Consider the following 72,089-nt stretch of genomic DNA (forward strand, 5'->3'; position numbering starts at 1 on the left):
GATCTTAATACCTTAAGTCCACTAAAAAATCAATAAAACATTAATTAAACCCAATAGGATTGTTTTGCATCCAATAAGGATTATTTATATCTAAGTTGGGATCAATTACAAGGTACTGTTTTTTTATTACAGAGAAAAAGGAAATCCGTTTTAAAATTCTGAATTATTTGATTAAAATGGAGTCTATGGGAGACAGCCTTTCCGTAATTCGGAGCTTTCTGGATAACGGGTTTCCGGATAAGGGGTCCGATACCTGTACATGGTGTACAACCAGAATGCAGAGGTTCCCCAGATAACTCAGTCATTGCTCTGTTTGAGAAAAGAAATATCTGAATGAGTCCAGATGATAGGGTTGGGTCAGGCTGGAAAGCATAGAAGACCAAAAGGAGACAAGAACGACTTACACTTTATAGGACATTTTAGTTCTAGAGAGAGGGCCAATGTGGGAGGTTTTGGGTGAATAAGTTCTCATATCAACAGAGGATGACATATTTTATCCCAAGAATTAAATTTCCAGAATCTAACTGTATATGACTATATTTTATTTTTGGTGGAAATACATTTAAGACTTACTCAATCCTGGAAAGGCATGTACCGAGTCTGGGCAACTTGAATAAAATGAGACATCCAAGAGCTCTCCAGTATTACCAGTTACTAAACCAGGGCACTCATGGTGTAATGAGCAGTTTTAAACCATTTCATTTTGTATCTTTGTTGTAAACAGAATTGTGATTGGTTTGAATATGAGCTGGAACCTACTGTTGACCTCCTTGGCCAATAAGCAGTAGGTCCTTGGTTCAAATCCAGCCAATATGGGTGTGAGTGCAAATACACAGAAACTGCAGCATAACAATACAACCAATTAAAAGATAATTTAAAGAGATGGATAATGGAAAGGTCAAACAAGCTGGTTTATCCAACAGCATAGGGGGTGCTTCTAATAACTATAATAACTAATGGGTTATGTGCATTACCCAATGCATTGTGGGGTACCTGACACAGGATACATGTGTGATAGATATTTCAGATGTGGGTAAATATACTTTGTGTGTATCACCTAGAGAGGCCCTACGGTTACGTATCTGCAACTTGCTATCTTCAAACATCCCCAGATCCTTCTCCATTAAGGATCCCCCAACCCACTCCCAATTAGTGTATAACTCGCGTTTATATTATTTCTACCAAAGGGCAGAACTTTGCACTTGTCCACATTGAACCTCATTTTCCCTGTGCCCAGTTTTCCAATTGTATCAGCAAAAATAGAAACAATACTGTCTATGCCCCCCTCCAGGTCATTAATAAACAAGATAAAAAGCAAAGGACCAAGGACTGACCCCTGCGGTACCCACTAACCACACTGGCCCAATTAGAAAATGTTCTACTTACCACCCCTCTGTGTAATCTATCCTTCAGCCAGTTCTCTATCCAATTACAAATATTATGTTCTAGGCCAATATTCCTCAATTTGATCATTAACCTTCTATCAGGTACTGTATCAAACGCTTTAGCAAAAGTAGATGACATCCACTGCCATTCCAGCATGGAGGTTCCTGCTCACCTCCTCATAAAAGGCAATTATTATATTAGTCTAACAAAATTTTGTCAATGTACTCGTTTGCACTTTCACATGGGTGCCTCTGGGTCTTCTGAGGAATGGTGCACAACTGCACATACTGATGGTGGGAAACCATGGGGCTACCAAGATACACAACCTGGCAGTAGCTCAAGGATTCCCATTGTGTTAACTGGCACAACAGACTTAAGAAGCACAATCTCTTTATCCTGTTTCTCCTTTTACCATTTGATCACAGAGTACAAAAGAGCAGTAACTCACCCCTGTGCCTCTCACACGGAGACCCTGTGCATGGGATGGGGACAAGGAGCTCTGAGAACTCTGCTAGGCACAAGCGCCCAGTTATAGGAGAACAGGTCCTTGTGGGGCTCGCAGGGAGCTGAGTGTTCCTGAAGGTTCTACTGTCTCTGGGGTAATTAACTTAAACGTATAAGCAAACAAATATAATTAATAATAGAGAATTTTTCTACAGAGATTCTTCTACAGTTGTAGTCTATGGCCTAGTGCCTAAAAACCACTCTACCTTCATGTTTTATTATACCTTTGTGTTTGTCTATATCCCTCCCAAAACAACCATCAGGGCGAATGTTCTAGAAGCAAAGAGTTGTGACTACTGAGTGTGTAGCAAGTTTAAATTGAAATAATTTACAAATGATTTAATGGTTAAATGATTCTCTTTTCTCTGTAATAATAAAACAGTACCTGTACTTGATCCCAACTAAGATATAATTACCCCTTATTGGGGCAGAACAGCCCTATTGGGTTTATTTCATGGTTAAATGATTCCCTTTTCTCTGTAATAATAAAACAGTACCTGTACTTGATCCCAACTAAGATATAATTACCCCTTATTGGGGCAGAACAGCCCTATTGGGTTTATTTAATGGTTAAATGATTCCCTTTTCTCTGTAATAATAAAACAGTACCTGTACTTGATCCCAACTAAGATATAATTACCCCTTATTGGGGCAGAACAGCCCTATTGGGTTTATTTCATGGTTAAATGATTCCCTTTTCTCTGTAATAATAAAACAGTACCTGTACTTGATCCCAACTAAGATATAATTACCCCTTATTGGGGCAGAACGGCCCTATTGGGTTTATTTAATGGTTAAATGATTCCCTTTTCTCTGTAATAATAAAACAGTACCTGTACTTGATCCCAACTAAGATATAATTACCCCTTATTGGGGCAGAACAGCCCTATTGGGTTTATTTCATGGTTAAATGATTCCCTTTTCTCTGTAATAATAAAACAGTACCTGTACTTGATCCCAACTAAGATATAATTACCCCTTATTGGGGGCAGAACAGCCCTATTGGGTTTATTTCATGGTTAAATGATTCCCTTTTCTCTGTAATAATAAAACAGTACCTGTACTTGATCCCAACTAAGATATAATTACCCCTTATTGGGGCAGAACAGCCCTATTGGGTTTATTTAATGGTTAAATGATTCCCTTTTCTCTGTAATAATAAAACAGTACCTGTACTTGATCCCAACTAAGATATAATTACCCCTTATTGGGGCAGAACAGCCCTATTGGGTTTATTTAATGGTTAAATGATTCCCTTTTCTCTGTAATAATAAAACAGTACCTGTACTTGATCCCAACTAAGATATAATTACCCCTTATTGGGGGCAGAACAGCCCTATTGGGTTTATTTAATGGTTAAATGATTCCCTTTTCTCTGTAATAATAAAACAGTACCTGTACTTGATCCCAACTAAGATATAATTACCCCTTATTGGGGCAGAACAGCCCTATTGGGTTTATTTAATGGTTAAATGATTCCCTTTTCTCTGTAATAATAAAACAGTACCTGTACTTGATCCCAACTAAGATATAATTACCCCTTATTGGGGGCAGAACAGAATAAAAGAAGATGAGGAAGATGGATGGTTTCAACCAAAAACTGCCAATGGGAAGTCTGAGGGACATAATAAAAGAAGATAAAAAATAACTAATACAAAAACTCATCTTTATGAACACTTTAACGTGAACCATTTCTGGAACTGGAATCTGATTTGCTCTCTAATATTTGTGTTGCTCTTTGTACATTTTTTGGCCAGTTGTCTGTATGTACAGGCTATAAGCAAGCTTGCTGCAAAAATTCAGTAGTCGCAACTCATGACTGCTACACACCCTGCTGGTTGTTTTGTAGGAACTATAAGATTAACTGAGGGCTTCATAGGCTTATAAGAACTTAACCTAGAAGAAGGGCTGAGACAGGCGTTCAGGGGTCGCCTAAGACCATTGGTAGAACACATATTTCCGATGGAAATATGGAGGAAGGAATAATTTTATGGTTGGGGGTAACCACAACATGAGGAACTGTATTAAATGGCCCCTGCATTAGGAAGGTTGGGAACTACTGCTCTGCAGGATACTAGTGTGTGAGGAAAATGGCTTCCCTGAGCCCTTGTACCCTCTGCAGGATACTAGTGTGTGTGGAAAATGGCTTCCCTGAGCCCTTGTACCCTCTGCAGGATACTAGTGTGTGAGGGAAATGGCTTCCCTGAGCCCTTGTACCCTCTGCAGGATACTAGTGTGTGTGGAAAATGGCTTCCCTGAGCCCTTGTACCCTCTGCAGGATACTAGTGTGTGAGGGAAATGGCTTCCCTGAGCCCTTGTACCCTCTGCAGGATACTAGTGTGAGGAAAATGGCTTCCCTGAGCCCTTGTACCCTCTGCAGGATAGTAGTGTGTGAGGGAAATGGCTTCCCTGAGGCCTTGTACCCTCTGCAGGATACTAGTGTGTGAGGAAAATGGCTTCCCTGAGCCTTTGTACCCTCTGCAGGATACTAGTGTGTGAGGGAAATGGCTTCCCTGAGCCCTTGTACCCTCTGCAGGATACTAGTGTGTGAGGGAAATGGCTTCCCTGAGCCCTTGTACCCTCTGCAGGATACTAGTGTGTGAGGGAAATGGCTTCCCTGAGCCCTTGTACCCTCTGCAGGATACTAGTGTGTGAGGGAAATGGCTTCCCTGAGCCCTTGTACCCTCTGCAGGATACTAGTGTGTGGAAAATGGCTTCCCTGAGCCCTTGTACCCTCTGCAGGATACTAGTGTGTGTGGAAAATGGCTTCCCTGAGCCCTTGTACCCTCTGCAGGATACTAGTGTGTGAGGGAAATGGCTTCCCTGAGCCCTTGTACCCTCTGCAGGATACTAGTGTGTGAGAGAAATGGCTTCCCTGAGCCCTTGTACCCTCTGCAGGATACTAGTGTGTGAGGGAAATGGCTTCCCTGAGCCCTTGTACCCTCTGCAGGATACTAGCGTGTGAGGGAAATGGCTTCCCTGAGCCCTTGTACCCTCTGCAGGATACTAGTGTGTGAGGAAAATGGCTTCCCTGAGCCCTTGTACCCTCTGCAGGATACTAATGTGTGAGGAAAATGGCTTCCCTGAGCCCTTGTACCCTCTGCAGGATACTAGTGTGTGAGGGAAATGGCTTCCCTGAGCCCTTGTACCCTCTGCAGGATACTAGTGTGTGAGGAAAATGGCTTCCCTGAGCCCTTGTACCCTCTGCAGGATACTAGCGTGTGAGGGAAATGGCTTCCCTGAGCCCTTGTACCCTCTGCAGGATACTAGCGTGTGAGGAAAATGGCTTCCCTGAGCCCTTGTACCCTCTGCAGGATACTAATGTGTGAGGAAAATGGCTTCCCTGAGCCCTTGTACCCTCTGCAGGATACTAGTGTGTGAGGGAAATGGCTTCCCTGAGCCCTTGTACCCTCTGCAGGATACTAGTGTGTGAGGGAAATGGCTTCCCTGAGCCCTTGTACCCTCTGCAGGATACTAGTGTGTGAGGGAAATGGCTTCCCTGAGCCCTTGTACCCTCTGCAGGATACTAGTGTGTGAGGGAAATGGCTTCCCTGAGCCCTTGTACCCTCTGCAGGATACTAGTGTGTGAGAGAAATGGCTTCCCTGAGCCCTTGTACCCTCTGCCGGATACTAGTATGTGAGGAAAATGGCTTCCCTGAGCCCTTGTACCCTCTGCAGGATACTAGTGTGTGAGGAAAATGGCTTCCCTGAGCCCTTGTACCCTCTGCAGGATACTAGTATGTGAGGAAAATGGCTTCCCTGAGCCCTTGTACCCTCTGCAGGATACTAATGTGTGAGGAAAATGGCTTCCCTGAGCCCTTGTACCCTCTGCAGGATACTAGTATGTGAGGAAAATGGCTTCCCTGAGCCCTTGTACCCTCTGCAGGATACTAGTGTGTGAGGGAAATGGCTTCCCTGAGCCCTTGTACCCTCTGCAGGATACTGTGTGAGGAAAATGGCTTCCCTGAGCCGTTGTACCCTCTGCAGGATACTAGTGTGTGAGGGAAATGGCTTCCCTGAGGCCTTGTACCCTCTGCAGGATAGTAGTGTGTGAGGAAAATGGCTTCCCTGAGCCCTTGTACCCTCTGCAGGATACTAGTGTGTGAGGGAAATGGCTTCCCTGAGCCCTTGTACCCTCTGCAGGATAGTAGTGTGTGAGGAAAATGGATTCCCTGAGCCCTTGTACCCTCTGCAGGATAGTAGTGTGTGAGGGAAATGGCTTCCCTGAGGCCTTGTACCCTCTGCAGGATAGTAGTGTGTGAGGGAAATGGCTTCCCTGAGCCCTTGTACCCTCTGCAGGATACTAGTGTGTGAGGAAAATGGCTTCCCTGAGTCCTTGTACCCTCTGCAAGATACTAGTGTGTGAGGGAAATGGCTTCCCTGAGCCCTTGTACCCTCTGCAGGATACTAGTGTGTGAGGGAAATGGCTTCCCTGAGCCCTTGTACCCTCTGCAGGATACTAGTGTGTGAGGGAAATGGCTTCCCTGAGCCCTTGTACCCTCTGCAAGATACTAGTGTGTGAGGGAAATGGCTTCCCTGAGCCCTTGTACCCTCTGCAGGATACTAGTGTGTGAGGGAAATGGCTTCCCTGAGCCCTTGTACCCTCTGCAGGATACTAGTGTGTGAGGGAAATGGCTTCCCTGAGTCCTTGTACCCTCTGCAAGATACTAGTGTGTGAGGGAAATGGCTTCCCTGAGCCCTTGTACCCTCTGCAGGATACTAGTGTGTGAGGGAAATGGCTTCCCTGAGCCCTTGTACCCTCTGCAGGATAGTAGTGTGTGAGGAAAATGGCTTCCCTGAGCCCTTGTACCCTCTGCAGGATACTAGTGTGTGAGGAAAATGGCTTCCCTGAGTCCTTGTACCCTCTGCAAGATACTAGTGTGTGAGGGAAATGGCTTCCCTGAGCCCTTGTACCCTCTGCAGGATACTAGTGTGTGAGGAAAATGGCTTCCCTGAGCCCTTGTACCCTCTGCAGGATACTAGTGTGTGAGGAAAATGGCTTCCCTGAGCCCTTGTACCCTCTGCAGGATAGTAGTGTGTGAGGAAAATGGCTTCCCTGTGCCCTTGTACTCTCTGCAGGATACTAGTGTGTGAGGGAAATGGCTTCCCTGAGCCCTTGTACCCTCTGCAGGATACTAGTGTGTGAGGGAAATGGCTTCCCTGAGCCCTTGTACTCTCTGTAGGATAGTAGTGTGTGAGGGAAATGGCTTCCCTGAGCCCTTGTACCCTCTGCAGGATACTAGTGTGTGAGGGAAATGGCTTCCCTGAGCCCTTGTACCCTCTGCAGGATACTAGTATGTGAGGAAAATGGCTTCCCTGAGCCCTTGTACCCTCTGCAGGATACTAGTGTGTGAGGAAAATAGCTTCCCTGAGCCCTTGTACCCTCTGCAGGATACTAGTGTGTGAGGAAAATGGCTTCCCTGAGCCCTTGTACCCTCTGCAGGATACTAGTATGTGAGGAAAATGGCTTCCCTGAGCCCTTGTACCCTCTGCAGGATACTAATGTGTGAGGAAAATGGCTTCCCTGAGCCCTTGTACCCTCTGCAGGATACTAGTATGTGAGGAAAATGGCTTCCCTGAGCCCTTGTACCCTCTGCAGGATAGTAGTGTGTGAGGGAAATGGCTTCCCTGAGCCCTTGTACCCTCTGCAGGATACTAGTGTGTGAGGGAAATGGCTTCCCTGAGCCCTTGTACCCTCTGCAGGATACTGTGTGAGGAAAATGGCTTCCCTGAGCCGTTGTACCCTCTGCAGGATACTAGTGTGTGAGGGAAATGGCTTCCCTGAGGCCTTGTACCCTCTGCAGGATAGTAGTGTGTGAGGAAAATGGCTTCCCTGAGCCCTTGTACCCTCTGCAGGATAGTAGTGTGTGAGGAAAATGGATTCCCTGAGCCCTTGTACCCTCTGCAGGATACTAGTGTGTGAGGGAAATGGCTTCCCTGAGCCCTTGTACCCTCTGCAGGATACTAGTGTGTGTGGAAAATGGCTTCCCTGAGGCCTTGTACCCTCTGCAGGATAGTAGTGTGTGAGGGAAATGGCTTCCCTGAGCCCTTGTACCCTCTGCAGGATACTAGTGTGTGAGGAAAATGGCTTCCCTGAGCCCTTGTACCCTCTGCAGGATACTAGTGTGTGAGGGAAATGGCTTCCCTGTGCCCTTGTACTCTCTGCAGGATACTAGTGTGTGAGGGAAATGGCTTCCCTGAGCCCTTGTACTCTCTGTAGGATAGTAGTGTGTGAGGGAAATGGCTTCCCTGAGCCCTTGTACCCTCTGCAGGATACTAGTGTGTGAGGAAAATGGCTTCCCTGAGCCCTTGTACCCTCTGCAGGATACTAGTGTGTGAGGAAAATGGCTTCCCTGAGCCCTTGTACCCTCTGCAGGATACTAGTGTGTGAGGGAAATGGCTTCCCTGAGCCCTTGTACCCTCTGCAGGATACTAGTGTGTGAGGGAAATGGCTTCCCTGAGCCCTTGTACCCTCTGCAGGATACTAGTGTGTGAGGGAAATGGCTTCCCTGAGCCCTTGTACCCTCTGCAGGATACTAGTGTGTGAGGAAAATGGCTTCCCTGAGCCCTTGTACCCTCTGCAGGATACTAGTGTGTGAGGGAAATGGCTTCCCTGAGCCCTTGTACCCTCTGCAGGATACTAGTGTGTGAGGGAAATGGCTTCCCTGTGCCCTTGTACTCTCTGCAGGATACTAGTGTGTGAGGAAAATGGCTTCCCTGTGCCCTTGTACCCTCTGCAGGATACTAGTGTGTGAGGGAAATGGCTTCCCTGAGCCCTTGTACTCTCTGTAGGATAGTAGTGTGTGAGGGAAATGGCTTCCCTGAGCCCTTGTACCCTCTGCAGGATACTAGTGTGTGAGGGAAATGGCTTCCCTGAGCCCTTGTACTCTCTGTAGGATAGTAGTGTGTGAGGGAAATGGCTTCCCTGAGCCCTTGTACCCTCTGCAGGATACTAGTGTGTGAGGAAAATGGCTTCCCTGTGCCCTTGTACCCTCTGCAGGATACTAGTGTGTGAGGAAAATGGCTTCCCTGTGCCCTTGTACTCTCTGCAGGATACTAGTGTGTGAGGGAAATGGCTTCCCTGAGCCCTTGTACTCTCTGTAGGATAGTAGTGTGTGAGGGAAATGGCTTCCCTGAGCCCCTGTACCCTCTGCAGGATACTAGTGTGTGAGGGAAATGGCTTCCCTGAGCCCTTGTACCCTCTGCAGGATACTAGCGTGTGAGGAAAATGGCTTCCCTGTGCCCTTGTACCCTCTGCAGGATACTAGTGTGTGAGGAAAATGGCTTCCCTGTGCCCTTGTACCCTCTGCATCGGCGACCCTTTCACAGGGGTCGCCTAAGTCCATGGGAAAACACATATATAGGAATAATTTTATGGTTGGGGGTCACCACAACATGAGGAACTGTATGAAAGGCTCGCGGCATTAGGAAGGTTGGGAACCACTACATTAGATAAATACAAAAGCATAATAAAACATGAAGGTACCGTTGTTCTTTAGTCTTTAATCAGTAGCCTCTAATTAGCCTCTAATTAGAATCCACTGAAAAATTTATTTAGTTGCTTATAAAATACACATAGAATTTCAAGTTAATTTCTCCAGAGACCGTACAGCCTTCAGAAATACTCAGCTCTCTGCAAGTCCCACAAGGACCTGTTCCTCAGAAGGACCTGTTCTCCAACCTATAACTAGCCTAGCAGAGTTCTCAGAGGTCCTTGCCCCCGTCCCATGCACATGGTCTCCGTGTGAGAGGCACCAGGGTGAGTCCAAAGGGTAAAAGTAGTCACTGGATAAGAATATTGTGATATTCCTTCTGCTGAACCCCAGGATGAGAGAAGAAGTTTGCATCGGATTCATTGAGTGTGTCTATTAACACAATGGGAAACGTGGAGCTACTGGCAGGTTCAGGGTCATGGTAGCCCCAGGGTTCCCCTGCATCAATATGCCCAGTTATGTACTGTACCACTCATCAGAAGAGTCAGTAGGAGAAGCACCTCCATTAATTGCTTCAACATGTCCGTTCCATTGTGTCCATTTAGAGCCCCCACACTTGTGGCAAAAAAAGTTGATGAGCATCAAGCTTATTTGTCATTGATAAAAACTGATTATTCGACTAATATGTGTAGGTTTCCTGCATTTGAGAGGTCCGTGCCCCATACTCGAACTGCATTGGGTAATGCACGAACCCCATTAGTTATTGGAAGCACCCCAGGATTTCAAACTAGAGCAATACAAAGCCATCATTGTGTTTCTTATGCTGGTGGATAAACCGGCTTACTGGGTTCTTGTTCTTGGAATAGTTTGCCCTTCTATTTAATATACAGGTATGGGACCTGTTATCCATAATTCTCGGGACCTGGGGTTTTCCGGATAAGGGGTCTTTCCGTAATTTGGATCTCCATAGCTTAAGTCTGCTAAAAATCATTTAAATATTAAATACACCTAATAGGCTTGTTTTGCCTCCAATAAGGATTAATTATACCTTAGTCTATGGGAGATGGCCTTTTCGTAATTCAAAACTTTCCAGATAACGGGTTTCCGGATAAGGGATCCCATACCTGTATCTTTTAAATGTGAGTATGGTTACGGTATTGCTGATGTTGCATCTTCAATGTATTTGCGCTCACACCCATATTGGTTGGATTTGAACCAGCGACCTGCTGCTTATTGGCCAAGAAGGTTACCTGTAGGTTCCAGCTGATACTCAACTATGTTTGCATCCACATATAGAACTGTATATTTATGTCGTTTTTAAAGAATATTCATATGTTCAGTGCACTTGTTTGTCAGAAAGGTATGGAATTTCCTACGAGTTCAAATGAGTGATATTTGGAAAACATTTGGAATTCGGAAAGTAGAGCTCACCACCGAAAAACTCACCCACTTTCTATTCATTCCTATGGGATTTTTAGAAGCAAATGTATCAATGGGTGAAAGCTAGAGTTCACCATTTGGTCAACATGCTCTTAAGAATCCCATAGGAACGAATAGAAAGTGGGTGAATTTTTCGGTGGGGAGCTCTAATTACACACCTAGATAAATCTGCCCCAGTGTATCCTACATCATGAGAAAAGAACAGACTCTTAGTATGAAATATGTCTTGGACCAGGCAGTATTATGATCTGATAAATGGACAATTTCCTTGATAATCATATGGAATAGCTACGAGAAGTTATTCACCCACAATATTCCAAATATCGCACATTGGCCCACTCTCTACTAACACTACAACTTCTTATAAAATGAAAGTCTTGCTTTATGGTCTTCCATGCTTTGCAGCCTGACTCAGTCCTGCCGTTGGGCATTACAGCATTAGAGGATATTCCTTTTCTAAATGGTTCTTATCTGGGTGACCTCTCCATTTTGAGTCTGGCTTTCCAGAATGTATCTCAGATTCCCGGCCATGACTGAGAAGAATTATCTAGTATAAATAGCCTCTAATAATTTGCCTCTGTGGCAAATTAGAGAGGCTTCAGATGGGGTTTTTTGCCTTCCTCTGGATCATCTAGTAGTTAGGCAGGTTATATATAGGCATTATGGTTGAACGTGATGGACGTACGTCTTTTTTCAACCCAACTTACTATGTTAAAGCAACTGGACTTGCTGAGTAATCATTAAAGACGTTTCACTACTCATCCGAGCAGCTTCTTCAGCTCAACTGAAGTCCTCAGCATATAAACTCTTCCACTAATCCAATCACAATGGCACTTTGTAACTCTTCAGAAAGGTGACATCTGAAACTCACAGAGGTGTGAATGCTGTGGAGTTACTTTGAAAGGATTACCAAAGTATCATGCAACTCACCGAAACAGGTTTTACGTGTTAGAGTTGCATGAATGGATGTGTGAAGAGTTCTGAAACTGCCGGGGTACAGACGTTAGAACAGCATTGTATGTAGCAGACAGATGGTGTTGAAGTCCCCCGCCTCTGTTTAGGGATCGTTTCTCCACTTTATCATCTTCAATGATTACTTAACAAATCCAGTTGCTTTATATATATTTATACTAGATATACCATGACCTGGATAAATGAAAATCTTCATAGTCATACTGAGAAGAATTGTAATGTGTAGCAAAATATGAAACACTGCATGGAGAACAGACCTGCCCAGCCTACTTGGGTCATCAGATTATTGGACTACAAGAAGGCCTTGCTATTAAGGTTCCTTTGGTGTGTTTTCATTCCATATTTCAGTTGATGATTTAAGAGGTCAAGTACATAACAATAGGGCAACTAAATGGGGGTGAAACCACAAGTGTAACAGTCCCAGTAGGCTACCAGCTGATGAGAAGTTGGAATATATATCTACCAAATATTTTGTACTGTCCATAGGATAATTTTGCTGTGTGACCCTGTAACTCAGTGGTTCTCAACCTGCGGGATCCCTTTGGGGGTCGAACGACCCTTTCACAGGGGTCGCCTAAGACCATGGGAAAACACATATTTCTGATGGTCTTAGGAACCGAGACACCACTCCTCTATGGTTGGGGGTCACCACAACATGAGGAACTGTATTAAAGGGTCGCGGCATTAGGAAGGTTGAAAACCACTGCTGTAACTAGTGACATTGTGGCAAGAAGCCCATCATTAATATACATCATAACTTATAAAGCTGAAAGTGTTGTCCACATTTGGGGAAGCATGGTAGACCTCTGCATCTCCCATAAGTCCAAAGGAGATCCATTAAAACTATAATACTTCACAAATATACCAGCAATTAGAAGGGTTCATGGATATATCTCTTAGTAACATGAAGCCTTTTGCAGCTACATAAGCTCTTCTGCCACCTCCAGGTGGTATCTGAGGACTTCTGAGGGCAACATGTAGATAATGCTTTAGGATGTTTAAAGCTGTAAAGAGGACATAGCTGTATTTACAAACGAAAGTGTCGGACTGGGACCCCATAGGCCCACTCTCCAAACTCTTATTCCTCCTTTCCTCGCCCAGCCTCTTGATTCTCCTAGTCTCTTTTATTTACATGCTAGCATCTATTATTCCATCTATTTCTCCTCTTTGTTGCCATTTAGAAATAAGGAAAGACCATGAAGAAGGCCAAATGGTCAGGGGCAGGAGAGCCCACTGACACCTGGGCCCACCGGGAGATTTCCTGGTATGCTGGTGGGCCAGTCCGATAGTGCTAACGTGGCTCCCGTAAAATATAAGTTCCCAAAATTGTCTTCCAGAAAGGGATCACACCTTCCACAGCTTCTGTCTTTCCAGCATTCCCAATGAATGGGCCTTCCCAGGTTCTGCAAGCCAACCTCTACATTCATAGCCTGCTAGCCTAGAACATAACCCTACCCTCAAGCAATTTCCCCATCTTCCTATCACATTTCTGTTGCCTTTCTTTGCTCCATGATAGAAAATCCAGATTGTGCTTTATCCTGAGACTTCTGCTTTGTCCTTATTCACAACTAGAAGGATAAGTTGGTCAGAGTGCAACATTTTTTGTATAATAATAAGTGTTTTTGTTTCAGAAGAAAGAAGGGAACGAATTTCTATGTGGAGTGAAACAGAAAGAATCGTCTCTGGTACAGGAACTGACTGTCACTGCCAGTGGTCATGGAAATGCCTAATGAATCAATACAAAGGACGGAGAACAGAGCTTAAACTAAAAACTTTAAAAAACACCTCCCCAAAAAAGAGAAATTAAGCCCCTGGAAAAAGATCAAGGAATAGTCCTAAAAGGTCATCTAAAAATTCATTTCCCGCATAAAAATGCTTGGGGTGAAGAAATGAAGGACATGAATCAGACGTCTGTCTTGGATATTGTTATTATTGGATTTGAAGGCCCACAGGACTTTAGAATCGCATTGTCCGCTATACTTTTCCTTATTTTCTTAATGATTTTAGGAGGAAATTCCCTCATCGTAGTGTTGGTTACAATTAGTCGTCGCCTCCATTCTCCCATGTACTTTTTCCTTTGCCACTTGGCTATAACAGATATAATTGTTCCTTCCAACATTGTGCCCAACTTGCTGTATGTCACTTTATTAGACAGAGGTACAATATCTTTATCCAACTGCCTCGCTCAGTTTTTCTTCTTCGGTATGGCAGCCAATGCCGAGTGCCTTATCCTTACTGTCATGTCCTATGACAGGTTCCTGGCCATATGTAGGCCGTTACATTACAGGTCAATTATGACTCTTAAATTTCAGATCCTGTTGACCAGCAACTGCTGGTTATTAGCCTTCACTTTGGCACTCTTAGTAGTTGCTCATATGTTGACTTTTCAGTTTTGTGGTTCTAACGTCATTAACCATTTGTTCTGTGACTTTCATCCTCTCTTGAAGCTCTCCTGCTCAGATACATTTGTCGTTGACATGGAGGTTCTTGTGACTGGAATTCTTATTGTTGTCCTGGCCTGTGTGTTCATTGTTGTAACTTATATTTGGATCTTTCGCACAATCTTTGGAAGTTCTATGACCACAGGGAGGCAGAAAGCCTTCTCCACTTGCACCTCCCACTTGACAGTTGTCTGCACTTACTATGCAACACTGGTTACTAATTATCTGGTCCCACTGACCGGAAGGACCACATATGCTGCCAAATATATATCTCTGTTGTACACAGTGATAACACCATTGATGAATCCCATCATTTACTCACTAAGAAATCAGGAAATTAAGTCTGTTCTAAATTCTTACATCTGCTAGACCAGGGATCCCCACCAAAAGCCACAAAAGCATAAAGAACAGTTCTTTGGGGATTCCAGATAAAGACTATGATTGGCTATTTTGTAGCCCCATGTTGACTGCTAGTCTATAGGAGATTGCTTGGTGCCTCTGTGTTTCCAAGCCAGAAATGTAAAATTGGGCACCTACTTAGAGACCACTGGGAGTAACATCAAAGGGGATGGTGAGCAACATGTTGCTCCTGAGCTACTGGGTTAGACCTATTCAGGTTATATGTATAAAAAACAAGGACAACGCAATAGGAGCAGTTTTACAGACCTCTGGAAAGGCAACTGTGTGTGTACAGGTACAAAGACCTCTGTAGGTTGAGCTTACAGACCTCTGGAAAGGCAACTGTGTGCATACAGCTACACAGACCTCTGTAGGTTGAGCTTACAGACCTCTGGAAAGGCAACTGTGTGGGTACAGGTACATAGACCTCTGTAGGTTGAGCTTACAGACCTCTGGAAAAGCAACTGCATGTGTACAGGTACAAAGACCTCTGTAGGTTGAGCTTACAGACCTCTGGAAAGGCAACTGTGTGCATACAGCTACACAGACCTCTGTAGGTTGAGCTTACAGACCTCTGGAAAGGCAACTGTGTGGGTACAGGTACATAGACCTCTGTAGGTTGAGCTTACAGACCTCTGGAAAGGCAACTGTGTGGGTACAGGTACATAGACCTCTGTAGGTTGAGCTTACAGACCTCTGGAAAGGCAACTGTGTGCGTACAGGTACATAGACCTCTGTAGGTTGAGCTTACAGACCTCTGGAAAGGCAACTGTGTGCGTACAGGTACATAGACCTCTGTAGGTTGAGCTTACAGACCTCTGGAAAGGCAACTGTGTGCGTACAGGTACATAGACCTCTGTAGGTTGAGCTTACAGACCTCTGGAAAGGCAACTGTGTGCATACAGGTACATAGACCTCTGTAGGTTGAGCTTACAGACCTCTGGAAAGGCAACTGTGTGCATACAGGTACATAGACCTCTGTAGGTTGAGCTTACAGACCTCTGGAAAGGCAACTGTGTGTGTACAGGTACATAGACCTCTGTAGGTTGAGCTTACAGACCTCTGGAAAGGCAATTGTGTGCGTACAGGTACATAGACCTCTGTAGGTTGAGCTTACAGACCTCTGGAAAGGCAACTGTGTGCGTACAGGTACATAGACCTCTGTAGGTTGAGCTTACAGACCTCTGGAAAGGCAACTGTGTGCGTACAGGTACATAGACCTCTGTAGGTTGAGCTTACAGACCTCTGGAAAGGCAACTGTGTGTGTACGGGTACATAGACCTCTGTAGGTTGAGCTTACAGACCTCTGGAAAGGCAATTGTGTGCGTACAGGTACATAGACCTCTGTAGGTTGAGCTTACAGACCTCTGGAAAGGCAACTGTGTGCGTACAGGTACATAGACCTCTGTAGGTTGAGCTTACAGACCTCTGGAAAGGCAACTGTGTGCGTACAGGTACATAGACCTTTGTAGGTTGAGCTTACAGACCCCTCTTTCTGTCTCTCCCTCTCTGAGTCTCTCTGCAGACTGGCCAGTAAGGTTTTTAAAGCTTCTAGATAAGTCATCTGAGTCAGGCCCAGCTGGTCAGTATTGGCTCTGGTTTGCCCCTGTACTGCCAGTGAGAAGCCTTAAATAAAGTCTGCTGTGGTTCAGTGAAGGCCTGTGTTGGTCCCAAGCCAAGAATATGTTACACTATGACCCCATCCTGGGCAGATTAACTTAATCCAAAGCTTTTACAAATTAAAACTAAATACATATGCAGAGAACACTATAAGGAAAGTCCAACTGAACCAAAAATAAAGAAACCAAAGCAAGAAGAAAATAATTATACACGGACCTCTATATACGTTAATTGGCCAATGGCATAATAAACCATGAAGACAGACTGATTCTTTCAGGCAATAACCAGTAGACTGCAACTTTGGAAAAATCAAATTTGTATTCTCTTTTACAAAATATAATTTCTTGTCTGTAAAACACAAACAATCCAACAGACTTGGGTAATTTCCCCAGAGACAGAAGAACCTTCAGGAACACTCAGCTCCCTGCGAGCCCCACAAGGACCTGTTCTCCTATAACTGGGCGCTCGTGCCTAGCAGAGTTCTCAGAGCTCCTTGCCCCCATCCCATGCACAGGGTCTCCGTGTGAGAGGAACAAGGGTGAGTTACTGCTCTTCTGCTCTCAGCGATACAATGATAACAAAAGCTCCTCTGTTAGAGATTATTTTCTGGTAAATGAAACCTGGAGCTGCTGGAGATGCTGCTGGATGAGAAGGTTACTATGAGGATATTCAAGATTTGTATTCCAATCCAACATTAGAGCAACAGAACAAAAATGAAGGTTAGAAATTGTATCTATTCAGGGCACATGAGCAATATTGGAAAACCTTATGGGTGTCACCTGTGGCTCCCTGATGTTTCATTCATTTTGCCCATCAGTTTGATGCCCATCTCTTGGTGCCCAACACATTTAGAAATAATGATGTATACATTGTGCTGTATGCATTCAGTAAATAAACTGAATTAAGTGGGTGGGAAAATGTGGCCTTCTTAGAGACCAAAAATCCTAACCTTTACAAGCGAGGCAGGTTCTCCATTGGGTGTTGGAAAGTTTGGTTTCTTTTTGTTTTTTTCTCTGCCAAGAGTGTTGCATATATAAAAGATAAGGTGGTCGTAAATTGGTCAACTCTCCACTGAATCTGAACAGGCAGAACCTGTAGAAGTGGTCATATATGTGCACAGCCACCTTCTACTGTTCTGTTCAACTCCTCTTCACAATCCCATTCTCATAGGCAGATTTTCAATAAGGCTCGGGGAGGCTAAGCCTCCCCAAATCCGCCTGGAACCTAAGAAAATGAAAAAATCTCGCCCCAGAAACTGTCTTGTGCTGCTCTGGTTCTTTAAAACGTGGAAAGTTTGGATCTTTGTCTTTATGGTGTCTCCATTCAGAGTGCAATTCTCTTGACAGACAGTAAAATGAACCAATCAAACTACAGATGCTTGTGGGGCTGGGTAGAGATTTCCAAAAGCAGGAATGAAGACCAATAAAAAAAAAAGGTTTGTAGGCTGGAACCCTTGGCAATTACATTGAACGTTTGCCTACTTACTTTATAAAGGCTGACTTACTGGCTGGAATGAAACAGTTTTATGTTCCCTAGCATCATAATACCCCTTTCACCAGTCCTGGGTTAACTTTTTCCCCTGAAAAAGCAAAATGTGTTTTACAGGTTCTTTTGTTTTTTCCTACTTTTGTCATTGCCTTCTTCATTTTTAGTTAGTTAAGGCAGAGCCCTCATGAGACTGGCTGGGATAAAAACCTGTGGGGGGGCATGGCTGATTATCTGGCATCGGTAACCACTGGATTTCATTGTATATAATGTGCCAGTAGCTGCTTCTATTTACTGTGAATAATGTTTCTGGGATGCCTGTACCTACTGCCTTTCACTGTGTTAAGGTCAACCGTAGAATATGAAGCCAAAGGATTGTCAGCTGTAGGGTAAAATGTATTGCATGCAAGAGAACAGATGCAGACACGTAGCCTAGTTGTTCTGTCCTACCTGATTGGTGGGCAGATCTTTATTTATATTGATTGTTCTTACATGATCTATAAGGTGGTCCTGGCTGGTTTACCAATCAGATTAAAGCACGTTTTAGACACGTATAAGTTTTTAGGACTACTCATCATGAAACCAAATTTGACTTCTCCCCTAATTACAAGTTTTGGCAGTACATCTTAAATCAATAGTTAATTCAAACATAACTATTTGTTTAACTTCTCATGACATACAAAAATGTGATTTAGAATGACATTTTGTGATCCAGCCCAGTCCAGAAATATTGATTTTACACAATTAAGGAAATAACATAGTATTAAAATTGCTCTATATAGTTTAATTAATATATATATCCATATAACCTTAACAACTGTATATAATGTGCTTGTTCTGGTCAGTCAGTAAGCACTGTGGCAGCCAGTTGAGGGGGGTCATTAAATGGCAGCAGAAAATCTTCATAGTTTGAAATTTGCTTTATTTTAGTCTGCATATTGGCAAAAAAACTCACCCTCCGCCTATGCCCATTCTTCACTTTCACCTCTGCACCCATCATAATGGCAAACTGACAGGTGCAATACATCCAATCAAAAAGGAGTACAGGGTGGCTGTCAAACGCTACCGCTGACCTGTAAAAATTTATAAGAAATTTGTATACGTCTTGTAGAAAATGTATTGTGTAAAGTTCAACACAATGGCACCAATTCCCACCCATATATAACTCCAAACCTGACACAGGTAATCAGTAAATATGTATAGCTGGGCAACTATGGGCATCTAGGGATAACTGGGCCTGACGATCAGTTGCAAGTTGCCTTAGAATAATATTCCCTACATCATACTATAAGTCAGACTGAGGTGCAAATTAAAAACCTGAACGTTTATGGGCTTATTTATCAATTTTTGAGTTTGTGGATTCGAGTTTGTTTTTCTAAATCAAATAAACTTGCATATCAAACGCTTGACTCCTATAGAAACTCACAAGCTTTTAGGTGGAGAATTTTTAAATTCGAGTTTCTATGTTCTTTGCATTTAATAAATACCAGAGTTTTTGATAAATAATTTGAATTTGAGTTTTTTTTCCGCAAATCCGGACATTGATAAATCGCCCCCTTAATGACTAACATTTCCTTCATTCTACAGTCGATCATGTATTGTCACTTTTTCTCTTAAGAACAGAAGGATAACACTAAACGGACCCTTTCAGTTGCTTAATGAGGGGACAAGGATCCTTCAATCAAAAACAGCTTCAGCCAATTTGTCCATTTTATCCATGGGACGGCTCCCCAAATAAGAGAGATTACGTTATTGAAGTTGGAAATAATATTAGCATTAACCAAATATAAATTAAATGAAGTAACGGAGATGAATGACAGTTTTGTGTTTGAAGTTGTTATTACTGGATTTGAAGGTCCACAAAACGTTAAAATCATAATATCCGCTATACTTTGCGTTCTTTACCTGATGACTGTCGGAGGCAATTCCCTCATCGTAGTGTTAGTTATAATATGTCGCCGCCTCCATTCTCCCATGTACTTTTTCCTTTGCCACTTGGCTATAACAGATATAATTGCTACTACCAACATTGTCCCAAACTTGCTGTATGTCACTTTATTAGACCGAGGCACAATATCTTTATCCAACTGCCTCGCCCAACTATTCTTCCTGGCTATAGCTACAGCTGCCGAGTGCCTTATCCTTACCATCATGTCCTATGACAGATACCTGGCCATATGTAGGCCGTTACATTATATGTCCATAATGAACCCTAAAGTCCAAATCCTGTTGGCCACCAGTTGTTGGTTTGGATCCTTCACTGTAGCACTTTTGTTTGTTTGTTCTACTTCGACCTTACAATTTTGTGGTTCTAACGTCATTAACCATTTGTTCTGTGACCTTCATCCTCTCTTGAACCTCTCCTGCTCAGATACATTTATAGTTGACCTCGAAATTCTGGTGTTTGGAAATCTTAATGTTGTCGTGGTGTGTGTGTTCATTGTTACAACGTACATCTGGATCTTCCGCACAATCTTAGGGACTTCTATGACCACAGGGAGGCAGAAAGCCTTCTCCACCTGCACCTCCCACTTGACAGTTGTCTGCACTTACTATGCAACATTGGTTATTAATTATCTGGTCCCACTGACTGGAAGGTCCACAGATCTTTCCAAATACATCTCTCTCCTGTTTACAGTGATAACGCCATTGATTAATCCTTTCATATACACACTGAGAAATCGTGAAATCAGGTCTGCTTTCCATTATTATATCCAAAAGACCATGAAACTATCATGATCCAGTATATCAAAAGACATGACATGAGTCATATGAAAGTCAATCATCTACTGTAAATTGGGATATATTGTAGTTGTGTGGATATGTTGTTACATGTTTCATGGTATCTAATCTGCTCAGTAGTGGGGAGGTCATTACGACCACAAACAACACAATAGGGCAACAAGTATATATTAGAAACCACTGGTCCAAATATAAGCATGCATCCTTGTGATATCTGTAGTAAGTCAAGTCAACTGGACTTGTGTCCAGCTGTGTTTTTTGTTGAAGACGTTTCACCAGTCATCCAATTGGCTTTCTCAATTCAAAATGACTTGTCCAAGGATCTTCCTGGAATTAATACCTTGGAATGTTGCTCCAATCAGCATAATCTGTTTATCATAACCAGCGTGGGCTCAGGAATCTCAGGAAGTTGAGGGGTTGATTGTATTAGCATGATCGGAGGTGTTATTATACAATAGAAAGGAAGGCACTGACATCCCTCAAAAAGGACTCGAACATCACCATCCTGTCCGCAGATAAAGGAAGATTCAAAGTTGTATTGAATACAACAGACTACCATGCATAGGTGACCACACTTCTAAGCAACAACAACAACACATATGAAGCTCTAAGATGGGACCCGACCAACAGATACCGGCACAGCTCGCTCTGTCCTGCCCCCTCTTGTTAAGTCTCACAGCAGCCCTATGAGCTAGCACTGCAAGTCCCATCCTATAATACCCTTAATCACTGCGATGTCCAAATCTGGCTACGATACGTCCCAGTGTAGTAGAATTTATCCACGCCTGACCAATGTGACAGCATATTGGTTGTGGAAGCAAATATCACCCTTTCAGAACTTCTCCGACAAAATGAATCCATTTGCCACCTAGTGGCAGATATGAAAATAGCACCCAGCAGGTGAAGAGCAAAAGCTCTGTCATATACTGAAGGACTGGGAATGGGCCCAGTCCTTCAGTCGACGCGATGCCTGCTGGCACTCCCCCGGGCCACAGATCTCCTTCCACAAACACCTGAAGATAAGTATAAATTACGTGCGTTCGGGGGATAGGGTTGGGTGGCAGCCCCTGTGGGCCCTGCACTCCCCAGTCCGACCCTGAATAGGTCAGATATTCTTCAACATTTTCATCCCTCTTAGCTGAGGGAAAATGAGCAATGTCCTTGTCCCATAACTCAACACTTCAGAAGTTTGGGATTTACGAAGTTCACGTTGGACTAAAGATTGATACCATCGTTATCCCTAATCCATCTGATATTTAGCGGTAACACTTATGTCCCCATACACGGGCCGATTCTAGCTGCGGATATGGGTCCCTTAGACCGATTCAGCAGCTAATCTGCCCGTGTATGGGGACTACCGACGGGCCTGCCCGACCGATATCTGGCCTGAAATCAGGAAGATCTCAATTGGGCAGGTTAGAAAATCTAGTTGGATCGGGGACCGTATCGGCTCGTTGATGCGGTCCCCAAACCGACTTTGCCTATGCCCATCATTATAATTAGCCTGGATTCTCCCGATATCGCCCACCCGTAGGTGGGGATATCGGGAGAAAATCCGCTTGCTTGGCGACATTGCCAAGCGAGCGGATCTGCCAGTGTATGGGGACCTTTATGGAGGTTAAAGTCTAAAGCAACTGGACTTGTTGAGTAATCTGGAAAACGTTCTACCACTCATCTGAACATCATCATCCAAATAAGTTTTACACAAGGTGAGCCAATTAGGTTGTTGACAGAACAGTTCAACCAATGTTCAACCTGTAGCCTACTTTGGCAAAAGATATGACATATACTGTTATTGAACAAATCAGTTGATCACAGTTGGCTCTCAGCGAGAAGCAGCCTCAAGCAGCAGTCTCTTGAAAGATGACTATGAAGATTTTCATTCATCCAGGTCATGGTATATCTAGTATAAATAAATCTAAAGCAACTGGACTTGTTAATTCATCATTGAAGACGTTTCACTACTCATCCGGAGCAGCTTCTTCAGTTCAACAGACTGGTCCCCATACCATACTGGTCAGTTAAAATGAAGAAGCTGCTCGGATGAGTAGTGAAACATCTTTAATTATTACTTAACAAGTCCAGTTGCTTTAGATTTATTTATTTTAGATCTCCTTGAAAGCATTTATTGCATGAAGTTCTGGAGGTTTCTAGAAAAGTGTTTCTAGTTCAAGGAAATTTAGAGCAAGTTGATGTCAACGACATCAATAGAAAAGCCAGTTCAGTGGATGGGAGTGCGATTACCACTAGCAATGGTGAGTCCAGGTGCTAATGCCCCGGACCTTCAGCACAGGGAGTTTGCACAGGAATATAAAATAGAGTATAACCCAGACAGAGTAGGCACGTTTCCAACTAAATATGTAACGTGTATGAGGCATCTGTCGGGAACTGACAGACTAAAGAGATGGTGGAGTGTTAGGGGTTGGTGGATTTGTGTGTTTTGTTGAAACTTGCACAGGAATATAAAGCTGCAGGCTGGCACCGATCCGGACCAAAGAATTGAAGCCAGAAGCCCTTAATTTCATTTTAAGAGAATTTGGATTTCATTTCACAACATGAATACAGAAGACAAAGGGCTTTTGTCTTCCATATTTATGAGGTCAAATAAAATCCAAATTCTTTTAAACAAAATGAGTGGCTCCTGGCTTCAACTCTTTGGTCTGGATCGGTGCCAGCCTGCAGCTTTATATTTCTGTGCAAGTTTCAACAAAACACACAAATCCACCAACCCCTAACACTCCACCATCTCTTTAGTCTGTCAGTTCACAGCAAATCCCTCATAGAGCTGATGCAGGTTTTTGATTACAAAAGAAAAAATCCAGGTTACGTATTTAGTTGGAAACGTGCCTACTCTGTCTGGGTTAGACTCCATGTCGTTATCGTAATTATTGGTATAAACCAATAATAAGCACAGTAATTTCACATAAGATGATAAAGCTATATGTTTTAGGGCAACGGCACTTGGGATGTTTTGTTGGCTATGAGTGTAGATTTAAATCTGTTGGGGGTATTAAGGGTTCCAACCTCATGTTCTTGATGAGAAGATCTACCTCCTCTCACCAAACTCTCTCCATCAGAGCAACATATCCAGGGGGTAGCTTATCCTGGTAGTGAGCTCTAGTTGTCATGGCAACAGAGTCCCTCTCCTCAGTTGGTGAATTCTCAGAGAATCCATCTCAGAGCTTTGGATTACACCACGACTCACCAATAGTCTCATTTCTTGCTCCAACCACACCAGATAAGCAAAAAAGATAAGCTTTACTTGACTCTGTTCGACTGGCAAATCAAATAGTTTCTTTTTAAGTGGCACACCCTTCGGTGCCGTAACTGCATATTGAGTAACAAGGGCATCAACATGGGTCCTTAACTCATTTGTGTCATCAGACATGTCAGGCAGAACAATTTTCCATGGCCCTTCACTTTCACCAATATCAGGGGGAACCTTCACACGGTCTATCTCTCTGGGGCTCTCTGTAAGAACATTGATCTGGCTCTGGCTGAGGGAGTTTTGGGGCAAAAAAAATCCCTGAGAGAACTAAGGTGGGTGAGAAAAAAAAACCATTTATATATGGACTAACTGCCCTAAGTGGGACTCGGACTTTTCTGCAGGGAGCCATGTGTATGGAATCTGTCAGAGAACCAGGCTGTTCCGGATAAGGACAAAAACTTAGGCACTGTTACTTTTACCATTTACTTCTCTCTTGAAGACCCCCCATTGGGATTATGTTTAAAGTTACCCCGGATATTGTTGTCTTTTACTCTGACAAGTTATTGCCAAGGCTACTTTCAAATGAATACTCCATACACAGATCTTGCCTCCTGCAGGAAAGTCCGAGTCCCACTTAGGGCAGTTAGTCCATATATAAATGTTTAGTTACAGTAACATTACGGCAATAGGGGTTCTTTAGCCATAAATCAGTAGGCTAAAACCGTGGAACATTCTCTATTAAATATAATTGCTTCGTTATAAAGTATAAATAATTCTTAATAATTTGAAGTGAAAGTCTCTTGAGATTGTACAGCCTTCAGGAATAATCAGCTCCCTGCGAGCCCCACCAGGACCTGTTCTCCTATAACTAGCAGAGTTCTCAGAGTTCCTTGCCTCCATCCCATGCACAGGGTCTCCATTTGAAAGGAACAAGGGTGAGTAACTGCTCTTCTGCCCTCAGTGATCAGAGAGATAGGATGTTAGAAGAAGTTTCTGCCTGGTAAAGATTATTTTCTCTGGGAAATTACATTTGGCAAATGAAACCTGGTGTTGCTGGAGATGCTCCTGGAGGAGCAGGTTACTATGAAGATAGTAGACTACCAGCCTACAGAATCGAAGAGTGTATGTTCAATCCAGCCTTGAGACAACTAGTATGATATGAGTGACACTAGTCACTAATACTAGTCACTGATACTAATCTTTATAAGCAATTAGACTTGTTGAGTGTTCGCAATCGAATCGGAGTGGTCAAAAATTTTGCAATTTACACAGCAAGTCCATTAGCTTTAGACTTATCTCTACTAAAGTGACCAGGACGAATGAAAAACTTCATAGACACATTCCTTATTACTATAAAATAGCCATGTATCTTATATATCTCAATTTATAGAGAGCAAGTATTATAAGGAAATCTAAGGATGTTCAAGGATGACTTTTGTCTCGTGCCAATATTTTGGTCTTCTAAGTAGACACTTGTATTCACCTGATCACATCACTGAGTAGCTGCAAGAGGTTATATTCCAGGTAATCTGATCCATATTTGTACATGGCCGCCTTCCACTGTCTTAAGGTCCCCATACACGAGTAGGGGCAGAAACGACGGCCATACCCCACCAATATCTGGCCTGAAATTGGCCAGATATCGATCAGACAGGTTAAAAGATTCAGTCGGATCGGGGACTGCATCGGCTCGTTTGGTCCCCGTACAATCTTGGGGACTTCGATGACCACAGGGAGGCAGAAAGCCTTCTCCACTTGCACCTCCCACTTGACAGTTGTCTGCACTTACTATGCAACATTGGTTATTAATTATCTGGTCCCACTGACTGGGAGGATCCCAGATATTTCTAAATACATCTCTCTCCTGTTCACAGTGATAACGCCATTGATTAATCCTTTCATATACACACTGAGAAATCAAGTCTGCTTTCCATTATTATATCCAAAACACCATAACACGATCATGATCCAGAATATCAAATACAATACACACATATGAATGTGTTGATCATCTACCTATGAGAAATCGTGATGCTGTACATTGTACATACTGGGATATACTGTAGTTTAGTGATGGGCGAAATGTTTCGCCAGGTATGGATTTGCGGCGAATTTCCATGTTTCGCCATTTTTTTTCCCTCTGACGCAAATTAGAGAGGCTTCAGACGGGTTTTTCACCTTCCTCTGGATCAACTAGTAGTTAGGCAGATTATATATAGGCATTATGGTTGAGCTTGATGGACGTACGTCTTCTTTCAACATAACTTACTATGTTGACCTGACCCCCCCAATAAGACCTCCGTGCATACATCATTTGAGTAATGGTTTCAATATGGCACCTTAGGAGGTTGCATATCTGGTGGGTCAGAATCCAGACGTAGCCTTTTGCAGAAGCCAGTCTTCACTGTAGATCAGGGGTGGCCAAACCGTCAATCGCGGTCCATCAGTCGATCCCCCATGGACCTCTGGTGGACCACGTCTAAGCCTGCAAATGTGGAAGTGCGACGCTTTTATTGGGTATGTGTACATACGCGGGGAGGAGCCAAAGTCGATCGTCGCACGAAAAAGTCTGGCCACCCCTGCTGTAGATTATAAGCTATAATGGATGTCCCCATTTATACTTTATGTTGTGTAGGTTCGGTACTCAGCAAATCTTTTGTAGAGTATCCAGTACTCAAAAATGATGGACTAAATTGCCATTGGTTGGAGAAGGGTATCGAATCATTTCGAAAACAGTAGCATTTTGATATAAATTCTCTCATTTAAGGTTGTTTTGTTTGGTAGTTCTGCATGTTTTTTAGAACAAAATAATAAATTCTGAAAGTTGAATTTATCCTTATTCGGCCAAATCCAGGCTTTTTTTAAAGATTCAGTTTCGGCCGAATTGAATCTGAATTAGCATAAATTTGCATATGCTAATTAGCATCAGGAAAGGGTTAAATGGTCAGGTGAAAAAAAATTTCAACGCGCGTAACCCCTTCCGATCCTAATTACCGTATATTAATTAGAATTCGGTTCGGGATTCGCCCAAATCCATCGAGTGGGTTCGGCCAAACCCTAAAAAGTTGGTTCCTAGCTTCTATGGGCAGATATACAGTAAAAACATTCAAATCTGACTTTTTACTGCAATTTTTACTTTTTAAAATTGTGAATTCGAATTTCCGAAAAACTGAATATTCAAGATTTCTTAGGAGCAAAAACCTAAATAAAAAAAAATCGCAGTCTAAAAGCTGGTGAGTTCATGTAAAAGCCAATGGGAGACGTCTTTTCAAAATTCCGTTCGAGTTGTTTTTTTAGTGATCGAGATTTGCGCACATTTGGGATATTAGAGTTTTTTTCTCATTTGGAAAAATGTTAAAATTCGATTTTTTTGAATTTAGAAAAAAAAGGAAAACAACGACATAAAAAGAAGTACAAAGTTTATTGACTACAAAGGTTCCCCTGTTTGTTTTGTTTTCCCCCCGGAGAGAGTGGTGCAAACCCCGTGCAGTAGCAGCCGGAGCCCCTACCATGGAAGACAAAATGAACTCTATATACTTGCATAGTCCATAAATAAAATGATCATGCAGCGCTGAAACGAGCGGACAATGCTACGCGCATGGTTCTGCAATAGAACAGTATTAGTGTATAGCGCCTATCAACGAGTACAGGATGTGCCACGTACGTTGTGGGTGCAGAACAGCACACAATGCTTTGGACGAATCCGAGGCCCTGGTTGAACCAAATTCAACCCTAGTGATCACATGACTTCTTAAACGATTATGTGATTTTGCTTGTGTGTTGAATTCAGTATTCGGCTAAATCTTAAAATGGTTGAATTGTGCATATCTACAACTGGTATTAGTACAGGATACAGTCTATGTAGAGTTAATATTAGTAGAGCTGGGGTTAGTACGTTATATGGAGTGTGTAGAGCCGGGAATAATACAGGATAGTGTGCGTAGGACTGGGATTAGGAACAGATACTGTGTAGGACTGGGAGTAGCACAGGATACTGTGTGTAGGGCTGGGAGTAGCACAGGATACTGTGTGTAGGGCTGGGAGTAGCACAGGATACTGTGTGTAGGGCTGGGAGTAGCACAGGATACTGTGTGTAGGGCTGGGAGTAGCACAGGATACTGTGTGTAGGGCTGGCAGTAGCACAGGGTACTGTGTGTAGGGCTGGGAGTAGCACAAGATACTGTGAGTAGGACTGGGATTGGGACAGGATACTGTGAAAAGGACTGGGAGTAGCACAGGATACTGTATGTAGGACTGGGAGTAGCACAAGATACTGTGTGTAGGACTGGGAGTAGCACAAGATACTGTGAGTAGGACTGGGAGTAGCACAAGATACCGTGAGTAGGACTGGGATTAGGACAGGATATGGTGTATGGGACTGGGATTATGACAGGATACTGTGAGTAGGACTGGGATTAGGACAGGATACTGTAAGTAGGACTGGGATTAGGACAGGATACTGTGAGTAGGACTGGGATTAGGACCGGATACTTTAAGTAGGACTGGGATTAGGACAGGATACTGTGAGTAGGACTGGGATTGGGACAGGATACTGTGAGTAGGACTGGGATTAGGACAGGATACTGCATATGTAGAGCTGGAATTAGTGCAGAATAGTTTGCATGTTGCACTGTAATTAGCAAAGGATATTGTGTGAGTAAAACTGGGATTAATACAGGATACTGTGTGTGTGGGACTGGGATTAATACAGGGTGTGTATCAGGGATTAGTGGCAGACAGTAACGGACATGGTGGCAATCAGTGGAGTATCTGAGAGCTGTAAAGGCTAGTGCAATACTCTGTGCAGTTTAGCGAGTAACATGGGTGCTGCTCTTGTTACTAGTCCAGCACCCTAAGGTGAGTCTAAAGAACAAAGTGCATTAGTCCAAGGTGCCGTGCCCAGGGCTCACGTCCAAACCTGAGAGGATATCAGGCCCTCCTTGCTGCTTAGAGGGGGAAGGAGATTCTCCCCAGACAGGAACTGTAGGGGGCATTCCACCAGGTGGCCCCTAATGCCAGTTAGTTGCTCCCGAGCTAGGCCAGGGTTTAGCGCTGCCAGGTTCTTTACGGCAGTGTACTCCTGCAGGGTACGGTTACTGGTCACGGCGTCGGCGGGGAGGCACCGGAACATCTAGTTGAGGAAAAGCCACAAAAGGAAATTAGGCAGTTCCAGAAGAGGAGCTTGTCTTTATCTTATCATTTTACTGGCCCACAGCTTGCATAACGGGATCCTTATAGGCCAATGGAATAACTCTGAGGGAGCACACAGCTCATCGCAAAATGGCGGCTCAAGGGAAAAGATGCTAAAGGGCAATATTTACTGATATATATATTCCAGTTTGGGGAGATTCTTTAATAGGCCACTTAACATAATATAAACTCTCTGTTGGTTACGTATTCATTCTGGGGGTATAGTTTTCCTTTAAATTGCCTCAATCTCGTAATAAGAATAAGAGAGGAGACCACCCAAACCAAGAATGCTCAATGTTATGAAACTCAACGCAACTTCAAGCCTTCTTAGCCAAGACACAACCTCTACAGCTATAGCAACTGCAAGGTTGCCATCCAACAGCCCAAGAACCTGACAAATTCTATTGTATACATTACACATCTATAGCTACACACGTCGACTCACAACTAAACCACTTTTTAGACACCATACCAGTTCCAGTTATATTATCATTTTTGTATTGCCAAATTTCAAAAGAAGAGATTGTCACCACCACTGGTTCCTTACTATCGAACAAAACACCTGGCTCTTATTGCCTACCCTCACACTGGTATAAGACCCTAACCCAGTGATCCCCAACCAGTGGCTCTGGGGCAACATATTGCTCACCACCCCCTTTGATGTTGCTCCCAAAGTAGGTGCCCATTTTAAAATTTCTAGCTTGGGGGCAAATTTTGGAAGCCCAGAGACTCAGTTTTCCTCCAAGCAGAGCCTCTTGCAGGCCAGCAGCCCACATGGGGCTACCCAATAGCCAATCACAGCCCTTATTTGACTTTTCAAAATAACTTTTTTTCATGCTTGCGTGGCTCTCACCCACACTTTTTACATCTGAGTGTGGCTCACAAGTACAAAAGGTTGGGGATCCCTGCCCTAACCAAACATATCTCTCCGAAACCCTCCAGCAAACACAGGATACTCTGTTGTTACCAACATCTGTCTCCATACCGTTAATAAGTCGCTATCATCTCTCAAATTCTAGCCAGTAGACTGCAGCAATTGGTGCAAGATATAATTCACCCTGACCAATCTGGATTTATGTCTGGCTGCTCATCAAACATCTTTGCAGACTATTCATCAACCTACACTTGTTCCTCAGAAAAAAAAAGCTCTAGAAATGTGCTCTCAATTCTCTAATTCGTTGGAATGGAGTCACCTCTAGGAAGACCTAGTGAACGGAACTACTTCTCCGTTTTCCCTTACCAGAGGAATAAGACAGGGTTACCCTCTGTCCCTGTACCCTTTGCCAGCGCATTATACCCATTAGCCACACAAATAAGACACATTAAAGGTCTGACATATGGCACTGCACTTAAAAAAGTATCCTGATATCCCTGAAGGCTTGGAGAATATTAACAGCATCATATAAAATGGAGGTTTAGCATTTCCAAGTCTCCATAATCATTACTTGGCATCACAATTGTACTATATATATAATCCTGCTTCCACCCAAATCCCTACAATTAAAACGTACTTCATCGTGCCCTGAGGATGGAATCAGTTGAGAGCTTATCCAATGTCCCATATCATTAACTTGTGGATTTACCAAAACTTTGCTCTATTAATGCCCTATAGTGCATAGCAAGCCACACTTAGACTCATATTCATCCTCCATTTTCTTGCCCCATCAAATTTTCAAATACCTATATCTGCTACAATCTTGAACCCAAATACGCAATACTCACCAACAACCCCCACCCCACTACCACCATATATATGCCTTTAAAGCCCAGTTATTCACCCTAAATCCAGAAATCGAATACCATTCAATCTTAAATACTCCTAATACACCAAATTTGGTCTTCAGACTATATACTGTAAAACCAATCAACATAGCAAAAGACCAATGGCTCAACTAAATCCATAAAATGGCTGAGAGGAAGCCACCAAAAACTCTCATGATTTCCTAATCCTACTAGATAACAACTCAAACTCATCCAATGGGGTTCCTTCACATTCTATCAACAATTACCTATATACTAGGCATCACGGACCAACTGGTTCATATAAAGCCAATCAGAAATACATTTCAATACTATTGCTATGAATTAGATAGGGCACTCCCATCCCATTATTTCCACCTGGAAACTGCTAGTCAAAAGAGCTAAACTATTACTTATTAGCTTTTGAAACTAGAGGGATATGATAGATGGTTTATAATAAATATAAAATTAAACAGAACATCAAAGAGGTCCAGTCCAATGATCCCTAGGAACAAGCAAGAGGAGGTTTTCCCATTAGTATAGGGAAAACAGCCAGGTTCTAGAATTCCTCACCCATGCCTATTACCCCCCCATTCCCCTTCCTTGCAAGCTTCAGCACAAATGGGACTACTGAATCCCTTAAACATCTCTTGCAAGTGAGATATTAACTCAACTGCTACACCACCATGGACCAATGGGTTCCAACATTCCCCACCTTTCACATACCTGGTCATAGACATATGTGTTGTTAAATGCCGTCTGCTTCCAAACCTCATTGAAGAAATGATCAGTAACTGGGTCAGAAACATCAATGTGAGGGGAGGCCCGTGCCCCTAGGATCGTACTGGTGGAGAGGAACAAAGTACAGGTTACACGTCATTAGTAGTCTGTATATGTGTGCGAGGGGAGGCTGAGACTTCTTTTTTGGAAAAAAGGGACATCCATCAGGTTCAACTTTTGCCCAAGTAAAAAGATTACAACTGGTACTTACTTGAAACAGTCCATTCTGAGGCTGAGGGCAAATTTTCCTGCCTGGTACGGCTCTCCGTCCATTACTGAGCTCACAAACTCCATGTCTTCCACCAGAACAGCCAGCTCGCTATCTCTGCTTCCCAGCATGCTCCTGTCATTGATGTTGGCCGAGCCTGGCAAACGGCACAAATAGTCCATGATACAAAACCACTAATACGCCCATCAAAAGACAGGATTGTACCCCAAAGAAATAGCTCCGATTCCGATTTGGCACAGATTCATTCATTGGGGGCAGTAAGGAGATGAATGAAGGAGGCCACTGAACTGCTTTTGGAAAGCTTTGGGTGGACAGGAGCAGAAGTGAAACTGTTAACTAATGAAAGGCAGCTCCCAGCATGCAGCAAGGGCAGCCAATCAGGTTCCAGCAGCCAGGGAATCAAAGAGAACCCTGATTGGACAACCCTACATGAATAAAAAATGAGATAGTCCTGCAAGGTCATGGGCGGATGGATGGGGCAGAGCACTTGTTTGTCTGGTCATTTACTGGACAAAGTGATCAAACCATTCCCTTTCTAAAGAGAAACTGATGAAAATAATCACCAACCCAACGCTTTGAAGGAACCTACCTATTATAACTCTCCTGTCATCCACAATTAGCATCTTGCTATGAATGTACACGAGTTCCGTAACGAGAGATCCATCAGGCATGTCCCCGTGGGTACGAAGACCACACACTGACAGGTACTTGGTCCAGTCTTCCCCCACTGTGTGGCAAAAAGAGAGATGAAGATAATGGAGCTGCTATTCATTGGCCTCTGCTTGGGTTCCCTGTGCTATGCTAATGCTTGAAGAGCACCAACACAATGAGTATTCTTCTTGGGTTCCCTGTGCTATGCTAATGCTTGAAGAGCACCTACAGAATGAGTATCTGCTTGGGTTCCCTGTGCTATGCTAATGCTTGAAGAGCACCTACAGAATGAGTATCTGCTTGGGTTCCCTGTGCTATGCTAATGCTTGAAGAGCACCAACAGAATGAGCCTCTGCTTGGGTTCCCAGTGCTATGCTAATGCTTGAAGAGCACCTACAGAATGAGTATCTGCTTGGGTTCCCTGTGCTATTCTAATGCTTGAAGAGCACCTACAGAATGAGTATCTGCTTGGGTTCCCTGTGCTATGCTAATGCTTGAAGAGCACCTACAGAATGAGTATCTGCTTGGGTTCCCTGTGCTATTCTAATGCTTGAAGAGCACCTACAGAATGAGTATCTGCTTGGGTTCCCTGTGCTATTCTAATGCTTGAAGAGCACCTACAGAATGAGTATCTGCTTGGGTTCCCTGTGCTATGCTAATGCTTGAAGAGCACCTACAGAATGAGTATCTGCTTGGGTTCCCCCGAATCAAACTGTTTACTGTAATCCTCTAAAGCCTCACTGTGAGGGATATGGGATTCTGACCCATATCCCATAAATTTAGAAATTCACAAATTTATTTTGTATCCCCTTTGTCCATCATCACTCACTGGTCTCTTTGAGTCGAGAGATAATCGAGTTGTCTCCTCTGCAAATGGTGCTGGAATAGAAAATAAAATTCCATTTCAGTCATGATGATATACTTCTATGTGTATTTGCTTATTATTCCATCCATGAGAGATATATCATTGAATTAAACAACACATGTCCATCTGCCTCAGTCAATTCAAAATGGACTCCCCTTGCTCAGTACAAAACCGCCGCTCTGTAATTTCAAAATGGCTTCCAACTAACACATAAATAAGGTTCCATGTTATTTGCTAGCATATGGCCACTATATGTGATGGAATTCACATAGGTCTTAGCATTAAACTGTCAATTAAGGAGGGTGGAAGTGTCATCCAATGGGAAAGCAGTGGCAGTGAGCATCTGTTACCTGTAGGTGTAGTGCAGTATTGCTTGGATGGAGTATCCACCTCCCACTTCAATGTTCCCCTGAAATCCCGGAAGCAAGGGAATGACAATGAAGACCCGGAAGTTTGCTTTTGCACTGCAAGGAAGAATGGAACAGATCATTATATGGCTCCCAGCACCCAAACAAATGGGGTGGAGAAGGTTGGGCTTGAATAAATACATCAATACATGCAACTCAATGTCCTTTAACGTTCCATAGATACTCCATAACCCATTCCAACCATGGCTCATATACCGTAATGCTCTCACTTTAAGTTCTACTTGCCCTTCCCTTGCCTATGAACCCTCTACAAGCAACAACTTACCTATGAGCTTGCTGGATCCTTTTAACAATGGCATCTCCAATATTGTTGAAGATGGTCCGCCCATCCGCACAGGTAATGAAGAACTGATTCTGAAGATGGAGAAGGCAAGGTCAGACCAGAAAGCTGTAACACTTGGAATGATCAGATCTAACATGACTTCCTGGGACACAATATAACCAATGAACAGGTGGGGCAGGAGGAGAGGCGTTGCTATGGGGAAAAAAAGGCTCCAAGCTAAATACATCTTACTCACTCATCTTCTCTCTCTTCTACTATTGTGCCAAATCCTCATTCTATCATTCTATCTCCTTTTCATCCTTTCTTCATTCTGCATATATGTCCATCACCTAGTTTTCTTTTCTTCCTTTCTCTTCTCTCCCAATCCTTCATCCTCACTTTTGCCCTCTCCTTTCTCTCAATTATTTTCAGCTTTTCCGTTTTTCATCTTTTTGAACTCCCTCCAAATTTCTCTTCTGATCTCACATTCTCCTTAATTCACAATTTCTTTCCCCCTCCCCATCGGTTTTGCTCTTCTCTCAACTTCCTTTTCTGCTTTCCATGTCTTTTGACTTCTCCTTAAGGTGGCCATACATGTAGAAATTTCGATCTTTCGTGCAACCAATGGTCGTTCCCACCCTCCACTGATGTTCAGGGCTGAATCATCAGATATGGGAGGTAGAAACAATAGAAATTCTACCTTCTTCTGCTGATTCAGCCCTGAACGTAGATTTTGCTCAGGTGCCCCATCAAAATCTTTTGACCTGGCCCACCGACGAGTCAACAGCCTTTCGCGATATCGGTCGCCTCGTCGTGCTGCCATACACACCGAATATTGTACGAAACAAGGTTTTGTACGATATTATCGGTGCTTGTATGGCCGGCTTTACTTTTTTACCAACCCTTCTGAAACCCCCTCCCTTTTTTTGCCATGCCTTATGATCCCCACATTTCAATCTCCCCTTTGATCTAATGGTCTCCTTAATAGTCCTAATGGTGTTCCTAATGGTCGCCTCCTCTACCATTTTAGCTCATTTCTTGGCATACTTTGCCCAGCAAGATCTGAATCAGCAGCACTGGGGAGTTATATAAACTCAATCAACCAATCATTGTTTTATAAAATGCAAAGCAGAGAGAGAGCCAGGGGCATACAGAATAGAGTGCCAGTGTGACAACAACAGCATCGTTCATAGGGAAGCATGTTAAAAATAAATAATAGGAAATGGACCCAGATGGGTTGGAAAGGAGGAACAGAGAGTCTCACCTCTAAGTAAACATAGTGCTGGGAATTTTCTATACAGTCTAAATAGGCATTGAGTATTGAGTATTCAGTGCAGCCTGCTGACCACCAATCCACTGACCTCAGCACCTAGTGGGATAAAGGAAGGGATTAGTCAGACTGGGCTGTATGTCAGTACCAGTACATCTCATTCCTGCTCAGTGAGTCCCTAATCTTTCTTCTATAAGCATGAAGCTGCCAAACTCCCCTGTTCGTACTCTGCCTTAATCATATTGTAGGCCTCCGTTCAGCAGAGGACTGCACTGATGCACCAATGTTCTCGGAAGATGGGGTTTTCAAACCTACCCAATAGAGATGTCCGTTGGACAGGGCATTAGGAAGTCCCCAAACTCAGACCCATAACCTGTCAACGTCTGGAGGGGCCCAATCAACAGATTTTATTAGTTTAAGTATAGGCAGCAGTTTGCTTGCCACAAATATGTTCTCTATCAGCTTCTACATGTCAGAGAATGTAATCTTCAACTAACTTTTTTTCTGCTTGCCAAGAAATATATTCTGTAGCCTGTGTAACTTTTCTGCTTGCCCGTAAATATGTTCTCTATAAGGTTATGCTTTTCTGCTTGTCCGAGAATATAATCTCTACCTACCTTATTTTTTCTGCTTGCCAAAAAATACATTTTAGCCACTGTCACTTTTCTGCTTGTCTATCAAATATGTTCTCTATAAGGTTCTGGTTTTCTGCTTGTCAAAGAATATACTCTTCAACTAACTTTTTTCTGCTTGCCAAGAAATATATTCTCTAGCCCAAGTAACTTTTCTGTTTGCCTAGAAATATGTTCTCTATAAGGTCATGCTTTTCTTGTCAGAGAATATAATCTCCACCTTACTGATTTTTTTCTGCTTGCCAAGAAATTTATTTGTTAGCCACTGTCACTTTTCTACTTGTCTAGTAAATATGTTCTCTATAAGATACTACTTATCTGCTTGTCAGAGAATTAAATCCTCACCTAACTCTCCTTTTCTGCTTGCCAAGAAATATATTCTCTAGCTCGAGTAACTTTTCAGCTTGCCTAGAAATATGTTCTCTATAAGGTTATTCTTTTCCGCTTGTCAGAGAATATAATCTCTACCCATCTACCCATACTGATTTTTTCTGCTTGCCAAAAAATATATTTGTTAGCCACTGTCACTTTTCTGCTTGTCTTGTAAATATGTTCTCTATTAGGTTCTACTTTTCTGCTTGTCAGAGAATTTAATCCTCACCTAACTCCTTTTCTGCTTGCCAAGAAATATATTCTCTAGCCTGTGTCACTATGTTCTCTATAAGGTTATTCTTTTCCGCTTGTCAGAGAATATAATCTCTACCCATACTGATTTTTTCTGCTTGCCAAAAAATATATTTGTTAGCCACTGTCACTTTTCTGCTTGTCTTGTAAATATGTTCTCTATTAGGTTCTACTTTTCTGCTTGTCAGGAAGCACTTCCTGAGTTATAATCAAATTACATATAAGGAAATACTCCTTGCTTCAATACAAATTATATCAAAGCAAATGTTTCTGCTTGTCTGGAGTATTTTTTTAAGATAAATTTGTTTCAGTCTGGTTTTCTGCTGGCTTCCTGGTCAGTTTCACACCTATAGGGCTTGCAATAATAAATGTCTGTGGGCCAACTAATTGCCTATTAGACATATAGAAAGACAGACAATCTTGAAGCACTTAAGAAGGAAGTCTACATCACGTTGAACGGAGTTACAATAAATGTAAAATAAGTATGCATTCAAGAGAATGAACAAACAAGATGGCTGCTGTTACAATCGTTGCATGTTGTATTGTTACAGACACACAGTCTGACAGTCTCACCTGTACAGCGGCTGTGTGACACCCAGGAACAGTGTAGTGCTGTCTGTCTGCGGTGCTGAGGGACTTGGGGAGCAGGTACGGGTAGGTAGCAGCTTTATACTTCATTGTCTGCGCAAGAAAGGGAAGGCGGAGAGTATGGGAGGACATTGTGCCAATGTTGGTTTATGGGATAAAGGGGCAAACTGCTCACCTTTGTGTAATTCCAGCGCTGGATGAAGTGCCGGGAGACGTCTCTAGCAGCCTTCCCATGGACTACGGCCCCCACATCCCTCCAAGGCATTCTGGGATTTTTCATTCTATCAATAAAATCTTATACCACATAAAATGTGTAAAAATAATATAGACCAATATCTGGCATCACAATAGTTGTGGCACAATTAGTACGTTGGCCCGAACCAACAGAACAACACAAAGATGGCTATACACAGACAAGAAGAGCAAGTCCGTCTCCCCCTGCAGGCACACACATAACAGAGGTTATTACAGGAGGCCTCAATATACACTTACCCTCAAAGGGCTTATCCAGTTGAACCCAGTCCTTGTAGATCGAGTTGCTGTAGTCTTTCCCCAGCCAATACTGAGTGACATTCGGAGACTGTTCCACCTCATTCATTGTGATATCTCCTTCCATGGATCTGCTCTGCTGAGAGACAGCAGCATTCGACCTTATAGGAGCCAAGAGACAGGTAACAAGAGACGGACAGAGAGAAGGAAAAGAAAGATCAGAGTAAATGAATAGGAGGAGTTATAGAGATGGGTTACATGGAGCAATAGGAGGAGTTATAGGGAGGGGTTATATGGAGAGATAGGAGGGGTTATAGGGAGGGGTATATGGAGCAATAGGAGGAGTTATAAGGAGGGGTATATGGAGCAATAGGAGGAGTTATAGGGAGTGGTTTTATGGAGCAATAGGAGGAGTTACAGGGAGGGTTATATGTAGCAATAGGAGGAGTTACAGGGAGGGTTATATGTAGCAATAGGAGGAGTTACAGGGAGGGGTATATGGAGCAATAGGAGGGGTTATAGGGAGGGGTAAATGGAGCAATAGGAGGAGTTACAGGGAGTGGTTATATGGAGCAATAGGAGGAGTTACAGGGAGGGGTATATGGAGCAATAGGAGGAGTTACAGGGAGGGGTATAGGGAGCAATAGGAGGAGTTACAGGGAGTGGTTATATGGAGCAATAGGAGGAGTTACAGGGAGGGGTATATGGAGCAATAGAAGGAGTTACAGGGAGTGGTTATATGGAGCAATAGGAGGAGTTACAGGGAGTGGTTATATGGAGCAATAGGAGGAGTTATAGGGAGGGGTTATATGGAGCAATAGGAGGAGTTATAGGGAGTGGTTATATGGAGCAATAGGAGGAGTTATAGGGAGGGGTTATATGGAGCAATAGGAGGAGTTATAGGGAGAGGTTATATGGAGCAATAGAAGGAGTTACAGGGAGGGGTATATGGAGAAATAGGAGGAGATATAGAAAGGGGTTTTATGGAGCAATAGGAGGAGTCTCAGGAAGGAGTAGCTAATATAAGTCACATTTAGACAGAAATATAAAAGGGAAGTAGTGGGTAGTGCAAACAAAGGATAAATATAGACATTTTACACCCCAGGTATTGTGCTTCTGTACACAGGCTCTGGGCTGCTGTTGTATATAGTACATTTATAATTGGTATATACAATTTAAAATAGCTCCTCGGCAGCAGCCCAGAGCACACTGAGCATGTACAGTGCCACTGACACTCAAAATATTGCCAAACAAGATCCAAGCTTCTGGGCATAAGTATGAAGACCTATAGACCTAGGGCTGCTGAACCCCTAGACTGGTACGGTGAAAATATACAGCATTTCTAGGAGTTGTTTTTAGGCTTTCAGTCTCCCTAATGGAGAAACCCCAAACCAGTGAGTTCTGTTGACAAAGGATAAGACCCATTTGAAAGTAACAGGGTGGATAAGGGTCAAGGTTAGGTGCTGTTACCTGTTGCTGTTCCATGGGTCCCACATCTGTAAGTCTGTATTCATGGTCATCCCATCGGCCATAGGCCAAATCGAGGCCTCCCAGGAAAACTACAGACTGGTCAATAGCGACCATCTTCTCATGATGAGCCCACAGGAAGACGACAGAGGATACGTGGTCTGGGTGGCGCATCACCTGATGGGAAAGCACCATGTGAGAGGCGATGGTGCGTCGGTTTGGCAGCTTATGTGCCCGTGTACGGGCACGAATGACGGGCCTCCCCATTTTACATTTGGCCTAATAGTGATCGGGCAGGTTTTGATCGGGGACCGAATCGGCTCGTTGATGTGGTCCCCAACCTGACAGCGCCTATACCCGCGCTGGCTATACACGGTAAGATCCACTAGCTTGGCGAGGTCTCCAAGCGAGCACATCTTCTCCCGATATGCCCTCCTACGTGTGGGCAATATTGGGCTAATTCTGTATTTTGGTCCTAGGGCAAAATGATGGAATTAAAATGGCGGGCATAGGTGCCTATGAAGTCCCCGATCCGATAGAAAAATCAAACCTGCCGATTAAGATCTGGGCAATTTCAGGCTACATGTCGGTTGGGGAGGCCCACATATGGCCAGCTTAAGCTGTGTGTACATCACGGTGCAGTAGTGACCCCCCATATTGGGTGCAGGTTCCAGGGCCGGAGAGCCTGAGGGGGAGGCACTACAAGGCAAGGCCTATAGAGCAATAGAGAGGGTTAAAGTGCAATTTCACAATAACTGTTGCAGTGTGTGAGTAGATGGGGCCCCTTGCACACATACAGCAGTGGTTCTAACCTTGATGTTGGGGTGCAGGAGCATTAACACTCTCTTGCTGTAATCACTATTTATCCCCAGAGCCATCTGCACCTCCTTAAACAGCAGCACGCAGACGCGAACTCCGGCCTCCTGCAATATGAACATTGGTAGCATTTGTATATATTTCAGACTGATCCCTCCCCTTACACGCAGCATCCTGTACTGACCCCTCCCCTTACATACAGCACCCTGTACTGACCCCTCCCCTTACACGCAACATCCTGACTGACCCCTCCCCTTACATACAGCACCCTGTACTGACGCTGCCCCCAGCACATACAGCATCCTGTACTGACCCCTCCCCTTACATACAGCATCCTGCACTGACCCCTCCCCTTACATACAGCATCCTACACTGACCCCTCCCCTTACATACAGCATCCTGTACTGACCTCGCCCCCCCCAGCAGATACAGCATCCTGTACTGATCCCGCCCCCCCCAGTTCATACAGCATCCTGTAGTGATCCCGCCCCCCCAGTTCATACAGCATCCTGTAGTGATCCCGCCCCCCAGTACATACAGCATCCTGTACTGATCCCGCCCCCTCAGTACATACAGCACCCTGATCCCAGTGCATTGACCCCAATGCAGCACACACAATGCTGTAGCAATTGCACAAGTTACTGACCGCCTTGCGCTTGAGGATAATATCCAGTCTCCAGTCGTCAGTGTGTGCAGGGCGCTTGAGATGAACTTCAGGGCTGAGCCTACAGAACACAAGTGCCTCAAATAGTCACATCTGTGCCACTATGAGCAGGGGGGACCCAACTCAGGGGGCCCTGTGGCAGAAATCCCCAAGGTCCAATATACAAGAGTTGGGGCATGCAGCAGCAGTGGGGAGCTTTTGTGCGGATTGCTGGCTCTGAGCATAGTAACAACATAGCAGATGGGGTTATCAGAAAGTAAGGTGCAAATGTCAAAAAGTATGGGGGGGAGCTCAGTCTTACCACCAGTCTGTGATAAATATCTCTTCCTGTGCTTGCATCAGGGCATCAGCAACTGCAGCAAAGTAAGTGGAGCCATTAACAAACCTGCAAGGATAAAGGGGGAAAGGAAGGGGTAAGATACGCAAGACTGGGGGGCTGTATGAGAAGCAGCAGAAGGTGTTGGTCCTTCACCACAGGGTTGGTAGTAATGAGCTTGTAACCAGAATGGTAATAACACTAATAGCAACTTCACTACAAACTTTAGCCATGGCAGTGACCCCAGTGAGGAGGAAAGAAAGGACCCCAAAATTGAAGGAAATGAAGGTATGGAAGATTCACCATGAGTAGAAGGCCAGGGCATTCTGGTCCCCAACATACTCACCACTTCACTTGAGTTTTCTCCCTGACTGGAGCAAAACAGTCGAATCGATGCAGGCTTAAGAAATCCTTCCCATGATCCTCAGCGAGCCTGCGAATTTGTTGACCCCACCAACTGGCCTGACGGTAGCCATTGCACTTTAATGTGAGTGCCCTGTGGGAATCGGGGACTCGCATAAGGACAAACTCAATAAATACTGCAACCCGACCCAGAGTCTAAAGAGGACAAGGAGAACCCATTGTGTTCATCATGGTCATTGTGATATTTAGTGCTGTAAGTGACTGCCCAACAAAAGTATCTAGAATTACTCTGTATGGGCCTAAATCAGGCCCTGTTTACACTCTACAGCCCACAGAAACAAAATGGGACAGTAAACCGGCAAAAGCCGACAGCAGAACAATGGGAAGGGAGCAAGATGGCAGCTCCCAGTAGGTATCAGAATAGCACTCAATAGTAAGAAATCCAAGTCCAGCTTGGGACTCCTCCAGTTACATGGGAGTAGGAGAAACAATAGGTTAGCTGAAAGCAGTTCTAATGTGTAGCGCCGGCTGAAAGCTCAGACTCAGGCACACTTTACTGCTGCGCTGCAAGTTGGAGTGCTATCCCCCCTCCCCCCCAGCAGCCGATCAGCAGAACAATGGGAAGGGAGCAAGATAGCAGCTCCCAGTAGGTATCAGAATAGCACTCAATAGTAAGAAATCCAAGTCCGGCTTGGGACTCCTCCAGTTACATGGGAGTAGGAGAAACAATAGGTTAGCTGAAAGCAGTTCTAATGTGTAGCGCCGGCTCCTTCTGAAAGCTCAGACTCAGGCACACTTTACTGCTGCGCTGCAAGTTGGAGTGATATCCCCCCCTCCCCCCAGCAGCCGATCAGCAGAACAATGGGAAGGGAGCAAGATAGCAGCTCCCAGTAGGTATCAGAATAGCACTCAATAGTAAGAAATCCAAGTCCAGCTTGGGACTCCTCCAGTTACATGGGAGTAGGAGAAACAATAGGTTAGCTGAAAGCAGTTCTAATGTGTAGTGCCGGCTCCTTCTGAAAGCTCAGACTCAGGCACACTTTACTGCTGCGCTGCAAGTTGGAGTGATATCCCCCCCTCACCCCCAGCAGCCGATCAGCAGAACAATGGGAAAGGAACAAGATAGCAGCTCCCAGTAGGTATCAGAATAGCACTCAATAGTAAGAAATCCAAGTCCGGCTTGGGACTCCTCCAGTTACATGGGAGTAGGAGAAACAATAGGTTAGCTGAAAGCAGTTCTAATGTGTAGCGCTTCTGAAACCTTCTGAAAGCTTAGACCCATTTACCTTGTAAAGTTCTGAATTTTGACTCCGTATTTCGTCTCCGTAGTCCTTTTTCCGATATCGATACTGAACCCAGGGTCAAAGAGCAACACAAACGAGATTTCCCCCGTGTCCGGCTTCAAATAGAGCAGAAAAGAATCTTTCACCACCAGCCACCTGAAGAAACGAGAGAAGCCAGTGATACCTCCTTTTTCCTACACATCTGCCCAAGAGCACTATGGGAAGCGTTGCTTTATTTTTGGCTTCTTAAATGTAAATGGCGGCAGGAAGGTACAGAAACAGAAAGAATAGAGTGAGGTCAGAAGTGACAGATATGAGTGAATGGAGTTATAACCAATGCTGGACCTCTTTGACCATCGGTAACAGATCTGGTGATGCCCAAAACAGTTTAGTCCTTGGATGCGGTGTCCTCCAGAGCGTTTCTGGATAAAGCCTTCCCTGGAAAAGGAGGTTATTATTATTAGAGAGGCTTGAGACCCATTAACAACTAATTACAGTCAACTAGATAGTTACCGACTGTTGGGCAGTTTACAATAAACTCACAGTCCTTTAGGTCCCAAGTCAGCAATGAAGGAGAGTTGACTGACATCCAGAAACTCCCGCTGGGGGAAAAAAAATAAATATGTAAACAATGGTATGAGGATATGGATGCAATAATAATAATTATTATGGTCTGCAGGCTTACCATGGCATGGTAATTTCTGTAGAAGGACTTTTCCAGCAACACGTTGAGGTAGTTGTTCAGATAAGCCTGCAACAAGGTACAGAGGGGAGAGTGAATCCTCTGTTGGCTTCGTCCTTCAGTCTACTTAGTACTTGAGCAGGTTTTCATTCTCCTCCTTGACACATCACTGGCCTTCAAAAGTCACCAATCACCCCAATAAACCAATAACAAATGTGCTTTATTGGGTGCCCTGGTCCCCCCAGGGCACAAATAAGCACTCACCCCAAATCCCCCCCTAACTGGCCTTCAGGCTGGGCCCCCTTAGCCCATAACAAGGTTACAGATATATAGAAACATTGGGGTAACAGTCACCCCGCTATAGTTCCAGGGGTACCCAGGGCACAAATAAGCACTCACCCCAAATCCCCCCCTAACTGGCCTTCAGGCTGGGCCCCCTTAGCCCATAACAAGGTTACAGATATATAGAAACATTGGGGTAACAGTCACCCCGCTATAGTTCCAGGGGTACCCAGGGCACAAATAAGCACTCGCCCCAAATCCCCCCCCCTAACTGGCCTTCAGGCTGGGCCCCCTTAGCCCATAACAAGGTTACAGATATATAGAAACATTGGAGTAACAGTCACCCCGCTATAGTTCCAGGGGTACCCAGGGCACAAATAAGCACTCGCCCCAAATCCCCCCCCCTAACTGGCCTTCAGGCTGGGCCCCCTTAGCTCATAACAAGGTTACAGATATATAGAAATATTGGGGTAACAGTCACCCTGCTATAGTTCCAGGGGTACCCGGGGCACAAATAAGCACTCACCCCAAATCCCCCCCTAACTGGCCTTCAGGCTGGGCCCCCTTAGCCCATAACAAGGTTACAGATATATAGAAACATTGGGGTAACAGTCACCCTGCTATAGTTCCAGGGGTACCCAGGGCACAAATAAGCACTCACCCCAAATCCCCCCCTAACTGGCCTTCAGGCTGGGCCCCCTTAGCCCATAACAAGGTTACAGATATATAGAAACATTGGGGTAACAGTCACCCTGCTATAGTTCCAGGGGTACCCAGGGCACAAATAAGCACTCACCCCAAATCCCCCCTAACTGGCCTTCAGGCTGGGCCCCCTTAGCCCATAACAAGGTTACAGATATATAGAAACATTGGGGTAACAGTCACCCGCTATAGTTCCAGGGGTACCCAGGGCACAAATAAGCACTCACCCCAAATCCCCCCTAACTGGCCTTCAGACAATTCAGCAGGAACAGCCCCCTAAGTTTGCTCATAGCCTGTACAGAGAGATCCCATAAAACTATGGCACATAGGGATTCCCCTGTACTAAGCACAATTCAGCAGGAACAGCCCCCTAAGTTTGCTCATAGCCTGTACAGAGAGACACCATAAAACTATGGCACATAGGGATTGCCCTGTACTAAGCACAGTTCAGCAGGAACAGCCCCCTAAGTTTGCCCATAGCCTGTACAGAGAGATACCATAAAACTATGGCAGTATAGGGATTCCCCTGTACTAAGCACAATTCAGCAGGAACAGCCCCCTAAGTTTGCTCATAGCCTGTACAGAGAGATACTATAAAACTATGGCACATAGGGATTCCCCTGTACTAAGCACAGTTCAGCAGGAACAGCCCTCCCATTAGAAGCACTCTCACTGTAAAACCAGGGCAGGAAGGTTTCAGGTTTTACCCCCCCCCCCCCAGTTGTATTTACACAGTCAGTACCTTTTTGCTTGCCATTCGCTGAGAGGCCTCCCCGGACGCGTGGGGAAGAGACGGCATCTCAGATGAAGTGGTTTCCACTCTCGACCTCGTCACGTGAAACCTGAAGGGAGAAACATGAGGCCTTGAGACAAAACCAATCCCATAACCTTGCGCTGAGCCCCGTTACACACCAGAGCGCTGAGCCCCGTTACACACCAGAGCGCTGAGCCCCGTTACACACCAGAGCGCTGAGCCCCGTTACACACCAGAGCGCTGAGCCCCGTTACACACCAGAGCGCTGAGCCCCGTTACACACCAGAGCGCTGAGCCCCGTTACACACCAGAGCGCAGAGCCCCGTTACACACCAGAGCGCTGAGCCCCGTTACACACCAGAGCGCTGAGCCCCGTTACACACCAGAGCGCTGAGCCGTCCCCGGCGTTACACACCAGAGCGCTGAGCCCCGTTACACACCAGAGCGCTGAGCCCCGTTACACACCAGAGCGCTGAGCCCCGTTACACACCAGAGCGCTGAGCCCCGTTACACACCAGAGCGCTGAGCCCCGTTACACACCAGAGCGCTGAGCCCCGTTACACACCAGAGCGCTGAGCCCCGTTACACACCAGAGCGCTGAGCCCCGTTACACACCAGAGCGCTGAGCCCCGTTACACACCAGAGCGCTGAGCCCCGTTACACACCAGAGCGCTGAGTACCTTTACACACCAGAGCGCTGGTGACAGTTGGTCCCACAGTTGCCACCCTCGCTGCCTCTAAAGCCCAAATGGACCTCTCGCCATTAACCCCGGCAGGAGAGCAGGACTCACCGGGATAGGGGGTTGAAGGGCAAGAAGCTGATAAATAATTTGTGCCGCAGAAGGTCCCGATGGAGCTCCTGGAAGTGCTTGAACTTCTTCTTGATGGTCCATGTGAAGGGCCCGTGGGTTAATATGATGGTATAGAGGGTGCTGTGCCGCACCTGGGGGCAAGGGGCAGGGCATTAGGCACATATTATACATATATACTGTATACCTACAGTGAATACCCCCCAGCCTCACACCCTCTTCTCTCTGTGCCACCCTGCAGGGGGAGGGGCAGACATACACCTCCTTCTCTCTGTGCCACCCTGCAGGGGGAGGGGCAGCCTCACAGCTCCTTCTCTCTGTGCCACCCTGCAGGGGGAGGGGCAGACTCACACCTCCTTCTCTCTGTGCCACCCTGCAGGGGGAGGGGTAGCCTCACACCTCCTTCTCTCTGTGCCACCCTGCAGGGGGAGGGGAAGACTCACACCTCCTTCTCTCTGTGCCACCCTGCAGGGGGAGGGGCAGACTCACACCTCCTTCTCTCTGTGCCACCCTGCAGGGGGAGGGGTAGCCTCACACCTCCTTCTCTCTGTGCCACCCTGCAGGGGGAGGGGAAGACTCACACCTCCTTCTCTCTGTGCCACCCTGGGGGTCAGACTCACCTTTGTGCCCCGGGTGTACCGCTCTGTATCCGATACCCGCGCTGTGACTGGGACTCCCTTCATAAACACGGACCTTTCATGCTTCAAGGGCTTCATGTCATAAATGGCGAGAAAAGGACTGCGCGGAAACCCTGTGGGAGACAGCGTGTCAGCACCGCCCAACTCAGCCCAAGCCCAAGCTACAGTTAGAGGGTCCCTTACCGTCCTCTTCTTCATCACCACTAAAATCCACCTCATCAATATCATTCACTAAAGCGCCGGGGTCCAGGCTGTCAGGCAGGAGATTCCCATCCGCAGGGTCTTGCGTCTCCATGGTGGGAGGATCCTAGCGATGAAGAAACATGAGATGTAATTATAGGACCACCAGCAGGGGGCACCGGTGGGACTCCTTTTCCATGGGGTTCCATAGGATTTTCACCCTCGCTAGCCTTCAGGCTTTGGCCTTACTAAGCCCAACTAGGGGGTATCTCAGAAGGCTGTGCCCTTACTAAGCCCTACCAGGGGGTATCTCAGAAGGCTGTTCCCTTACTAAGCCCTACCAGGGGGTATCTCAGGAGGCTGTGCCCTTACTAAGCCCTACCAGGGGGTATCTCAGAAGGCTGTTCCCTTACTAAGCCCTACCAGGGGGTATCTCAGGAGGCTGTGCCCTTACTAAGCCCTACCAGGGGGTATCTCAGAAGGCTGTTCCCTTACTAAGCCCTACCAGGGGGTATCTCAGGAGGCTGTGCCCTTACTAAGCCCTACCAGGGGTATCTCAGAAGGCTGTTCCCTTACTAAGCCCTACCAGGGGGTATCTCAGAAGGCTGTTCCCTTACTAAGCCCTACCAGGGGGTATCTCAGGAGGCTGTGCCCTTACTAAGCCCTACCAGGGGGTATCTCAGAAGGCTGTTCCCTTACTAAGCCCTACCAGGGGGTATCTCAGAAGGCTGTTCCCTTACTAAGCCCTACCAGGGGGTATCTCAGGAGGCTGTGCCCTTACTAAGCCCTACCAGGGGGTATCTCAGAAGGCTGTTCCCTTACTAAGCCCTACCAGGGGGTATCTCAGAAGGCTGTTCCCTTACTAAGCCCTACCAGGGGGTATCTCAGAAGGCTGTTCCCTTACTAAGCCCTACCAGGGGGTATCTCAGGAGGCTGTGCCCTTACTAAGCCCTACCAGGGGGTATCTCAGAAGGCTGTGGCCTTACTAAGCCCTGCAGGAAAGTAGCCTTTCAGAACTTCCCCTTTAATCTCTATGTAATTAGTGAAGAACTAATCAGTGCGGCGCCTATCAGTAACCACATTAATCTTATCTCAGGCAGATTAGAGCAATGACTATAATTACTGGCACTCGAGGCACGAGAATAAAGCGTGCTTACACAGTCACCTTAGGGCAGTAGCACACTGGGCAATTTATACTTTATTGTTGCCATGATCCCTGCCCTAGCAACTAGACAGTAGCCGTGGCACCCAGGTTATGTCGCCAATCACGGGTACCACAGGGAGACCCCCCCACCCTTCTCCCCACTGCTGCAATACACACATACTAATCCCACCAAACAGGGAATACTGCAGGGAACAAACGGAACTTCTTTAATCGTTACTCCGTGATAATTACAGCCTGGGATTGGCCGCAGGCTCAGATACTGCCGCTCTATATAAGTACAGAACCGCACACAGTGCCCCATTGCCCCTGGGGGCACCTTGCACAGAACCCTGCTGCTATTGAACTACATTTCCCAGGATCCTTAGCTCGCCAAGGAATGGCAAGCTCTCGGAATGCAACTTGCTGGTCCCTTCACCCCATAGTCCAGTGATGATTTCCCTCTGATCATGTGACCTGAGGATGGGCCCCCACCTTCTCACTGCGGCCAGACACAGACTTGTGAACTCTCCTGCAATGGCCTGACACACTGCCATGCCGATACCCCACTGCCGTGCCACTTCTACCCCCCACTGCGGTGCCCACAGAGAGAGAACTACCCCCAATGCCCCCCCCCCGTGTCTCACCCACAAGGCTGTAACAGTATCACTGCAGCTCCAGCGCCGCTCCGTGTCCTGTGACTCCTGCCCCTCCCAGCTGGACCCGACCCAACAGCAACGCCCACAGGGTGACACACGGGGAGAGAGATGGAGAAACGGTGTCTGTGTGTGTCTGTGTGTGTGTGTGCCAGCCTCCTCCCTCACACTCTGCTACCCACACACACTCACACACTGTTACTCACACACACTCACACACTGCTACCCACACACACACACACAATGCTATTCCCCACTCTCCCTCACACACACACTACTATTCCAACTCTGACACACACACACACACAATGGCATTCCCCCTCACACACACACATATAATGCTATTCCCCCCCACATACACAATTGTATTCCCCCTCACACACACACTACTTCTTTTTTAGGGAATAATAAAGTGGATCCCACCCGAATTCTAACACTCACAACTTACAGCCCAACCCACTGAGACCTTAACCTGATGGTTCTGCCATGTGAGTGAAAGGCATGCTGGGAAACCTATTTTGTTCAATTAGACCCAGACCCCTACCTGCCCCTGCAGGGATTATTAGACAATTAGACCAGTGGCCCCTGCCACTGCCCGCCCAATATCAGCACTTTCTGTGGGTACCGACCCACTGCCCGCCCAATATCAGCACTTTCTGTGGGTACTGACCCACTGCCCGCCCAATATCAGCACTTTCTGTGGGTACCGACCCACTGCCCGCCCAATATCAGCACTTTCTGTGGGTACTGACCCACTGCCCGCCCAATATCAGCACTTTCTGTGGGTACTGACCCACTGCCCGCCCAATATCAGCACTTTCTGTGGGTACTGACCCACTGCCCGCCCAATATCAGCACTTTCTGTGGGTACCGACCCACTGCCCGCCCAATATCAGCACTTTCTGTGGGTACCGACCCACTGCCCGCCCAATATCAGCACTTTCTGTGGGTACTGACCCACTGCCCGCCCAATATCAGCACTTTCTGTGGGTACTGACCCACTGCCCGCCCAATATCAGCACTTTCTGTGGGTACTGACCCACTGCCAGCCCAATATCAGCACTTTCTGTGGGTACTGACCCACTGCCAGCCCAATATCAGCACTTTCTTTGGTACCGACCCACTGCCCGCCCAATATCAGCACTTTCTGTGGGTACCGACCCACTGCCCGCCCAATATCAGCACTTTCTGTGGGTACTGACCCACTGCCCGCCCAATATCAGCACTTTCTGTGGGTACCGACCCACTGCCCGCCCAATATCAGCACTTTCTATGGGTACCGACCCACTGCCCGCCCAATATCAGCACTTTCTGTGGTACCGACCCACTGCCCACCCAATATCAGCACTTTCTGTGGGTAGCGACCCACTGCCCGCCCAATATCAGCATTTTCTGTGGGTAGCGACCCACTGCCCGCCCAATATCAAGCACTTTCTGTGGGTACCCGACTCACTGCCCGCCCAATATCAGCACTTTCTGTGGGTACCGACCCACTGCCCGCCCAATATCAGCACTTTCTGTGGGTACCGACCCACTGCCCGCCCAATATCAGCACTTTCTGTGGGTACCGACCCACTGCCCGCCCAATATCAGCACTTTCTGTGGGTACTAACCCACTGCCCGCCCAATATCAGCATTTTCTGTGGGTAGCGACCCACTGCCCGCCCAATATCAGCACTTTCTGTGGGTACTAACCCACTGCCCGCCCAATATCAGCATTTTCTGTGGGTAGCGACCCACTGCCCGCCCAATATCAGCACTTTCTGTGGGTAGCGACCCACTGCCCGCCCAATATCAGCACTTTCTGTGGGTACCGACCCACTGCCCGCCCAATATCAGCACTTTCTGTGGGTACCGACCCACTGCCCGCCCAATATCAGCACTTTCTGTGGTACCGACCCACTGCCCGCCCAATATCAGCACTTTCTGTGGGTACCGACCCACTGCCCGCCCAATATCAGCACTTTCTGTGGGTACCGACCCACTGCCCGCCCAATATCAGCACTTTCTGTGGGTACCGACCCACTGCCCGCCCAATATCAGCACTTTCTGTGGTACTGACCCACTGCCCGCCCAATATCAGCACTTTCTGTGGGTAGCGACCCACTGCCCGCCCAATATCAGCATTTTCTGTGGGTAGCGACCCACTGCCCTCCCAATATCAGCACTTTCTGTGGGTACTGACCCACTGCCCGCCCAATATCAGCACTTTCTGTGGGTACTAACCCACTGCCCGCCCAATATCAGCACTTTCTGTGGGTACTGACCCACTGCCCGCCCAATATCAGCACTTTCTGTGGGTACTGACCCACTGCCCGCCCAATATCAGCACTTTCTGTGGGTACCGACCCACTGCCCGCCCAATATCAGCACTTTCTGTGGGTACCGACCCACTGCCCGCCCAATATCAGCACTTTCTGTGGGTACCGACCCACTGCCCGCCCAATATCAGCACTTTCTGTGGGTACCGACCCACTGCCCGCCCAATATCAGCACTTTCTGTGGGTACTGACCCACTGCCCGCCCAATATCAGCACATTTCTGAGAACCTGCTGGTGCTGGAACCATAATTGGGCACCTAATGTTGCCCAGCTCAGAACCACCCAGCGCTGGCGTCCTACCTTATCCCTTCTCACCGGCCCGTTACCCTGTTCTGCTCAGTAGGGGCAGGGAGCACCCCCGGCACATACAGGGAGTTACAGTTGGACTGGAAGGCCCCGGGATAAGAACAGTGAGCGAGCGTATTTATCAAGGTCCCAGCCCAAGAAACCCAATCCCCTGACCCACAGACATACATAAAACATGAGGTTCATACCCTGCGGCTACTCCTCCCAACAAGCCAGACCGGATCCCTGCACCTTCCCCCGGCCCAGCTACTGGCACCCACAATCCATCTCAGATGCGGGTGCCCCCGGCTCCCAGTATATTTACCTGCGCATCCCTAACAGGACAAATAAATGCACATCAATAGCCAATAGCAGGGCTGCCTTGTACATATGTTGCGGGAGAAGGAAATGTAACAGCTTTGCAGTTGGTCTCTTTTTTTATTTTTAAAAGTCACCACAAAGCACAGGGGGAAGCCCGTACCACAAAAAACGGGGGGTGGGGGGGAGACTGCACCACAAAGCACAGGGGGGAGCCCGCACCACAAAGCACAGGGGGGGGAGCCCGCACACCACAAAACACAGGGGGGGGGGGGCAGCACCACAAAATACAAGGGGAGGAGCACGCACCACAAAACACAGGGGGGACAGCACCACAAAATACAAGGGGGGGACCCAGCACCACAAAACACAGGGGGCAGCACCACAAAATACAAGGGGGGGAGCCGGCACATCAAAACGCAGGGGGGGCAGCACCACAAAATACAAGGGGGGAGCCGGCACATCAAAACGCAGGGGGGGCAGCACCACAAAATACAAGGGGAGAGCCGGCACATCAAAACGCAGGGGGGGGGGGGGGGAGCCCGCACTAAAATACACTGGGGAAAAGCCTGCACCACAAAACACAGGGGGGGGCCTGCACAACAAAATGCAGGGGGGCCTGCACCACAAAACACAGGGGGGGCCTGCACCACAAAACACAGGGGGGGGCCTGCACCACAAAACACAGGGGGGGCCTGCACCACAAAACACAGGGGGGGGCCTGCACCACAAAACACAGGGGGGGGCCGGCACCACAAAACACGGGGGGGGGCCCACACCATAACAAGGTTGGGGAGCCTGTAACACAAAACACAGGGGGGGGGGAGCCCACAAAACACAGGGGAGACTGCACCACAAAGCACAGGGGGGGGGGAGACTGCACCACAAAGCACAGGGGAGACTGCACCACAAAGCACAGGGGGGGGGGAGACTGCACCACAAAGCACGGGGTGGGGGGAGCCCGCACAGCCAGTGCAACTGATCTCATGTTTCTATATTTTTGCCCAGAGATGAGCTGGGCCCCCCCTACATACTATTATTAAACCGGAAGCCATGTTTGTGAAATCACTGTTTGTTACATATTATTGCGAAGCTCTGTGTAACATTCTGGCACTCTATAATAAATAATAATGTACTATTTGCTTTGCCTTTCTCTAAAGCTGAAATGTTGCTAAGGTCACCAACCTTAGCAACCAGGCAGCGGCTAGAAAGTGAATAGAATGAAACTGTACCGCAGTTCTATCGACACAGCGTGAAATGCCGGGACAATGGCAGCTGCAGACGGCGCTACGGGTGAGCGGATTTGGCCTGAGAACAAAGTACAGCAAATGGGCCCCAGAGTGGGACAATGGGCGGTTCTGCTGGGCTCTGCGGCTCCGCATTCCTTCTCTCTGTGCTACAGAGTCTGTTTGTTTTGGTTTTACACAGGCCCGGGGGCCCCTTACGTATTTATAGATCTCGGGTTTGTAGGGACACCTGCCCCCCCATGTGTGTTTAGTATAAACAAACATAGAGAAAGGGAGGCCCAAAGAACCCCCAGCACCGATACCGGCAGCCCAAACAGCTCCTCAGCTAAACCCACTCTGCTCAGGGCTCACAATTAGCTTTATTAATGGCTTTTCCCTATTACAGGAGTGTATGTCTGGGTATTAAACACACTGGGTCACGTGTATGTTCCTCATAACTAGCACTGCTTTGCCTTCACTGATTCACTTATACCATGTGACACAGACAGACAGAATGCTGGGTAAATGGGTGGGCCTGGGATATGGTTCTGAGGCACAAGTACATGTTAGTATATTGTACAATTCCCTAGGGACTCCCTGTGCCCCAACCAAACAGCAAATACCCGCACTGCTCTGAATGCCCCCAGGGTATAACCCATGCCCCTGCCGTACTCATTATCCACCCCAGCCAGTACCTACTGGATTCTGCACTGCTGTGTAATCTCCCCACAACCCCCACTGAACTGCGCAGCACCCAGCACCCACGCAGCACCCAGCTCCCTCGCAGCACCCAGCACCCACGCAGCACCCAGCTCCCATGCAGCACCCAGCTCCCACGCAGCACCCAGCTCCCACGCAGCACCCAGCTCCCACGCAGCACCCAGCTCCCACGCAGCACCCAGCTCCCACGCAGCACCCAGCTCCCACGCAGCACCCAGCTCCCATGCAGCACCCAGCTCCCATGCAGCACCCTCAAGGCCAATCCAGTGTCCCAGCAGCAAATGACAGGGGTGCCAGTGTCCCATAATTACATGACAGGGGTGCCAGGGTCCCAGCAGCACATGACAGGGGTGCAATAGGGACGGGATGGGTGCACCTTACTCACATAGGGACGGGATGGGTGCCCCTTACCCACATAGGGACGGGATGGGTGCAGCATCTCTCACGCACCCATCCCGTCCCTATGTGGGTAAGGGGCACCCATCCCGTCCCTATGTGGGTAAGGGGCACCCATCCCGTCCCTATGTGGGTAAGGTGCACCCATCCCGTCCCTATGTGAGTAAGGGGCACCCATCCCGTCCCTATGTGAGTAAGGGGCACCCATCCCGTCCCTATGTGGGTAAGGGGCACCCATCCCGTCCCTATGTGAGTAAGGGGCACCCATCCCGTCCCTATGTGAGTAAGGGGCACCCATCCCGTCCCTATGTGGGTAAGGGGCACCCATCCCGTCCCTATGTGAGTAAGGGGCACCCATCCCGTCCCTATGTGAGTAAGGGGCACCCATCCCGTCCCTATGTGAGTAAGGGGCACCCATCCCGTCCCTATGTGAGTAAGGGGCACCCATCCCGTCCCTATGTGAGTAAGGGGCACCCATCCCGTCCCTATGTGAGTAAGGGGCACCCATCCCGTCCCTATGTGAGTAAGGGGCACCCATCCCCGTCCCTATGTGGGTAAGGGGCACCCATCCCGTCCCTATGTGACTAAGGGGCACCCATCCCGTCCCTATGTGGGTAAGGGGCACCCATCCGGTCCCTATGTGGGTAAGGGGCACCCATCCCGTCCCTATGTGAGTAAGGGGCACCCATCCCTATGTGGGTAAGGGGCACCCATCCCTATGTGAGTAAGGGGCACCCATCCCTATGTGGGTAAGGGGCACCCATCCCGTCCCTATGTGGGTAAGGTGCACCCATCCCGTCCCTATGTGGGTAAGGGGCACCCATCCCGTCCCTATGTGGGTAAGGGGCACCCATCCCGTCCCTAATGTGGGTAAGGTGCACCCATCCCGTCCCTATGTGGGTAAGGGGCACCCATCCCGTCCTATGTGGGTAAGGTGCACCCATCCCGTCCCTATGTGGGTAAGGTGCACCCATCCCGTCCCTATGTGGGTAAGGTGCACCCATCCCGTCCCTATGTGGGTAAGGGGCACCCATCCCTATGTGGGTAAGGTGCACCCATCCCGTCCTATGTGGGTAAGAGGCACCCATCCCTATGTGGGTAAGAGGCACCCCATCCCTATGTGGGTAAGGGGCACCCATCCCGTCCCTATGTGGGTAAGGGGCACCCATCCCTATGTGGGTAAGGGGCACCCATCCCGTCCCTATGTGGGTAAGGGGCACCCATCCCTATGTGGGTAAGAGGCACCCATCCCTATGTGGGTAAGGGGCACCCATCCCTATGTGAGTAAGGGGCACCCATCCCTATGTGGGTAAGAGGCACCCATCCCTATGTGGGTAAGGGGCACCCATCCCTATGTGAGTAAGGGGCACCCATCCCTATGTGAGTAAGGGGCACCCATCCCTATGTGGGTAAGGGGCACCCATCCCTATGTGGGTAAGGGGCACCCATCCCTATGTGAGTAAGGGGCACCCATCCCTATGTGGGTAAGAAGGCACCCATCCCTATGGTGGGTAAGAGGCACCCATCCCTATGTGGGTAAGGGGCACCCATCCCTATGTGGGTAAGAGGCACCCATCCCTATGTGAGTAAGGGGCACCCATCCCTATGTGGGTAAGAGGCACCCATCCCTATGTGGGTAAGAGGCACCCATCCCTATGTGGGTAAGGGGCACCCATCCCTATGTGGGTAAGAGGCACCCATCCCTATGTGGGTAAGAGGCACCCATCCCTATGTGGGTAAGGGGCACCCATCCCTATGTGAGTAAGGGGCACCCATCCTATGTGGGTAAGAGGCACCCATCCCTATGTGGGTAAGAGGCACCCATCCCTATGTGAGTAAGGGGCACCCATCCCTATGTGAGTAAGGGGCACCCATCCCTATGTGGGTAAGAGGCACCCATCCCTATGTGGGTAAGGGGCACCCCATCCCTATGTGGGGTAAGGGGCACCCATCCCTATGTGAGTAAGGGGCACCCATCCCTATGTGGGTAAGAGGCACCCATCCCTATGTGGGTAAGGGGCACCCATCCTATGTGGGGTAAGAGGCACCCATCCCTATGTGGGTAAGAGGCACCCATCCCTATGTGGGTAAGGGGCACCCATCCCTATGTGAGTAAGGGGCACCCATCCTATGTGGGTAAGAGGCACCCATCCCTATGTGGGTAAGAGGCACCCATCCCTATGTGGGTAAGGGGCACCCATCCCTATGTGGGTAAGGGGCACCCATCCCTATGTGGGTAAGAGGCACCCATCCCTATGTGGGTAAGAGGCACCCATCCCTATGTGGGTTAAGAGGCCACCCATCCCTATGTGGGTAAGGGGCACCCATCCCTATGTGGGTAAGGAGGCACCCATCCCTAATGTGGGTAAGGGGCACCCATCCCTATGTGGGTAAGGGGCACCCATCCCTATGTGGGTAAGAGGCACCCATCCCTATGTGGGTAAGAGGCACCCATCCCTATGTGGGTAAGAGGCACCCATCCCTATGTGGGTAAGAGGCACCCATCCCCTATGTGGGTAAGAGGCACCCATCCCTATGTGGGTAAGGGCACCCATCCCTATGTGGGTAGAGGCACCCATCGCCTATGTGGGTAAGAGGCACCATCCCTATGTGGGTAAGAGGCACCATCCCTATGTGGGTAAGAGGCACCCATCCCTATGTGGGTAAGAGGCACCCATCCCTATGTGGGTAAGGGGCACCCATCCCTATGTGGGTAAGAGGCACCATCCCTATGTGGGTAAGAGGCACCCATCCCTATGTGGGTAAGGGGCACCCATCCCTATGTGGGGTAAGAGGCACCCATCCCTATGTGGGTAAGAGGCACCCATCCCTATGTGGGTAAGAGGCACCCATCCCTATGTGGGTAAGAGGCACCCATCCCTATGTGGGTAAGAGGCCACCCATCCCTATGTGGGTAAGAGGCACCCATCCCTATGTGGGTAAGAGGCCACCCATCCCTATGTGGGTAAGGGGCACCCATCCCTATGTGGGTAAGAGGCACCCATCCCTATGTGGGTAAGGGGCACCCATCCCTATGTGGGTAAGGGGCACCCATCCCTATGTGGGTAAGGGGCACCCATCCCTATGTGGGTAAGAGGCACCCATCCCTATGTGGGTAAGAGGCACCCATCCCTATGTGGGTAAGGGGCACCCATCCCTATGTGGGTAAGGGGCACCCATCCCTATGTGGGTAAGAGGCACCCATCCCTATGTGGGTAAGAGGCACCCATCCCTATGTGGGTAAGAGGCACCCATCCCTATGTGGGTAAGAGGCACCCATCCCTATGTGGGTAAGGGGCACCCATCCCTATGTGGGTAAGAGGCACCCATCCCTATGTGGGTAAGGGGCAGCCCATCCCTATGTGGGTAAGGGGCCCAGCCCCCATCCCTATGTGGGTAAGAGGCACCCATCCCTATGTGGGTAAGGGGCACCCATCCCTATGTGGGTAGGGGCCCCATCCCTATGTGGGTAAGAGGCACCCATGCCCTATGTGGGTAAGGGGCACCCATCCCTATGTGGGTAAGGGGCACCCATCCCCTATGTGGGTAAGAGGCACCCATCCCTATGTGGGTAAGAGGCACCCATCCCTATGTGGGTAAGGGGCACCCATCCCTATGTGGGTAAGAGGCACCCATCCCTATGTGGGTAAGGGGCACCCATCCCTATGTGGGTAAGAGGCACCCATCCCTATGTGGGTAAGGGGCACCCATCCCTATGTGGGTAAGGTGCCAGGCTAATGGGGGGCACAGGGCGCTACACACAGTACCAGGGAAGGGCCCCATAGCCGCACACTCACCAACAGCTCCGCGGGCAGAATAAGGCGTGGCCCCGCCCCCCGTACCGGCACAGCCCCGCCCCCCGCACTGCCAGTCGGTACGTCACATACCCGAGCCGGGCGGTACCGGGCGCTCTATGGCAGCAGCAGTATCAGCCGGTACCTGTGTGTGTAGCGCCGCTCCCTTCCTGCACCTCCATCCGGCTCAGCCCTCCGGCCCTACCTGCTCTCTAACCCCGCCCCCTCCCACATAAACCCCTCCCCCTCCCACATAAACCCCGCCCCCTCCCACATAAACCCAGCCCGCCCATTGGTCCAACCCTCCCCGTAATTAGCCCAGCCCACTTCCTAACGCAGCCCCTCCCTAATTTACCCTGCCCTCTCCAAAATATCCGGGCCTTCCTGTACTAACCCAGCCCCCTGGCTATCTATCCTAGCACTTATCTACCCACCCACCTAACTATCCCAGCCCTTCCCTAACTAACCCAGCCCTGCCCTAACTACCCCAGCCCTGCCCTAACTATCCCAGCCCTGCCCTAACTACCCCAGCCCTGCCCTAACTACCCCAGCCCTTCCCTAACGTATCCCACCCCTGCCCTAACTACCCCAGCCCTTCCCTAACTATCCCAGCCCTTCCCCTAACTAACCCAACCCTTCCCTAACTACCCCAGCCCTGCCCTAACTACCCCAGCCCTGCCCTAACTACCCCAGCCCTGCCCTAACTATCCCAGCCCTGCCCTAACTTACCCAGCCCTGCCCTAACTATCCCCAGCCCTGCCCTAACTACCCCAGCCCTGCCCTAACTAACCCAGCCCTCCCTAACTATCCCAGCCCTTCCCTAACTATCCCAGCCCTGCCCTAACTACCCCAGCCCTGCCCTAACTAACCCAGCCCTTCCCTAACTATCCCAGCCCTTCCCTAACTATCCCAGCCCCTACTCCCCCCTGCCCTACTACCCCAGCCCTGCCCTAACTACCCAGCCCTGCCCTAACTATCCAGCCCTGCCCTAACTATCCCAGCCCTGCCCTAACTATCCCAGCCCTGCCCTAACTATCCCAGCCCTGCCCTAACTATCGCAGCCCTGCCCTAACTATCCCAGCCCTGCCCTAACTATCCGCAGCCCTTCCCTAACTACCCAGCCCTTCCCTAACTATCCCAGCCCTGCCCTAACTATCCCAGCCCTTCCCTAACTATCCCAGCCCTTCCCTAACTATCCCAGCCCTTCCCTAACTACCCCAGCCCTGCCCTAACTACCCCCAGCCCTTCCCTAACTATCCCACCCCTGCCCTAACTATCCCAGCCCTGCCCTAACTACCCCAGCCCTTCCCTAACTATCCCACCCCTGCCCTAACTATCCCAGCCCTGCCCTAACTACCCCAGCCCTGCCCTAACTACCCCAGCCCTTCCCTAACTATCCCACCCCTGCCCTAACTATCCCAGCCCTGCCCTAACTATCCACCCCTGCCCTAACTACCCCAGCCCTTCCCTAACTATCCCAGCCCTGCCCTAACTATCCCACCCCTGCCCTAACTACCCCAGCCCTTCCCTAACTATCCCAGCCCTTCCTAACTATCCCAGCCCTTCCCTAACTATCCCACCCCTGCCCTAACTATCCCAGCCCTGCCCTAACTATCCCAGCCCTTCCCTAACTATCCCAGCCCTTCCCTAACTATCCCCACCCCTGCCCTAACTATCCCAGCCCTTCCCTAACTATCCCACCCCTGCCCTAACTATCCCAGCCCTTCCCTAACTATCCCAGCCCTTCCCTAACTATCCCAGCCCTTCCCTAACTATCCCACCCCTGCCCTAACTATCCCAGCCCTGCCCTAACTACCCCAGCCCTGCCCTAACTACCCCAGCCCTTCCCTAACTATCCCACCCCTGCCCTAACTATCCCAGCCCTGCCCTAACTACCCCAGCCCTTCCCTAACTATCCCACCCCTGCCCTAAACTATCCCAGCCCTGCCCTAACTACCCCAGCCCTGCCCTAACTACCCCAGCCCTTCCCTAACTATCCACCCCTGCCCTAACTATCCCAGCCCTGCCCTAACTATCCCACCCCTGCCCTAACTACCCCAGCCCTTCCCTAACTATCCCAGCCCTGCCCTAACTATCCCACCCCTGCCCTAACTACCCCAGCCCTTCCCTAACTATCCCAGCCCTTCCCTAACTATCCCCAGCCCTGCCCTAACTACCCCAGCCCTTCCCTAACTATCCCACCCCTGCCCTAACTATCCCAGCCCTGCCCTAACTACCCCAGCCCTGCCCTAACTATCCCAGCCCTGCCCTAACTACCCCAGCCCCTTCCCTAACTACCCCAGCCCTTCCCTAACTATCCCAGCCCTTCCCTAACTATCCCAGCCCTGCCCTAACTACCCCAGCCCTTCCCTAACTATCCCACCCCTGCCCTAACTATCCCAGCCCTGCCCTAACTACCCCAGCCCTGCCCTAACTATCCCAGCCCTGCCCTAACTACCCCAGCCCTTCCCTAACTATCCCAGCCCTTCCCTAACTATCCCACCCCTGCCCTAACTACCCCAGCCCTTCCCTAACTATCCCAGCCCTTCCCTAACTATCCCAGCCCTTCCCTAACTATCCCAGCCCTGCCCTAACTATCCCAGCCCTGCCCTAACTACCCCAGCCCTTCCCTAACTATCCCAGCCCTGCCCTAACTATCCCACCCCTGCCCTAACTACCCCAGCCCTTCCCTAACTATCCCACCCCTGCCCTAACTACCCCAGCCCTTCCCTAACTATCCCAGCCCTGCCCTAACTACCCCAGCCCTGCCCTAACTATCCCAGCCCTGCCCTAACTACCCCAGCCCTTCCCTAACTATCCCAGCCCTGCCCTAACTATCCCACCCCTGCCCTAACTACCCCAGCCCTGCCCTAACTATCCCACCCCTGCCCTAACTACCCAGCCCTTCCCTAACTATCCCAGCCCTGCCCTAACTACCCCAGCCCTGCCCTAACTATCCCACCCTGCCCTAACTACCCCAGCCCTTCCCTAACTATCCCAGCCCTGCCCTAACTAACCCAGCCCTGCCCTAACTATCCCACTCCTGCCCTAACTATCCCAGCCCTGCCCTAACTACCCAGCCCTTCCCTAACTACCCCAGCCCTTCCTAACTATCCCAGCCCTTCCCTAACTATCCCAGCCCTTCCCTAACTATCCCAGCCCTTCCCTAACTACCCCAGCCCTGCCCTAACTATCCCACCCCTGCCCTAACTACCCCAGCCCTTCCCTAACTATCCCAGCCCTGCCCTAACTAACCCAGCCCTGCCCTAACTATCCCAGCCCTTCCCTAACTATCCCAGCCCTGCCCTAACTATCCCAGCCCTTCCCTAACTATCCCAGCCCTGCCCTAACTATCCCAGCCCTGCCCTAACTATCCCAGCCCTTCCCTAACTATCTCAGCCTGCCCTAACTATCCAGCCCCCCTAAACTATCCCAGCCCTTCCCTAACTATCCCCCCAGCCCTTCCCTAACTATCCCAGCCCTTCCCTAACTATCCCAGCCCTGCCCTAACTATCCCAGCCCTGCCCTAACTATCCCAGCCCTTCCCTAACTATCCCAGCCCTTCCCTAACTATCCCAGCCCTGCCCTAACTATCCCAGCCCTGCCCTAACTATCCCAGCCCTTCCCTAACTATCCCAGCCCTTCCCTAACTATCCCAGCCCTGCCCTAACTATCCCAGCCCTGCCTAACTATCCCAAGCCCTTCCCTAACTATCCCAGCCCTTCCCTAACTATCCCAGCCCTGCCCTAACTATCCAGCCCTGCCCTAACTATCCCAGCCCTGCCCTAACTATCCCAGCCCTGCCCTAACTATCCCAGCCCTTCCCTAACTATCCCAGCCCTGCCCTAACTACCCCAGCCCTGCCCTAACTATCCCAGCCCTTCCCTAACTATCCCAGCCCTGCCCTAACTAACCCAGCCCTGCCCTAACTATCCCACCCCTGCCCTAACTATCCCAGCCCTTCCCTAACTATCCCAGCCCTGCCCTAACTATCCCAGCCCTGCCCTAACTATCCCAGCCCTTCCCTAACTATCCAGCCCTTCCCTAACTACCCCAGCCCTGCCCTAACTATCCCACCCCTGCCCTAACTATCCCAGCCCTTCCCTAACTATCCCAGCCCTGCCCTAACTAACCCAGCCCTGCCCTAACTATCCCAGCCCTGCCCTAACTACCCAGCCCTTCCCTAACTATCCCAGCCCTTCCCTAACTATCCCAGCCCTTCCCTAACTACCCCAGCCCTGCCCTAACTATCCCACCCCTGCCCTAACTACCCCAGCCCTTCCCTAACTATCCCAGCCCTGCCCTAACTAACCCAGCCCTGCCCTAACTATCCCACTCCTGCCCTAACTACCCCAGCCCTGCCCTAACTATCCCAGCCCTGCCCTAACTAACCCAGCCCTGCCCTAACTATCCCACTCCTGCCCTAACTATCCCAGCCCTGCCCTAACTATCCCAGCCCTGCCCTAACTATCCCAGCCCTTCCCTAACTATCCCAGCCCTTCCCTAACTATCCCAGCCCTTCCCTAACTACCCCAGCCCTTCCCTAACTATCCCAGCCCTTCCCTAACTATCCCAGCCCTTCCCTAACTATCCCAGCCCTTCCCTAACTACCCCAGCCCTGCCCTAACTATCCCACCCCTGCCCTAACTACCCCAGCCCTTCCCTAACTATCCCAGCCCTGCCCTAACTAACCCAGCCCTGCCCTAACTATCCCAGCCCTGCCCTAACTACCCCAGCCCTTCCCTAACTATCTCAGCCCTGCCCTAACTATCCCAGCCCTGCCCTAACTATCCCAGCCCTTCCCTAACTATCCCAGCCCTTCCCTAACTATCCCAGCCCTTCCCTAACTATCCCAGCCCTGCCCTAACTTCCCTAACTATCCCAGCCCTTCCCTAACTATCCCAGCCCTTCCCTAACTATCCCACCCCTGCCCTAACTATCCCAGCCCTGCCCTAACTACCCCAGCCCTTCCCTAACTAACCCAGCCCTGCCCTAACTATCCCAGCCCTGCCCTAACTATCCCACCCCTGCCCTAACTACCCCAGCCCTTCCCTAACTATCCCAGCCCTGCCCTAACTATCCCAGCCCTGCCCTAACTATCCCAGCCCTGCCCTAACTATCCCAGCCCTGCCCTAACTATCCCAGCCCTGCCCTAACTATCCCAGCCCCTGCCCTAACTACCCCAGCCCTGCCCTAACTACCCCAGCCCTTCCCTAACTATCCCACCCCTGCCCTAACTATCCCAGCCCTGCCCTAACTACCCCAGCCCTTCCCTAACTATCCCACCCCTGCCCTAACTATCCCAGCCCTGCCCTAACTACCCCAGCCCTGCCCTAACTACCCCAGCCCTTCCCTAACTATCCCAACCCCTGCCCTAACTATCCCAGCCCTGCCCTAACTATCCCACCCCTGCCCTAACTACCCAGCCCTTCCCTAACTATCCCAGCCCTGCCCTAACTATCCCACCCCTGCCCTAAACTACCCCAGCCCTTCCCTAACTATCCCAGCCCTTCCCTAAACTATCCCAGCCCTGCCCTAACTACCCCAGCCCTGCCCCTAACTATCCCAGCCCTGCCCTAACTACCCCAGCCCTGCCCCTAACTATCCCACCCCTGCCCTAACTACCCCAGCCCTTCCCTAACTATCCCAGCCCTGCCCCTAACTAACCCAGCCCTGCCCTAACTTATCCCCTCCTGCCCTAACTATCCCAGCCTGCCCAACTACCCCAGCCCTTCCCTAACTATCCCAGCCCTTCCCTAACTATCCCAGCCCTTCCCTAACTACCCAGCCCTGCCCTAAACTACCGCCAGCCCTTCCCTAAACTATCCCAGCCCTTCCCCTAACTATCCCAGCCCTTCCCTAACTACCCCAGCCCTGCCCTAACTATCCCACCCCTGCCCTAACTACCCCAGCCCTTCCCTAACTATTCCCAGCCCTGCCCTAACTACCCCAGCCCTGCCCTAACTATTCCCACTCCTGCCCTAACTACCCCAGCCCTTCCCTAACTATCCCAGCCCTTCCCTAACTATCCCAGCCCTGCCCTAACTATCCCAGCCCTGCCCTAACTATCCCAGCCCTTCCCTAACTACCCCAGCCCTGCCCTAACTATCCCAGCCCTGCCCTAACTATCCCAGCCCTTCCCTAACTACCCCAGCCCTGCCCTAACTATCCCAGCCCTGCCCTAACTATCCCAGCCCTGCCCTAACTATACCACTCCTGCCCTAACTACCCCAGCCCTGCCCTAACTACCCCAGCCCTTCCCTAACTATCCCAGCCCTGCCTAACTATCCCACTCCTGCCCTAACTACCCCAGCCCTGCCCTAACTACCCCAGCCCTGCCCTAACTATCCCAGCCCTTCCCTAACTATCCCAGCCCTGCCTAACTACCCCAGCCCTGCCCTAAACTATCCCAGCCCTGCCCTAAACTACCCCAGCCCTTCCCTAACTATCCCTGCCCTAACTATCCCAGCCCTGCCCTAACTACCCCAGCCCTTCCCTAACTATCCCAGCCCTTCCCTAACTAACCCAGCCCTGCCCTAACTATCCCACTCCGCCCTAACTATCCCAGCCCTGCCCTAACTACCCCAGCCCTGCCCTAACTATCCCAGCCCTGCCCTAACTACCCCAGCCCCTTCCCTAACTATCCCACCCCTGCCCTAACTACCCCAGCCCTTCCCTAACTATCCCTGCCCTAACTACCCCAGCCCTGCCCTAACTATCCCACTCCTGCCCTAACTATCCCAGCCCTGCCCTAACTACCCCAGCCCTTCCCTAACTATCCCAGCCCTTCCCTAACTACCCCAGCCCTTCCCTAACTATCCCAGCCCTTCCCTAACTATCCCAGCCCTTCCCTAACTATCCCAGCCCTTCCCTAACTACCCCAGCCCTGCCCCTAACTATCCCACCCCTGCCCTAACTACCCCAGCCCTTCCCTAACTATCCCAGCCCTGCCCTAACTACCCAGCCCTGCCCTAACTATCCCACTCCTGCCCTAACTATCCCAGCCCTGCCCTAACTACCCCAGCCCTTCCCTAACTATCCCACCCCTGCCTAACTACCCAGCCCTTCCCTAACTATCCCAGCCTCCCTAACTAACCCAGCCCTGCCCTAACTATCCCACTCCTGCCCTAACTATTCCCAGCCCTGCCTAAGCTACCCCAGCCCTGCCCTAACTATCCAGCCCTGCCCTAACTATCCCAGCCCTTCCCTAAACTATCCCAGCCCTGCCCTAAACTATCCCAGCCCTGCCCTAACTATCCCAGCCCTGCCCTAACTATCCCAGCCCTCCCTAACTATCCCAGCCCTTCCCTAAACTATCCCAGCCCTTCCCTAACTATCCCACCCCTGCCCTAACTATCCCAGCCCTTCCCTAACTATCCCAGCCCTGCCCTAACTATCCCAGCCCTTCCGAACTATCCCAGCCCTGCCCTAACTATCCCAGCCCTGCCCTAACTATCCCAGCCCTTCCCTAACTATCCCAGCCCTGCCCTAACTATCCCACCCCTGCCCTAACTATCCCAGCCCTTCCCTAACTATCCCAGCCCTTCCCTAACTATCCCAGCCCTTCCCTAACTATCCCAGCCCTTCCCTAACTATCCCAGCCCTGCCCTAACTATCCCACCCCTGCCCTAACTATCCCAGCCCTTCCCTAACTATCCCAGCCCTCCCTAACTATCCCAGCCCTGCCCTAACTATCCCAGCCCTTCCCTAACTATCCCAGCCCTGCCCTAACTATCCCAGCCCTTCCCTAACTATCCCAGCCCTTCCCTAACTATCCCAGCCCTTCCCTAACTATCCCAGCCCTTCCCTAACTATCCCAGCCCTGCCCTAACTATCCCAGCCCTGCCCTAACTATCCCAGCCCTTCCCTAACTATCCCAGCCCTCCCTAACTATCCCAGCCCTGCCCTAACTATCCCACCCCTGCCCTAACTATCCCAGCCCTGCCCTAACTATCCCAGCCCTGCCCTAACTATCCCAGCCCTTCCCTAACTATCCCAGCCCTTCCCTAACTATCCCACCCCTGCCCTAACTATCCCAGCCCTGCCCTAACTATCCCAGCCCTTCCCTAACTATCCCAGCCCTTCCCTAACTATCCCAGCCCTTGCCCTAACTATCCCAGCCCTTCCCTAACTATCCCAGCCCTTCCCTAACTATCCCAGCCCTTCCCTAACTATCCCAGCCCTGCCCTAACTATCCCAGCCCTGCCCTAACTATCCCAGCCCTTCCCTAACTACCCCAGCCCTGCCCTAACTATCCAGCCCTTCCCTAACTATCCCAGCCCTGCCCTAACTATCCCAGCCCTGCCCTAACTATCCCAGCCCTCCCTAACTATCCCAGCCCTTCCCTAACTATCCCAGCCCTGCCCTAACTATCCCAGCCCTGCCCTAACTACCCCAGCCCTGCCCTAACTATCCCAGCCCTTCCCTAACTATCCCAGCCCTGCCCTAACTAACCCAGCCCTGCCCTAACTATCCCACTCCTGCCCTAACTACCCCAGCCCTGCCCTAACTATCCCAGCCTGCCCTAACTACCCCAGCCCTTCCCTAACTATCCCAGCCCTTCCCTAACTATCCCAGCCCTTCCCTAACTACCCCAGCCCTGCCCTAAACTATCCCACCCCTGCCCTTACTACCCCCAGGCCCTTCCCTAACTATCCCAGCCCTTCCCTAACTACCCCAGCCCTTCCCTAACTATCCCAGCCCTGCCCTAACTATCCCAGCCCTGCCCTAACTACCCCAGCCCTGCCCTAACTATCCCAGCCCTTCCCTAACTATCCCAGCCCTGCCCTAACTACCCCAGCCCTTCCCTAACTATCCCAGCCCTTCCCTAACTATCCCAGCCCTGCCCTAACTACCCCAGCCCTGCCCTAACTATCCCACCCCTGCCCTAACTACCCCAGCCCTTCCCTAACTATCCCAGCCCTGCCCTAACTATCCCAGCCCTGCCCTAACTACCCCCAGCCCTTCCCTAACTATCCCAGCCCTTCCCTAACTATCCCAAGCCCTGCCCTAACTACCCCAGCCCTGCCCTAACTACCCCAGCCCTTCCCTAACTATCCCAGCCCTTCCCTAACTACCCCAGCCCTTCCTCTAACTATCCCAGCCCTGCCCTAACTATCCCAGCCCTGCCCTAACTACCCCAGCCCTTGCCCTAACTATCCCAGCCCTTCCTAACTATCCCAGCCCTGCCCTAACTACCCCAGCCCTTCCCTAACTATCCCAGCCCTTCCCTAACTATCCCAGCCCTTCCCTAACTACCCCAGCCCTGCCCTAACTATCCCACCCCTGCCCTAACTACCCCAGCCCTTCCCTAACTATCCCAGCCCTGCCCTAACTTTCCCACCCCTGCCCTAACTACCCCAGCCCTTCCCCTAACTATCCCAGCCCTTCCCTAACTATCCCAGCCCTGCCCTAACTACCCCAGCCCTGCCCTAACTATCCCACCCCTGCCCTAACTACCCCAGCCCTTCCCTAACTATCCCAGCCCTGCCCTAACTATCCCACCCCTGCCCTAACTACCCCCAGCCCTTCCCTAACTATCCCAGCCCTTCCCTAACTATCCCAGCCCTGCCCTAACTACCCCAGCCCTGCCCTAACTACCCCAGCCCTGCCCTAACTACCCCAGCCCTGCCCTAACTAACCCAGCCCTTGCCCTAACTATCCCACTCCTGCCCTAACTATCCCAGCCCTGCCCTAACTACCCCAGCCCTTCCCTAACTATCCCAGCCCTTCCCTAACTATCCCAGCCCTTCCCTAACTACCCCCAGCCCTGCCCTAACTATCCCACCCCTGCACTAACTTACCCCAGCCCTTCCCTAACTATCCCAGCCCTGCCCTAACTACCCCAGCCCTGCCCTAACTATCCCACTCCTGCCCTAACTACCTCAGCCCTGCCCTAACTACCCCAGCCCTTCCCTAACTATCCCAGCCCTTCCCTAACTATCCCAGCCCTGCCCTAACTATCCCAGCCCCTGCCCTAACTATCCCAGCCCTGCCCTAACTATCCCCAGCCCCTGCCCTAACTACCCCAGCCCTTCCCTAACTATCCCAGCCCTGCCCTAACTACCCCAGCCCTTCCCTAACTATCCCAGCCCTGCCCTAACTACCCCAGCCCTGCCCTAACTATCCCAGCCCTGCCCTAACTACCCCAGCCCTTCCCTAACTATCCCAGCCCTTCCCTAACTATCCCAGCCCTGCCCTAACTATCCCAGCCCTTCCCTAACTATCCCAGCCCTGCCCTAAACTATCCCAGCCCTTCCCTAACTATCCCAGCCCTGCCCTAACTATCCCAGCCCTTCCCTAACTATCCCAGCCCTGCCCTAACTATCCCAGCCCTTCCCTAACTATCCCAGCCCTGCCCTAACTATCCCAGCCCTTCCCTAACTATCCCAGCCCTGCCCTAACTACCCCAGCCCTTCCCTAACTATCCAGCCCTTCCCTAACTATCCCAGCCCTGCCCTAACTATCCCAGCCCTTCCCTAACTACCCCAGCCCTGCCCCTAACTACCCCCAGCCCTCCCTAACTATCCCAGCCCTGCCCTAACTACCCCAGCCCTGCCCTAACTACCCCAGCCCTTCCCTAACTATCCCAGCCCTGCCCTAACTACCCCAGCCCTGCCCTAACTACCCCAGCCCTTCCCTAACTACCCCAGCCCTGCCCTAACTACCCCAGCCCTTCCCTAACTATCCCAGCCCTGCCCTAACTATCCCAGCCCTGCCCTAACTATCCCACTCCTGCCCTAACTACCCCAGCCCTGCCCTAACTACCCCAGCCCTTCCCTAACTATCCCAGCCCTGCCCTAACTATCCCAGCCCTTCCCTAACTATCCCAGCCCTGCCCTAACTACCCCAGCCCTGCCCTAACTATCCCAGCCCTGCCCTAACTACCCCAGCCCTTCCCTAACTATCCCACCCCTGCCCTAACTACCCCAGCCCTTCCCTAACTATCCCTGCCCTAACTATCCCAGCCCTGCCCTAACTATCCCAGCCCTGCCCTAACTATCCCAGCCCTGCCCTAACTACCCCAGCCCTTCCCTAACTATCCCAGCCCTTCCCTAACTATCCCAGCCCTTCCCTAAACTATCCCAGCCCTTCCCTACTACCCCAGCCCTTCCCTAACTACCCCAGCCCTGCCTAACTATCCAGCCCTTCCCTAACTATCCCAGCCCTTCCTAACTACCCCAGCCCTTCCCTAACTATCCCAGCCCTTCCCTAACTACCCCAGCCCTGCCCTAACTATCCCACCCCTGCCCTAACTACCCCAGCCCTTCCCTAACTATCCCAGCCCTGCCCTAACTAACCCAGCCCTGCCCTAACTATCCCACTCCTGCCCTAAACTATCCCAGCCCTGCCCTAACTACCCCAGCCCTTCCCTAACTATCCCAGCCCTGCCCTAACCTATCCCAGCCCTGCCCTAACTATCCCAGCCCTTTCCCTAACTATCCCAGCCCTGCCCTAACTATCCCAAGCCCTGCCTACTTCCCACCCTGCCCTAACTATCCCACCCCTGCCCTAACTACCCCAGCCCTTCCCTAACTATCCCAGCCCTTCCCTAACTATCCCAGCCCTGCCCTAACTACCCCAGCCCTGCCCTAACTATCCCAGCCCTGCCCTAACTACCCCAGCCCTGCCCTAACTATCCCACCCCTGCCCTAACTACCCCAGCCCTTCCCTAACTATCCCAGCCCTGCCCTAACTAACCCAGCCCTGCCCTAACTATCCCACTCCTGCCCTAAACTATCCCAGCCCTGCCCTAACTACCCCAGCCCTTCCCTAACTATCCCAGCCCTTCCCTAACTATCCCAGCCCTTCCCTAACTACCCCAGCCCTGCCCTAACTATCCCACCCCTGCGCCTAACTACCCCAGCCCTTCCCTAACTATCCCAGCCCTGCCCTAACTACCCCAGCCCTGCCCTAACTATCCCACTCCTGCCCTAACTACCCCAGCCCTGCCCTAACTACCCCAGCCCTTCCCTAACTATCCCAGCCCTTCCCCTAACTATCCCAGCCCTTCCCTAACTATCCCAGCCTTCCCTAACTACCCCAGCCCTGCCCTAACTATCCCACCCCTGCCCTAAACTACCCCAGCCCTTTCCCTAACTATCCCAGCCCTGCCCTAACTACCCCAGCCCTGCCCTAACTATCCCACTCCTGCCCTAACTACCCCAGCCCTGCCCTAACTACCCAGCCCTTCCCTAAACTATCCCAGCCCTTCCCTAACTATCCCAGCCCTGCCCTAACTATCCCAGCCCTGCCCTAACTATCCCAGCCCTGCCCTAACTATCCCAGCCCTGCCCTAACTACCCCAGCCCTTCCCTAACTATCCCAGCCCTGCCCTAACTACCCCAGCCCTTCCCTAACTATCCAGCCCTTCCCTAAACTATCCCAGCCCTGCCCTAACTACCCCAGCCCTTCCCTAACTATCCCAGCCCTTCCCTAAACTATCCCAGCCCTTCCCTAACTATCCCAGCCCTGCCCTTAACTACCCCAGCCCTTCCCTAACTATCCCAGCCCTTCCCTAACTACCCCAGCCCTTCCCTAACTATCCCAGCCCTTCCCTAACTATCCCAGCCCTGCCCTAACTATCCCAGCCCTTCCCTAACTACCCCAGCCCTGCCCTAACTACCCCAGCCCTTCCCTAACTATCCCAGCCCTGCCCTAACTACCCCAGCCCTGCCCTAACTACCCCAGCCCTGCCCTAACTATCCCAGCCTGCCCTAACTACCCCAGCCCTGCCCTAACTACCCAGCCCTTCCCTAACTACCCCAGCCCTGCCCTAACTACCCCAGCCCTTCCCTAACTATCCCAGCCCTGCCCTAACTATCTCAGCCCTTCCCTAACTATCCCAGCCCTGCCCTAACTATCCCAGCCCTTCCCTAACTATCCAGCCCTGCCCTAACTATCCCAGCCCTTCCCTAACTATCCCAGCCCTGCCCTAACTACCCCCAGCCCTTCCCTAACTATCCCAGCCCTGCCCTAACTACCCCAGCCCCTGCCCTAACTACCCCAGCCCTTCCCTAACTACCCCAGCCCTGCCCTAACTACCCCAGCCTTCCCTAACTATCCCAGCCCTGCCCTAACTATCCCAGCCCTTCCCTAACTATCTCAGCCCTGCCCTAACTACCCCAGCCCTTTCCCTAACTATCCCAGCCCTTCCCTAACTATCCCAGCCCTTCGCCTAAACTACCCCAGCCCTGCCCTAACTACCCCAGCCCTTCCCTAACTATCCCAGCCCTGCCCTAACTATCCCAGCCCTTCCCTAACTATACCCAGCCCTGCCCTAACTATCCCAGCCCTTCCCTAACTATCCCAGCCCTGCCCTAACTATCCCAGCCCCTTCCCTAACTATCCCAGCCCTGCCCTAACTATCCCAGCCCTTCCCTAACGTATCCCAGCCCTGCCCTAACTATCCCAGCCCTTCCCTAAACTATCCCAGCCCTGCCCCTAACTATCCCAGCCCTTCCCTAACTATCCCAGCCCTGCCCTAACTACCCCAGCCCTGCCCTAACTACCCCAGCCCTCCCTAACTACCCCAGCCCTGCCCTAACTACCCCAGCCCTTCCCTAACTATCCCAGCCCTGCCCTAACTATCCAGCCCTGCCCTAACTATCCCACTCCTTGCCCTAAACTACCCCAGCCCTGCCCTAACTACCCCAGCCCTTCCCTAACTATCCCAGCCCTGCCCTTACTATCCCAGCCCTTCCCTAACTATCCCAGCCCTGCCCTAACTACCCCAGCCCTGCCCTAACTATCCCAGCCCTGCCCTAACTACCCAGCCCTTCCCTAAACTATCCCACCCCTGCCCTAACTACCCCAGCCCTTCCCTAACTATCCCTGCCCTAACTAACCCAGCCCTGCTCCTAACTATCCCACTCCTGCCCTAACTATCCCAGCCCTGCCCTAACTACCCCAGCCCTTCCCTAACTATCCCAGCCCTTCCCTAACTACCCCAGCCCTTCCCTAACTATCCCAGCCCTTCCCTAACTATCCCAGCCCTTCCCTAACTATCCCAGCCCTTCCCTAACTACCCCAGCCCTGCCCTAACTATCCCACCCCTGCCCTAACTACCCCAGCCCTTCCCTAACTATCCCAGCCCTGCCCTAACTAACCCAGCCCTTCCCTAACTATCCCACCCCTGCCCTAACTATCCCAGCCCTGCCCTAACTATCCCACCCCTGCCCTAACTACCCCAGCCCTTCCCTAACTATCCCAGCCCTTCCCTAACTATCCCAGCCCTGCCCTAACTACCCCAGCCCTTCCCTAACTATCCCAGCCCTTCCCTAACTATCCCAGCCCTTCCCTAACTATCCCAGCCCTTCCCTAACTATCCCAGCCCTGCCCTAACTACCCCAGCCCTTCCCTAACTATCCCAGCCCTGCCCTAACTACCCCAGCCCTTCCCTAACTATCCCAGCCCTGCCCTAACTATCCCAGCCCTTCCCTAACTACCCCAGCCCTGCCCTAACTACCCCAGCCCTTCCCTAACTATCCCAGCCCTGCCCCTAACTATCCCAGCCCTTCCCTAACTACCCCAGCCCTGCCCTAACTACCCCAGCCCTTCCCTAACTATCCCAGCCCTGCCCTAACTACCCCAGCCCTGCCCTAACTACCCCAGCCCTTCCCTAACTATCCCAGCCCTGCCCTAACTACCCCAGCCCTTCCCTAACTACCCCAGCCCTTCCCTAACTACCCCAGCCCTGCCCTAACTACCCCAGCCCTTCCCTAACTATCCCAGCCCTGCCCTAACTATCCCAGCCCTGCCCTAACTATCCCACTCCTGCCCTAACTACCCCAGCCCTGCCCTAACTACCCCAGCCCTTCCCTAACTATCCCAGCCCTGCCCTAACTATCCCAGCCCTTCCCTAACTATCCCAGCCCTGCCCTAACTACCCCAGCCCTG

The 72,089-nt window shown here is 49.4% G+C and overlaps 1 protein-coding gene across 6 annotated transcripts; it reads right to left on the reverse strand.

Annotated features, from left to right (window-relative positions):
* Positions 1-27,032: 27,032 nt before the first annotated feature.
* Positions 27,033-57,408, reverse strand: pld2 (phospholipase D2). 6 transcript variants are annotated; one of them, XM_031897709.1, is made up of 25 exons: positions 57,337-57,408; positions 46,338-46,461; positions 46,137-46,267; positions 45,499-45,650; positions 44,696-44,795; positions 42,973-43,038; positions 42,831-42,889; positions 42,633-42,725; positions 42,291-42,443; positions 40,988-41,137; positions 40,627-40,710; positions 40,308-40,386; positions 39,658-39,768; positions 38,849-39,022; positions 37,382-37,517; positions 37,065-37,183; positions 36,875-36,982; positions 35,040-35,144; positions 33,779-33,867; positions 33,436-33,549; positions 33,050-33,099; positions 32,159-32,296; positions 31,552-31,705; positions 31,287-31,404; positions 27,033-28,761 (listed from the first exon to the last, which is right to left on the reverse strand). In XM_031897709.1, the coding sequence occupies exons 2-25, from the start codon at positions 46,447-46,449 to the stop codon at positions 28,537-28,539; spliced, it is 2,820 nt and encodes a 939-aa protein (XP_031753569.1). In that variant the 5' UTR covers positions 46,450-46,461; positions 57,337-57,408; the 3' UTR covers positions 27,033-28,536.
* Positions 57,409-72,089: the final 14,681 nt, after the last annotated feature.

Source organism: Xenopus tropicalis, chromosome 3, assembly GCF_000004195.4.
Source record: "Xenopus tropicalis strain Nigerian chromosome 3, UCB_Xtro_10.0, whole genome shotgun sequence".
Lineage (NCBI taxonomy): Eukaryota > Metazoa > Chordata > Amphibia > Anura > Pipidae > Xenopus > Xenopus tropicalis.

What these genes read in the sequence shown, in the direction of transcription:
- pld2 (XM_031897709.1), bottom strand. Translation starts at nt 46,449, where the DNA reads ATGGAGACGCAAGACCCTGCGGATGGGAATCTCCTGCCTGACAGCCTG. An exon ending in GTCACACAGCCGCTGTACAG is followed by an intron (nt 35,145 to 36,874) that starts GTGAGACTGTCA and finishes TTATCCCACTAG; the next exon opens with GTGCTGAGGTCAGTGGATTG. An exon ending in AGCACTATGTTTACTTAGAG is followed by an intron (nt 33,868 to 35,039) that starts GTGAGACTCTCT and finishes CTCCATCTTCAG; the next exon opens with AATCAGTTCTTCATTACCTG.